Source organism: Anolis carolinensis, chromosome 1, assembly GCF_035594765.1.
Source record: "Anolis carolinensis isolate JA03-04 chromosome 1, rAnoCar3.1.pri, whole genome shotgun sequence".
Taxonomy (NCBI): Eukaryota; Metazoa; Chordata; class Lepidosauria; order Squamata; family Dactyloidae; genus Anolis; species Anolis carolinensis.
The window spans coordinates 28918056-28990144 of record NC_085841.1 but is presented as its reverse complement, the minus strand read 5'-3'; the positions used below and the strand labels follow the sequence as shown (position 1 = coordinate 28990144).

The following is a 72089-nucleotide window of genomic DNA, read 5'->3' as shown; positions in this document are numbered from 1 at the left end:
TGTACATGGCAGGATGCATGGATGTGGAAGTCAAGTCTACCAAAGAAGCCTTTGAAGTCTTCTGGAGAGACCAAAAGAAGAGGCACATTGCGAACATGCAGCTGAATCGAGGGTCAAGCCGTTCACACAGTGTATTCCGGATCAAACTGACCCAGGCTCCTGTATTGAAGTCCTGCGTGAAAACCAAAGACTCAAACTTGACACATCTTTTCAAAAACTACTTCGACGGGGAAGGGAAAGTTCACACGATTGTGTCAACCCAAAGGCTGAAGACTATGAGAGCCTACAAGTCATGTGATTTGCAGAGGTCACTCAGGAAGTGGAGGTGGCCCGACATGCCAACAAGCCTCTCTGTGAGCTGATGGCTGGCCGTCGCTTTAAGAACCAGGCCTTTTGGGAAGAGCTCTCCCAGGAGCTGGAGCTGAGGAGGACCCGTTGACAGAAATAGAGAAAGGTCTGCCATGGAGATGCTCCTGCAGAGTTTTCCCCTGTTGCCATCCTGCGAACTTCTGGACATCAACGATGACCAGACTCTTCCTCGGCTAATTGAAATGCTGGAAAGGCGCCATCTCGCCCGGCAGGCAATGAAGGAAGAATTTGCTAAAAATGTTCTTTCTGTAAAGGGTATGTTACAAGTAGTCATTCAATCCCATATAATCACCATATCTGTACATATTAACAATAATCCAGCCAACAAAACTGGAACCTTTTGAGATTAATATGCTAAAAAATGACCACAAATCCCAATAGGTAGAAATTTATCCTCAAAATTCCTCTTAAACAAGTTACAGTGGACCATAAATGGCTCATACAGTATGTAAAAGACTCCCAAACCACTCTACTAAGTTCTACCGGATAGAATATAAAGGAAGGAATTGAATCAGAAAAGTAACTTCAGCGTCACTAAGTAAGTCTGGTGTAGTTCAGTTGCATTTATCTAGCGTTTTCTTCTAGTTGTGCTCTAATTGTCTACCAATTTGCTTAATCACTCTGTAGATGATTAAGCAAATTGGAGAGTATACCACTGAACTGCTTGAGGTCTGCAAGGCAGAAGATGGCATTCAGAGAGGGATCATGTGAATTAAATTAGTTGCTTATGCATCATTTAGATTTATCAGTAATTCAACAGAAACATGTTATTTTTACAAACATTATATTACTTTTTCCTTTTATATTTGAAAGTTTTTTTAAAAATAAATAAACATTCATTTTGGTTAAAAGAACCAAGTGGGTCTTGTTACGAGTTTGTGAAAAAACAAAATGCATGCAGTCCTGTCCAGACTTATCCAGCCCTTTTTTGCATCCACAATGAGCAAATACAAGTCAGGAAAATGGGAAAATCAAAGTTTACTCTTAAGTAGCAGAGTTAAGGAGAAAATTAAACAAGTAGCTTCAAAACACAAAACCTCCAGTTTCAAAATAACTCAGTCCATCTGGAACAACAAACTCACATAAAGTTCTTTGCATACATGCATCTTCTTTGGCGATTTCTTCTTCATTCAATGATACAAGGAGACAAGCATAGAGGGTCCGAGTAAGTTCTGAAGCAAGCGATTCAGTAAGTCCCAAAATGCATTACAAACATTCCCCAAGTTACACCCCATTCAGGGAGTAGTTCAAGCTTGTTATCCTTGATTGTTCTAATTACCCAACTATGAATTGTGATTGACCAGGTATTTTCCCCTTAACACACACATACAAGTCGCGATCCCACAGAAACTTAGTCAAATACATGCATATGCAGCAATACCCCTCCTTGCATTAAGAAGAAAAACAGTACATTTTACATAGTACATTCAAAAATTCCTAAATCATTTAAGACCTGTTGATGTTTCAGAACACTTAGTGGCTTTCTCAATATATCAGCCAGATTTAGAAATGTGTTACAATACATTAAATCAATTTCGCCATTCTTCACTGCATCTCTTACACAATTGTATTTTATATCTACATGCTTGCTTCTTTGTTTTACTCTGGGTTGTGTTGCCATCAAAATGCATGCTTTGCTATCTTCATATATTTTTGTAGAATCTTTAACAGGTACTTGCAAGTCTTTCAATAATTGTTTTGTTACACAGATTTCTGTATATGGTAAGCTGAGAGAACCAAATTCAGCTACACTAAACAAAACCCTGCTTTTTCGATTTCCGATCTATGACTGTATTGGAAAACTTAACTAAAACTCCAGTTGTTGATTTCCTATCTGCACTGTTTCCAAAATCATTGTCTGCATATACTTGTAAAGATAGTGAGTCATCCGGACTTAAAACTAAACAAAAATCTAGAGTTTGCTTTAAATATCTTGCTACTTTCTTAAGTCCATTCCATGCTGAAATTGATGGATTGCTTGCATATGTGTTTAGAAAATTTACAGCTGTTATGGTTGAGCCTTATGGCTCCGATACTGGGAGACGTGGTCGTAAGACTCCTCGGGAGTCAGACTCTCTTGAGGAGCGAGAAAGGAAACGGCTGCGGGACTTATTTGCAGAACCAACTGACGAAGACTCCTTTGAGGGTTTTACCGAAGGAATGGAGGAAGAGATGGTTAGCTCAGAGGAGGATGATATGGAATGGACTCGTGTGAGAGAAGATCTGGGTGCCACTGGCAATGATAGTGTGGGAGGCGACTGGCAGGTTGCAGGATTAGACCCGTGGACAAGCTGGAGGGATGGAACGGGATCCACAGCTGGGGATGCTGTGGGGCGTAGTCAAAGGTGTTTTAGCTCTGATGAGGATGATGATGATGAGGCACCTGGAATTAGGGTAACAGCTGACAGCGATGAGGAATTGTAACTGGCATAAAATGGGGTTTAGAATCCAGGGCTAATTGCGTTGGGCAAGGTAATCTGGACGAACGCTTGGGCTCTTGTTGGGAACTTCCTGAAGACGGGTGTGATTCGTTTGCTGAATACGTAAGTTACCAAGGACACTGGGCATAGACGGCGGGAGGAACTGTGTGGGCTTTTCCTGTGCAACTTGTGTTTAATCTTAATAGCTTGGACCTCCGTCGTCTTTTTGACGGACACTAATTGCCTACTCTGGACTGACTGACTGACTGACTGACTACGACCTCGGACTATCCTTTCTGTGGCTATCGGTGGAACTGGTGAACTGAAGACATCTGTACCTGGCTTTCGACCTCGGACCGGATTGAGACCCCGCTGACCGCTGCTGCCCTGATTGATGTGTTTGAACCCGGAGTTCGCTCGCTGCTCGGAGGAGTAACATCTTAGTTACTCAATCACAGCTTTTGGGTAGCAGAGAGGAATCTGCTGCCAGTTATTTGTGTTTCTTTGAATCTTGTTTACCAGCTTTTGTTTGTTTAAAGTGCCAGGCTGAATTAAGCATTTTTTGGTTTAACCCGGATTAAACTCCAGTTTTATCCGGTTTATCTTTTGAAACGTTTTTTAGTTTCTTTTTCTCTGAAGGCAAGTGTTTGCCTAGCCCTTTGTCTTTTACGGGCGTTTTTGGTTCTGTAACTTTAATAAACTGTGTTGAATCTTATTTTGGTGGCGTTCTGTCTTTGACAACAGCAAATGCTATGTGTGCTCTTGTGTAATTGCTTATGTATAATAATTATAATAATTATTATTTTATTTTTATACCCTGTCCCATCTCCCCAAGGGGCCTCGGGACGGCTTACATGGGGCCAAGCCCAGGCAAAACAGACAATATAAAACACAATAACACAAATCAATCAACAATAAAGCAAGTCATAAAACAAATAAAATCATATAAAACAAACATGCTTGATAAAATCCTGGGTTGGCTCCTAAAAAGAACTGGGCCATAAAAGTGCTAGTAGTATAATTGGCCAATGATACTATTATACAAGGTTTTTTCTTCAAATGGTTCAGAACTTTCTACTTCATTTGTAAAACCTAAAATCATGGGTGATTGAACCCCTTTACAATCTTTCATGTTTAGCTTTTCCAAAATCTGCAATATTTTTCCTTTTTGACTCAGCGTAAAACCTTGTTCAGTTCTCATGATTTGTACTCCCAAGGAAATACTGTATCGGACCTAAGTTTCTCAGTTTGAAATGTTTGCCTAGTTCTTCTGCAAACTGATAAATTTCTGATTGACTCTCAGCTGCAAAACATTTGGTAGTTGTGCTGTATATTTCTTCTATACACACGAGTCTGCTCGGGTTCTCTGAAATCTTTTGGTTAAAGCACCATTCAAACAATCATTCCAGGCGAGTCAAATACATGCATCGCCACACACAAGTGGCGATCCCACAGAAACGTAGTCAAATACATGCATATGCAGTAATAGGTCTCAGTTAACATGCCAGGATGGCTATCCCATTCACAATTAAATAAAATATTTTTGAAAAAAATATTAAGTTCAGCAGAAGCACCCAAATACTCAATATCTATCAGTGGCTGGGGACCACATTCTAGAAGAGTTGTGTGGCAGTTCTTGAAAGTTTCCCATGTTCATAATGGTATGTTTCATCACTCGTCTTTCAGCAGAAACTGGGTAAGCTGGAGCCCTGGGGACTGTAGTGGGCGGCACACAGTATAGGAACAAGTGTTTATTTTTCAACATATCACTCTCGCCTTCCCTAGTTTCACAGAAGATCTCAGCTGCATTCGGAGAACTGTTTTATGTGACATATGAACAAATTAGATTCGTAGTGAGAAAAGCAATTTAGTGGGAAAGCTGCCTTGAACTGTCTTCTATTTTCAACCAGTCCTGGATTTTGAACAATTTTGCTCCAGACATCTAGCATACTTCTTTACCTCCCATACTGGTTAAGTGAAATTAGTAGATACAACATTCATTTTGTCTTTGAGGATGCAATGAAAGACCAACAATGCATGTCTTCTGTAAGATGTTGTTTACAGGAATCTTTGTCTCTTCAGATAATGTCTGGTACCTTCTAGTGTCCCCTAGAATTTGTGCGAAGGAAGGGCACAAGGTGGAGGAACAGGAGGATACAAGAAATTATGAAACATTTCCCTTGCCCCTTCTTTGTAAAATATTTCACCACTGTGGTTTATAATGTTAAAGCCTAACCATACACTAATTCTGAATCTCAGAGCTTTGTTATATAAGGAGATGTGACATTGGTGTGAGGGAGGAAATTGTGAGAGTGTACAGCACAAGGCATATACCGTATGTCTAATGGCATTTAATGTTTGCCATTTATATGTGCAGTGTTATCCGCCGAGTCCCCTTCGGGATGAGAAAGGCGGAATATAAATACTATAAATAAATAAATAAAGGCATAGCCTCCTAGAATAACTACTGTACTTGTGCTAATCTAGGGAGTTCACCGTCTATGCAGAATATGTTTGATTTTGGAGTGATCTTGTTTATTTTACAAACTGATAAGCACACTGAGTCTCTCAGCCTTAGAGCAAGGCAATAGCAAACCTACACTGTCTAAATCCTGTTAAGAAAAACCTAAGGTCATCTTGAAAGAACACCAAAACTAGAGAAGATGACAGAGGTGAAGTTTTGTATGATGTGAAGAATGTGGAATCCTTTCTCTTTCTGTCAGAATATTAAAACTCAGGATCATTAACCAAAGCTGAACTGGGGGGCAGGTGCTCCAGAAAGTCAAAGGAAAATAAATGCAACGGTACATCATTATGCTATTAAACCTGCTGTTGCAAAAAAGGGGCTTGAACAAATAAGGGAGGATGATGTCAGGGTATTGTGAATCGTGTGAAATGTTGAAATCAATCTAGGCTGTTAGAAATGCCTTCTGTGTGAGTTTCGGCAAGGCATTTCAGTAACTATGGAGTTAATAAGAACCTGCTTTGATTGACGTATCACAGGACCAATGGGGTCAAGTTTGTTTGACCGGGACTTCCTTCTTGGTCTGTGGAATGCAGGGGAGTGTCGTCTGTTAGTGTGTGTTCGGCGTGAGCTTTTTCTGGAGATGGACTATGAATGCTATGCTCTGTAGCCGAGGAGACACAGCCATGTGTCCGGGATTTATTGTGAATGAGTGTAACTGTAAATAGTTATGTAAATAAAGTTAAACAACAGTTGGATTTCAACTGACCCTTCGCCTGCTGGCCTGTTTGTTGACCAGTGCTGATTCTCCGCATGGGAAGAGAAGCCTGGAGAAGGAGGTGAGACCGGGATGATGATTTTTGGAACCCACTCTGCACGGCAACCAGGGTCTCACCCCACCGTCGTCAACTCTGACAGACGATTCTATCAGTGTTTACATTAATGGTACCAAAGGCAGGACATATATGTATATCAGTTCCTGCAGAGCAAGAGCTACCATTAAAAAGTGCTCAGAAGCTTCAATTAGCATAAAGAGATGTAGGCATATTGCTAGCTGGGTCTTGCTACATGAAGCACACATCTCCCTTGCTGCAACATCTCCATGGGCTGCCAGTCCATTTCTATACGGTTTAGGACAAGGGATATGAAAGACTTCATGAGCCCATTTGCTGGAAAAAACATTAACAACCTTAGTTATGCAGATGATACCACTCTGATGGCTGAAAGTGAGGAAGAGCTGAGGAGTCTTATCAAAATGAAAGAAGAAAGCGCAAAAGCCGGGCTGCAGTTAAACATAAAGAAAACCAAGATTATGGCAACCAGACCGATCAATAATTGGCAAATAGAGGGAGAAACGTGGAGGCAGTGACAGACTTTATATTTCTAGGTGTGAAGATCACTGCAGATGCAGACTGCAGCCAGGAAATCAGAAGATGTCTACTTCTTGGGAGGAGAGCAATGGCCAACCTCGATAAAATAGTGAAGAGCAGAGACATCACACTGGCAATGAAGGCCCGCATAGTTAAAGCAATGGTATTCCCCATAGTAACCTATGGTTGCGAAAGCTGGACCATAAGGCTGAGAGAAAGAAGATAGATGCTTTTGAACTTTGGTGCTGGAGGAAAATCCTGAGAGTGCCTTGGACCGCAAGAAGATCCAACCAATCCATCCTCCAGGAAATAATGCCCGACTGCTCACTGGAGGGAAGGATATTAGAGGCAAAGATGAAGTATTTTGGCCACATCATGAGAAGACAGGAAAGCTTGGAAAAGATCATGATGCTGGGGAAAATGGAAAGAAAAAGGAAGAGAGGCGGACCAAGGGCGAAATGGATGGATGGTATCCTTGAAGTGACTGGCTTGACCTTGAGGGAACTGAGGGTGGTGACGGTTGACAGGGAGCTCTGGCGTGGACTGGTCCATGAGGTCACGAAGAGTCGGAAAAGACTATGCAAATGAAGAACTATTAAGATGTTTTTACTTTATTTTTAGAATTTTCAAATTATTTTATTGATGTTTTAGTATAATTTTGATAATTTTATATGTAAGCTGCCTTGAGCCCCCTTTGGGGTAGAAAAGGAGGGGTATAAATAGGGTAAATAAATGAATAAATCTATGTTGTTTTTAAATATATTTTTATTGGCCTTGGGTCTCATTATCGAGAGAAAGGTGGGATATAAATAATAAATTAATAAAATAATAAAATCATCCTCTTTGTGATACCTTGCAAAAAGTTTGCACAAAACCAGCACCAGCAATCTGTAGGTCTCGATATTTCATAAACTTTTCCTTGGCTTTGATTCTGTTGTTTCCTGGGGTTCCCTCGTTTATAATAATTTTCTCAATCACACTTATGCCCAGCATAGTGTTCTAATTGTTTGGCAGTTTGAATTCTAAAGTCCCATATGATTTATTACATCACTATTTTGCAACATTTTTAGACTCTTGTTCCATCAATTCTTTTCAGGAAACCAACTATGGTTCCATAGGTGCCCTGGGAGCAATTGCAAATAGATTGACAAAACACCTGAATAAAATTGCCATAGCACAATTACAAAAAGCAAAACTGCTTCAAATGAACCATATTATCAGAAAATATGTCCCCGATTTCTAGTTTCATAGCTTATGGTGACCTTGCCATTGGGTTTTCTTGCCAAGATCATTGAAAGCATTGAAAGCAATTTTGCCATTACTGCCTTCAGGGATTTAAAAAGTAAAATGAAATGGAATACAGTTATCCCTCCACATTTGTGGTTTTGACTTTTGTGGATTTGATTATTCATGGATATGATGAAAAAAAATTATCTCTGGCAATCTAAAGGTTCTCCTGTGACTTTGTAAACTTCCTCCAGTCATGCTGGAGGACCTGGGAATTTCTAGAGAGGAACCTCTAGAATTTAGGAATCTCTAGGGCCTCCAATGTGATCTGTGGTCAGCTTCCAGTTTGAGATGATGGGATGCTGGAAGACCTAGAAATTCTCTCTCAGGTTAAAAAAAAGCAATTTATTTGTGGTTTTTCACTTGTGGTTAGAATCTTGTGACTTTAATTTCAGTGAATATAGGGAGGTGGTCTGGCTATATATAAGCCTATCTATGCAAGCACATCTAGTTTTATCCTCATCTTAGAATGCCTTAAATAGCCTTACATAATCTTTGTGAGTTCCCTACCACTCCCACTCTTGTTGGAAATGAATGTTTAAATAAAGAGCTCAGGACAAAATCAAACAAGCAGGTTAAAGCAATTTAATTATCACTCTAGACTCTTCCCCCAGATTCTGTTAATAGTATTACCACTGTTCATGAATTATAGTACTTTTCGGCCATAAATGCCTCAGGCTCCTGGCAGCTACACTGTGTGGGAAGGAACTTTCATATCTGCCTTCCCTGGAATATGCTGACCACTGGGGACTTGTCATGAGATCAGGATGTGGTTCTACTGGTATCTTATTTCAAACCTGTCCCACTTATTTAATTGTCTGTTCCCCAGTAAAACTCCCAAGACTGGGTAAAGGTTATTTCAATTTCAACTGCATTATCATTTCCTATCTTTTGTAATTGACTCTGTTGTCACACACATTTGCCTTGGAATTAAAAGAATTGGTAGAATTTACCTCTTAGCAGATATGTATGGGATTCTGCCGTTTTAAATATTCCTGCATACCTGACCATGCTTCTTTGAAAAGCATACAGCAAACAGAAGACTAAAATGTTGGTTTAGTTAGAAATTCATCTGTTCAAAGGTGACACAAATATAAAAGACAATTAAATTTTGATTGTATATGTTTATCAATTCATTTAAATAAATTTAAAACCGATTATGTGTTTTCTGAACAGAAAATATTAAACATAGTGGCCTGAATCCAACTGTTAGGCCCACATAGAGTAGACCTGTGAAAACCTGGCATATCCAAACTTATGTTAATTGTATGGATTCTGTGAGCCTATACTAATGATGATAATAATAATAATAATAATAATAATAATAATAATAATAATAATCTTTATTTATACCCCGCCACCATCTCCCCAACGGGGACTTGGGGCGGCTTACATAGGGCCATGCCCAGAACAATACAATATAACAAAATATAATAGAACAACAAATCATAACACATTAAACAACACAATAAAAGAAAATATACACTACATTAAACAAGATCAAAAGAACAATAAAACCAAGCTGGCATTAACAATTTTATTTATGTAATTGCTACTATTTTCTCTATTATATAAACATTTAATTTATTCCATTTTTGCCTACTATACGAAGTGTGCAAATAACCGAATGAAAAATAAACTGGACTCTCAATTATGGGTTGTAATGGTTTGAGCATTGGATTACAACTCCAGTCTGCATATCCCTGCTTGGCCATGGAAACCAATCTTGGGCAAGTCACACTTTCTCAGCCTCAGAGGAAGGCAAACTCAAACCGCCTCTGAACAAATCTTTCCAATAGGGTTGCAATGTCAGAAAGGACTTGAAGGCACACAACAACTCAAGAAACAACTGTGCTAGTTTCAGGCCTCTTCTACACTGCCCTATATCCTTGGATCTGATCTCAGCTTATGTTTATCCCAGATTATATGGTAGTGCAGACTCATATAATCCAGTTCAAAGCAGATAACCTGGGATCAGATCCTAGGATATAAGAACAGTGTAGAAGGAACCTCAATCAATATTCAAAGTGATCTTGGAAGCTTTAAAGAGAGGTTGAATGGCCATCTGTCAGGAGCTGGGCTGTGGCACAGCTGGTTAGTAGCCTGCTGCAATAAATCACCACTGACCGAGAGGTTGTGAGTTCAAAGCCCGAGTCGGATTGAGTGCCTGGCTGTTAAATAGCCCCAGCTTGTTGTTTACCTAAGCAACCCAAAAGACAGTTGCATCTGTCAAGTAGGAAAATTTAGGGACCGCTTATGCGGGGAGGCTAATTTAACTAATTTACAACACCATAAAAACGTCCAGCAGCGTGAGTGCCTCAAAAGGACTCCTCCTCACAGTGGATGATGAAGCACCAGCTTCTCCTGTGGCCGGAATTGAACAAACCCTCACAAAGCCAGAAGCTGAAAAGTTAAATAGCCTCTGTGTCTGTCTGTGTGTTGTTTTTCTAATGGCATTGAATGTTTGGCATATATATATACAGTAGTCTTACTTATCCAACATAAACGGGCCGGCAGAATGTTGGATAAGCAAATATGTTGGATAATAAGGAGAGATTAAGCAAAAGCCTATTAAACATCAAATTAGGTTATCCTGCATGGCAGAGGTTGGACTAAATGGCCTATGTGCTCTTCCACCTCTCTTATTCTAGGATTCTGATTCTTGTAGCACCTTTAAAAAAAGGTGTTGATAGATGTTACAAGACAGAATTCAAAGATCTTTGAAAGAAAGAAGTTGATAGCATAGGGTTCTGTAGATTTGAGTCTACTTCCTTGGAATTTAAAATTTCAGTTTATGCTACCAACTTCCTTCCCTTTCTGATTGCTTGGAAATACACACTGGAGTTTAATGCTACCAATTTCATTTCCTTTCTTTGGGTTTAAGTCTTGGAAAGCTTACGCTACCAACTTTATTTTCTTCCTCAGATTTTTTTCGAAGTAGATTTAAGTCTAGGAAAACTTATCCTACCAATTTCATCCTCTTCTTAAGTTTTTCGTTTTAAGCCTAGGCAAGGTTTACATCACCATCTTCTTTCCCTTTCTCATATTTTTGGAAGTGGACTTCAGTCTCAGAAAGCTTATGCCGTCAACTTAATTTTCTTCCTCAGATATTGGAAGTCAATGTAAGTCTATAAAAGCTTACCTCACCAAATTTATTCTCCTCTTCAGATTTTTTTACAAGTGGATTTAAGTCTGAATGCTTTTGCCACCAACCTTTTCCCCCATAGATTTTAAAAAAATAGATTTAAGGCTAGTAAGTCTATGACATCAACTCCATTCTCTTCCTCAATTTTTTTGGATTAAAATCTAGGAAAATGTATGCCACCAACTGCTTTCCATTCCTCAGATTTTTTGGAAGTAAATTTATGTCTAGAAAAGTTTATGACACCAGTTTTTTTTTTTTTGCAAGTTGACTACAGTCTAGGAAAGTTTATGCCACCACCTTCCTTTCCTTAGAAATGTTTGGAAGTAAGTTCAAAGCTAGGAAGCTTTTGCCACCAATTTTATCTTCCTCAGATTTTCTGGAAGTTGACTTAAATCTAGGAAAGCAACCCATTTTGTTCCCTTCCTCGGATTTTTTTGGATTTAAGTCTAGGAAAGCTTTTGCCACCAACTTTATTTTCTTCTTCAGGCATTGGACATCAATTTAAATCTATGAAAGCTTACATCACCAAATTTATTCTCTTCTTCAGATTTTTTAGAAGTGAATTTAAGTTTCTGACAGCTTTTGCCACCAACTTCTTTCCTACATTTTAAAAAGAAATAAAGTGTATGACATCAACTCTGCTCTCTTCCTCAGTTTTTTTGGATTTAAGTCTAGAGCTTATGCCATACCAAATCTGTTCTCTTCCTCCTTTTTTATTTAAACCTAGGGAAAATTTATGCCATCAACTGCATTCCAGTCCTCAGATTTTTTGGAAGTAAACTTATGTCTAAGAAAGTTTCCGTCACCAGAATTTTTGGATTTAACTTTAGAAAAGCCTATGCCACCAACTTATTTCCCTTCCTCAAATTGTTTGGAAGTAGACAGGAGCCTAGAAAACCTTATGCCACCAAGCTTTGGTCCCTTCTCAGGTTGTTTTTTTTTTTTTTTTTGGAAGTTGACTTATGTCTAGGAAAGCTTTGGCAACCATCTTCTCTTCCTTCCTCAGATTTTTTTTTGGAAGTAGACTTACTAGTAAATCTATGAAAGCTTATGCTAACCATCCCCCCCATTGTTTGGAAACAGATTTATGTCAAGGAAAGCTTATGCCACCAACTTTGTCCTTGGATTTTTGGGAAGTAGATTTAAGTCTTAGGAAAGCCATCAACTTCACCCACTTCCTCAGGTGTTTTTTTGTAGGTGGATTGAAGACTAGGAAAGCTTCTGCAATTAATTTCTTTCCCTTCCTCAGATTTGTTGGAAGTGCATTTAAGCCTAGGAATGCTGCCAAGTTTGTTTTCTTCCTCAGAATTTTTGAACTTAACTTTAGGAAATCTTATGCCACCAACTCTGCCCCTCTTTAGATTTTTTGGAAGTGGACTTAAATCTATGAAAGCTACCATCTCTCTCCCATATTGTTTGGAAATAGATTGGCATAAAGAGATGCAGCCACCAACTTAATCCTCTTCCTCAGCATTTTCTTTTTAAAGCGGATTTAAGTCTAGAAAATCTTATGCCATCAACTTCTCTCCCTTCCTCAGATTTTTTTGGAAGCGGACTCCAACTTTTCCCCATTAAGTTTGGAAACAGATTTACATCTGGAAAGTTTATGCCAACTCTGTCCCCTTTTTGGGAAGTGAACACAAGCCTTAGGAAAGCCACCAACTTCATCATCTTCCTCAGGTTTCATTTTGAAGTGCACTTAAGCCTAGGAAAGCTTTTGCAACCAACTTGCTGTATTTCCCTTCCTCAGATTTGTGGGAAGTGGATTTAAGTCGAGGAAAGGGAATGTCATCAACTTCATTTTTGGACTTAACTTTAGGAAAGCTTATGCCACAAACTCCTTCCCTCCTTCAGATGTTTTGGAAGTGGACTTAAGTCTATGAAAGCTTATGCTATCCCCCCCCCCCCCCCCACACAAACACACACACTGTCTGGAAACAGATTGGCTTAAAGAAATGCAGCCAACTTCGTCCTCTGATATTTGGGAAGTGGACATAAGCCTTAGGAAAGCCACCAACTTTATTATCTTCCCCTGGGTTTTTTAAGGTAGACTTAAGTCTAGGAAAGCTTTTGAAACCCATTTCTTTCCCTTTCCTCATATTTGTTGGAAGTGGATTTAAACCTAGGAAAGTGAACGCCACCAACTTCCTTCTCTTTTTCAGAATTTTAGGAAAACTTATGCCACCAACTCCCCCCCCCCCCCCCCCCTCAGATTGTTTGGAAGTGGACTCAAGTCTATGAAAGCTTATGCTAATCACCCTTTCCCCCTTTAGATTGTTTGGAAACAGATCAGGAAAGCTTATGCCACTAACTCCATCCTCCCTCTTCCTCAGTTTTTCTTTCTGGATTTAAGCCTAGACAAGCTTATGCCACCAACTTCTTTCCCTTCCCTAGATTATTTTGAAGTAAGACTGGAGCCTGGGAAAAGCTTATGCCACCAACTTCCTTTCCTTCCTCAAGGTTGTTTGGGAGTAAGACTGAGGAAAGCTTACGCCACCAATTTCTTTCCCTTCTCTAGATTGGGAGTAAGACTGAAACCTAAGAAAGATTATGCCACCAACTTCTTTCCCTTCCCCAAATTGTTTGGGAGTAAGACTGAGGAAAGCTTACGCCACCAACTTCTTTCCCTTCTCTAGACTGGGAGTAAGACTGAAACCTAGGAAAGATGCCACCAACTTCTTTCCCTTCCCCAAATTGTTTGGGAGTAAGACTGAGGAAAGCTTGTGCCACCAACTTCATTCTCTTCCCCAAATTGTTTGGGAGTCAGATTGAAGCCTAGGAAAGCTTGTGCCACCAACTTCTTTCCCCTCCTTAGATTGGGAGTAAGACTGAAACATAGGAAAGCTTATGCCACCAACTTCATTCTCTTCCCCAAATTGTTTGGGAGTCACATTGAAGCCTACCTAGGAAAGCTTGTGCCACCAACTTCTCTCCTTTCCCTAGATTGGGAGTAAGAGTGAAGCCTAGGAAAGCTTATGCCACTAACTTCTTTCCCTTCCTTAGATTGGGAATAAGACTGAAGCCTAGGAAAGCTTGTGCCACCAACTTTTTTCCCTTCCTTAGATTGTTTGGGGGGTAAGACTGGAGCCTGAGAAAAGCTTATGCCAGCAGCAGGTTCCTTCCTTTCCCCCAGAATGTTTTAGAAGGAGACTTATATGATGATGCCTAGGAAGGCTTTCTCGAAAGGCCGACTTCTCTGCCTCGGTCCCTTCTTCTTTCTCCTTCCCGGTGCCTTTTTCTTTGCTTCGCCCGGTGTCAAGAAGCAGGCGTCTCCGGCGGAGAAGCCCTCTCGTCCGCGGCGCGGTCTCTTTCCTAATGTGCGTGGAAGCGGAGCCTTGTGTGCGCCTCTCTCTCTCCCTCTCTCTGTGTTTCTCTCTCTCTCTCTCTTCGCCTTGTGGCTGGGATCTCCCGCACTGACTGTGTGCTTGTTGTACTCGCTCTCTTCCCTTTCTCTCTCTCTCTCTTCCCCCCTCCCTTTCTCTCTCTCTCTCTCTCTCTCTCGCTCTCTCTCTCTTTTTACACTGCCAGCCCCTGATGTGATGGCGAAGAAACCCCGTTGACAAGGCACTGCTTTTTCATGACGGTGAGTTTCCCTTTGAGTGTATTATAATTTTGTGATAAAAATTTCAAGGAAGAGAGAGGGGGAAAAAAAAGAGAAAGAAAGAAACACACAACCTCCTTCCTTCCTTCCTTCGGGGGAGGGGAACAAGAAGAAGAAGAAGAGGGGGGAGGAAAGAAAGGAAAGGGGAGAAGAGGAGGAAATATATATATCTATCTCTATCTCCTTGAGCAAATTAACAACCAGGAGTTGCCAAAACCAGGATATTAGGTTTCAGGCCAGAGAGCTATTGGCTCTGGGGCGATGTATATAAATATATATAGAGGAGAGGACAAGAGGGGGGGAAGAGAGAGAGAAAGAGAGAGGGCGATTTGGCGCGGGAGGTGCTGCTTTCTTTGCTTGGGAAATGATGAAATATTTATTTGGGCTGCTAAGGGGAGAGGCTCTGCTTCTTCTGCTGCTGCTTCTTCTGCAAAGAGGGCTTCCTCTCTTCTCCCCCCAAAAATGTGTAGAGAGGAGAGGGAAAGGGGGGCGGAGAGGACAGATAAGGTTTCAGGTCTAAGGCTGATAGCTGCGAAACACACACTCACACTCACACACACACAGAGGATTGGGGTGGGATTCCCCCCCTTCTCCTTCTCTCTCTCTGATGCCATGCAAATTTGGGAGAGGAGGGAAAGAAAGGAAGGAAGGAAGGAAGGGAAGGAGAGGGGGAAAAGTACCCTCTCTTTTAATGACTCATTGATTGAGCCGGTTTGAAATGAGTTGTTTTGTTTGGAGGGGTGGTGTTTTGGTCGCCATCGAGAGAGGCGAGGAGAGTGTGTCTGCCTGCCTGTGTCTGTGCGAGTGGTGTGCCTGCCTGCCTATAAGTGTGGCTGGGTGTGTGTGAGAGTGAGAGAGGAAGAGGGGGATCGAGTGTGTCTGTGTGTGTGTGTCTGAGAGAGAGAGAGAGAGGGAGAAAGAAAAATAATCTTTTCAAATCTCCTCCCTCTTTTTTCCCCCCTCGTTTCTTTGCCTTTTCTCTAAAGCTCTCTCTTGCTCTGTGAAGCGCTTTGGCTTCTTCTTCCTCCTCAGGAAAATGGAGGAGACGGCTGCTGCTTCTTCGCCTTCTCTCCTTGAGCGAGGAGATATTTTTTTTGCATCCCTTTTTGGTTTCCCCCTCTTTGGCTTGCTTTCCTCGTTTGGATTTGGCTCCAGCTTGAGCTTTACCATCGTCTCTTTAATTTTTTCCACTTGTGTTTTGCCTTTTTCTTAATGGCGAATTTTTTCCTTATTTTCTTTTGTGTTTTGTGCTTCATTGGGGCTGATTTTCTTCCTTCATCGTCTAGGCTTTCCTTTTGTTTCCCCAGCCATGGAAATGGTGGTGGCTTTGTAGTTTTTCTTCCCTTCGTTTTTCCTCCTTATGTTTCCTCAAACATGGAAAATGGTGGTTTTGAACTTTTTCTTCCCTCACGTTTCCCCAGCCATGGAAATGGTGGTGGTTTTGTTGTTTTTCTCCCCTTCGTTTTTCCTCCTTGCCTTATGTTTTCACAGGCATGGAGATGGTGGTGGTGTGGTTCAGTTTCCTTTTGTTTTGTTGTGATTCTAGGTCGGTTGGATTTATATAAGAAACGATACCTCATATTTGTAATTGATACTTTTTTGGGTGAGGGGTGAAAATGGCATGATTAATAAATATTCTACGCCTCTCCTGTAACGCGTGGATTGGTGATTGAGCATCTGTGTATTTTTTGGGTGGAAAAAGTATTTTATATTTTTATGTAATAATTGATTTTCAGTAATGCAAGGCGGAGGGAGGGGGAGAGAGATGCGGGAAAGGATTATATAAACAATGGATGGAAAATCTGAAAGGTTGGATCCTTATTTGAGGTGGGTTCGTTGCATTTATTTCCCTTTTTCCCCTCATTCAATCGAGACTCATTTTTTTGTGGGACTAAACCAGGGTTAAGGTCAGAATTGAGGTCTGAAAATGGAAAATCAGGTGGTCTGAATTGTGGTTTGAAAATAGAAATGCGAATCAAAGTGGCATTAAAATGTTCCTCTTGAGAGAAAAGCCACGACGAGGCCTTCAGGGTTTGTGTTTTTATTTTAAAGCGAAGCGCTCTGAAATTGCCTTGTTTTGAATTAACGTGAGGCTATGGGGACGTCCATTTTTCAATCTTCAGTCAAAATAAGCTGTTTTTGGAAGGGGTTCCTTGCCTCGTTTCGAAGGAAAGCCTGGCTCTGGTTTGTTTTCCTGAATCTAAAGGAAGGGGAAGATGGCGCCGCCTGGCCACTGGCCAGCATTTGTGGCGCAGTTGCTCTTCTACCTTCGCTCTCCGCCATTTTGAGAGAGTCTGTGCTGGGGCCTCGCCTGCCTCTCTAGGTAGTTTGAGTCCAGGCAGGGGCAAACTTTGGCTCTCCAGGTGTTTTGGACTGCAACTCTCACAATTCCTAACAGCCGGTAGGCTGTTAGGAATTGTGAGAGTTGCAGTCCAAAACACCTGGAGGGCCGAAGTTTGCCTCTGCCTGGTTTATTCCTTCAAAACGACATCCAAAATACTTCTGTTTGCAGCTTCAAATAGAGGGGATAAATAAGGAATGGTCATGGCATGAGTGTTTCATGACATGAATTGACTTTAAAAATGCTGTTTTTGCCACTTAATTTCCCTTTGCAGTTTCAAATAGTAGGTATAAATAAGGATGGTCGTGACTTTCATGACATGAATTGACTTTAAAATGCTGTTTTCCTACTTAATTTCTTCTTGCATTTTAAAATGGGGATAAATAAGGACGGTCATTGCATGAGTGTTTCATGACATGAACTGACCTTCAAATGCTGTTTTCCTATTAAGGGCCCTTCCACACAGCCCTACATCCCAGAATATCAAAGCAGACAATCCAACAATATTTGCTTTGAACTGGATTATCCGAGTCCACACTGCCATATATTCCAGTTCAAAGCAGATAATGTGGGATTTTCTGCCTTGATATTCCTGGGATATAGGGCTGTGTGGAAGGGCCCTAAATTTCCTTCAAATAGTGTGGATTAAATGAGGATGGCCATGGCATGAGTATGGATGGGCTTTAAATGCTGTGCCTCCAGTTGCAGGCCCCTTCCACACAGCTGAATAAAATCCCACATTATCTGCTTTGAACTGCTGGAGTATGTGGCAGTGTGGACTCAGATAACCCAGTTCAAAGCAGATATTGTGGAGTTTTCTGCCTTGATATTCTGGGAATATAGGGCTGTGTGGAAGGGCCCTCAGTGCCTTTTGTAGCCTTAAATATTGGGATTAAATAAAGAGAACCAGGACAGGAGTGTTTTTATGCTGTAAATTGGTTGAACCCATTGCCACCTGAGCTACTCCTTACAATTGGTTTCCAAATTGGAGAGAAAGGCGAAGCCCTCTAAAGAGAGAAATCTGTGTCTATCAGTCCTCAAGGTGATTTTAGAAGGTTTGAAGTGTTCTGTTGGAAGTCTTTACATTGAACTATTAACTGCTAAAAATCTTAAGCAAGATGTTAGTTTTTTAAGTGTAATATAAATTCATCTGGCTATACAGTAAAAAGGGGATAAATATGTTTTCCTGAAATTTAAGCATTATTAAATTTTCTTGTGTCAAGATGTTTCCCAGAGTCCGAAACGGTGACACTTGTGAATAGCAACCATTCTATTAGTATCAACCATTCAAAGTATCAACTTAGATACTTTGACACACCAAAATGGTACTTTTCTAGGGACATAGTATTCTAGGCCCTAGGCTGCAATTGTTTTATCTCAAATAATGCCATTATTCTTAATTTTCCTTCTTTTGCAGCATTATGCATACAAATTGTGTGTATTTGTGGCCTCAGAGTTACCTTTCGATATTGGCAGCCCTATGAACTTAGGGTTTTCTTGGGCAAGGAGTACTCCTCCTCTTGGAGGCTCCTTCTTTGGAGGCTTTTAAGCAGAGGCTGGATGGCCATCTGTCGGGGGTGCTTTGAATGCGATTTCCTGCCCATGAGGTCTCTTCCAACTCCACTATTCTATGATTCTATGAAATTTTGCCAGTTTCTTCTTTTGAAATAAAGCCTCCAGTACCTTGCGTTCATTGATGGTCTCCCATCCAAATCTCATCAGAGCAGGCCTGGTTAATCTTCAAGTATCGTGGAGTATATTTAAGCTAAGGTACACAGGCAATGCTAAACTTAAAATACTGCACAGTACAGTGAATCAAAATGGCTGACTTCATTAGATTTGCTGTGAGAACAGGAAGCAGATTAATCTTTCAGTGGCTTCATCGGTGGTCAGTACTTTCCAAGTTTTCTAACTGGCATTTGTGTAGACAAAATTGTGCTACCATGTAAAGAAATGTTTTCGGTGGGTAAATTTTGTTTAGACAGGCCCAGTTTTACATAATATGTATATGTTTCCAAGGACTGGCAATAACATATTTAGGAATAAGTTTATTTTGAAGGACGGACTGATTTCAGACAGATTTATCTCTATAAGTTTCAACATTTTTATCAAGGGGTGAAACCAATTTGATAGAGAAACAGGAGGCAGTGAGTCCATAATTATGATTGTCCTTGTTTATTCCCACTATAGTCCCTGAGTTACAAACATCTGATTTACAAATGATTTATAGTTAAGAACAGGGGTGAAACAGGAAGTGAGGGAAATCTCCTAGGAAGGGACATTGATTCCTGAAAGAGTGATCATGGGGAAAATGTGTCTCAACTGAAGCTTTAACACCAATCCTTGTTTCCACAACAAGCCAAATTTTTCAAAATCCAATTACAGAGACAGAAAGTGTGGTAAAATCTTCTGAACCAGGGTCACAGACAGCAAAACAAAAACCATGGGTATTAACCCTTCTCTGCCATCAGAAGCATGCATGCATCTATATTTCAAAAATGTACTTGTTCAGACTTACAAATTCAACTTAAGAACACACCTACAGAACCCATCTTGTCCGTAACTGGGGGATAGCCTGTATTTGAAGTTGCATAAAGAAATTAAGATTGGAGGACCCACATTTAAAAACCATAGAAATTAAAATAATATTCTTTTCAATAATTGATCTTATTCCATAAAAATTAACATGATTTTTATTCAGCTGTAAATCTTATGCCATAGAAATTGAATGAGAACCCAAGGGCCAACTAATCCAGTCCCTTGCCAGTAAAGCAGTTCCTGTCCATCCAACCTTTCCTTAAAATAACTTCAGTGAATGAGGGTCCACTATCAAATTACTCAGTTTGACTGTCAAAACATCTCATACCATCAGAAAATTTGTCCTAACATTTAATAGGAATATCCATAAATTAGCTATTTTCACATTACTAAGGGTTGAGATTGGTTTCATGAAGTTTCTTCTGACAATAGGGAAAATCGGACCATTTCTTAGATCAGTCACTGGTTATCCCTCCACTCACTGGCTCATGAAACAGCTGACTTGGAAAAGTGGGCTCACCATATGCTTCAGATGAGTATACATAGGAAGAGGACATGGGATGTAGTAGATCCGTTCTGAAATACTTATTGGTAAAATAGTCTAGCAGCTCTTTGCCAGTTGCTAGTTGAATTATAAAGATTCCTGTGTACTGTACTTGATTTTGATTTCTAATATGGTGTAGGCTTGATTGTTAGGGCTGCAGCCTCAAGAGCAAGTTCTTGCATATTCAGCCATATGTTCAGTCGGAGTAGTCTTTATAGCAGCGTTTCTAAAACTGCTCTTCCAAGTGTTTCAGCTGCAGCTCCCAGAAATCACAGCCAGCTGTTAGGAATTGTGGGAGTTGCATTCCAAGCATATGAGAAACTGCTTATTACAGACGGTATAAATTGGCTCCATAATTGGGTTTTCTTTTTCTTGGTGTGTGTGTGTGTGTGTTCATTCTGTCATATCGCTCTGTTCCAATGTGAAATAAAAACTTTGAGATAAAGCATTGGATACTGTGTGGTGTCAGAAACTACACAACACCCCAGTGATTCCAGCTGGATACTTTCGTTTTTCAAAAAGACATCGTCAGAATTCTGCATATTGTGAAAATCAATTATTACAAAATACAAAACATTCAAAAGATAATACAAACGGATTCTAAATTCAGAATAACTCAGATTGTAGCTTTGACAAACCATGTATTTTTGTTAGTGAAAACAAAAAGTTGCCCAAAAGCAGTTTCTTTTGGTTTAACCTGTCAGTGCACAAATTGTGTGGAGTTTTAATCTGGCAGAATTTGAATTGGGATAATTTATATTCCTACATTTCTATCATTTTAATTATTTCTGCATTTCTGTTTGAAGTAGTTTAGTATAAGTATGAAAGAATTGCTTTCTAAAATAAAACATGACCTACACAATCTTCTATTTTTTGCCATGATTTTTTTGATATTGTTCACCATGTAGGGCTGTGATTATATTTTCATATAATCACATCATGTGGGATCCAACCCACACCTTAGCACTTATAAGTACAATGTGCATACCATTTCTTTTTTGTTTTGACCATGAAAATGAACTATGTTAGAGTCTCACTTATCCAACACTCACTTATCCAACATTCTGGATTATCCAACGCATTTTTGTAGCCAATGTTTTTAATACATCGTGATATTTTGGTGCTAAATTACTACATAGCATTACTGCGTATTAAACTACTTTTTTGGTCAAATTTGTTGTATAACATGTTTTGGTGCTTAATTTGTAAAATCATAACCTAATTTGATGTTTAATAGGCTTTTTCTTAATCACTTCTTATTTTCCAACATATTCGCTTATCCAACGTTCTGCCGGCCCGTTTACGTTGGATAAGCGAGATTCTACTGTAATTAGAATTGGGAGATAATTGCTTGCACTTGTAAATATTGAAATATATTTTATTTAATAAATAGTTTCCATCTTTTTACTTGGCTTCTATGTGGGTTGGGAAACTGAAGTATATAGCACTGTGCTTGAGTAATTTATGGTAGCTCACATCCATGCATACACTAACTCAAGCCACAATGCACATATTCACTTCAACTGAGCAATCATTTGTGTTTTTTAGGCAAGTGATACTCATTGGTGGTCTGCAGAGTAGTGCTGGTCTGTGAGGTGATGACTACTAGTCTACCTACATTCTAGAAAACAAATAGAACAGTATGGTACAAATGTACCAATTTATAACACATTGTGAGGAAATTTGCTAGTGTTGGAACACTTTTGAGGGATATGGAAAATAAAAAGTTAAATTTTGCTTTTAGTATATCACACTACTGATCATTACCTACATGGGTGTTCAGTCACATAAAAAAATCCCTAAAATGCATCAAAAAGCTCTCTTTCTTGGCACATGAGCTTGAGTGCAGATAATGCAGGCTGCATCAGAGAGGTCCAGATTAGTATTCTCATCTAACCTGCCCTACACATATACAAGGAATATCAGCTTGTGTTTATTGCCAAGGGAAGATTTGTTTAGAACAGTGGTTCCCAACCTTTAAGCCTCCAGGTGTTTTGGTCTTCAACTCCCAGAAATCCCAGCCAGCTTACCAGTTGTTAGGAAGTGTGGGAGCTGAAGTCCAAAACACCTGGAGGTCCAAAGGTTTGGAACCACTGGTTTAGAATCATAGAGCTGGAAAAGAATACAAGGGCCATTCAGTCCAACCTCCTGCTATGCAGAAACACAGTATCAAAGCACCCTTACAGATGACTAACACCTCCAGAGAGGAAAATTCCATCACACTCTGAAGCCGGATATTCCACCGCCAAATAGCTGCCAGGAAGTACTTCATAATGTTTAGGTGGAATCTTTTTTTATGAAATTTAAATCCACTCCTCAGTATCCTAGTTTGAGGAACCATACGTTGTGTGGGAAGTCTACATACTTTCACTGTACATACTTTGATTCCTAGCCTCATGCTGGTATGTCATTGCCTGCGTGTGTGCATTGATGAAAAATAGTACTGATCCATTGTCTTAGTAGGATGAAGTGCTTCACATCAGCACTGATGGTTTGTATCTTTATACAGGTCATAATCCAACCATATGAATAATACTTGCATTGGTTTTTCCATAATGAAGTAAAGACAAATAGGGCTAAAATTGTTTTATAACATTTCATAAGATGAATAAATCTTTACAACATTAATGGATACTGACCAACATCAAGTTTATAATTTTTGCATTGATTTTTCTTTAGATCTGCTTCAAATAAAAAGGTCAAATATGACTTCTTGATTTGAAGCGGATCCAAAGAAAAATGCTGTGTCTTTTTTAGCTGTTTCAAATCCATTTTGTGAACGTGTATCTTACTGTGGCCTGCGGAAGGAGAGTGAAGACAATAACACAAGGAAACACCATGTGGTTTGCATTGAAAAACCATACAGGATGTAGGAATGCCAGAAATTTCATATAATCATTAAAAGTTGTTACCTGGCCTCTCCCTATGGCTCAAGGCGGGGTACCACATGGTTAAAACAGTCAAATACAACACCATTAAAAGGCATATATTAAAATACAACGAAGACTGACACCAATACCAATAAAATGTAGGATAAAAATCAGTTTAAAATTGACTGGGTAGATCTGTTGGACTGGGTAGGCTATTGGAAGAGTTAGGTATTCAGTTGTTTCTTCAATTCTGACAGCTGACAGAAATGCAGTTGGAGAGAACAAGCACTGGATGGCAAAGTGTGGAAACTATTAAATGATACAGACATTGCAAGTGTGTCGGGAACGAGGGATGAAATAATGGATTTCAAGAAACAATGGACAAAGGTGCAACCAGTGAACTCTTCCACTGAAAGAGAAACACAATTCTTAGAACTAGTGTACCAAAGTAGGGTTACCATGTTTTTTCCTCCGTAGGTTCATTTTAAAAGTTGCACAATAGGAAAACAAAGGCAGTCCCCAGTCAATGTAGGTTCCCCCCCCCCCCCCCCCCCAAAAAAAAACTATACTGGAGAGAGCTACTTTTTAATTCCGATACTGTAGTTATACAACTAAAAATGTAAGAGCCCTTCTAGAGCAAAGTGTCATTCCTGTACAAGATTGAAGAACTGGAGGCCCTATACATTTAGCAGGAATGTGGTGTTGGTATCTTTTTGTCTGCTTCACTGGCCTTTAAGATCAATCTGCCACAAACCTCTTAAGTTAAAATATGGTGGGAAAGCTATTTATATTCTTCATTGTGGACTACTGTTAAAAGCACACACATGGAGTCAGAAAAAAGAGATATTTGACAGAAGTTTAGCCACAGTGCCAGGGAAGTAAAATGACATGGTTAAGGTGTAAAGGCCTTTTGTACTGAAAGAAAAAATTAGGTGTTGCTTTTTTGATATTACGGCAAGAAAAATGCAGGGAAATCCCTAATTTGGAGCTAATCCAAGTTACTTCCAAACAGAGGGCTGTGCTTTTATGTCTCTTAGTGGATTTCCTGTGGTAAGAAAAAAGACAAAAGTTAAAGGAAAACCAGTTTTTGGTCAACTTTAGATTTGGTTTGGTTATTTGGGATGCTGATTTAGAAAATTGCATTGGATAGACCATATCCACTCTAGTTTCTGATACAGAACATATGCCATCCAGTAGTCGCCATCTGCTCACCCACAGAAAGCCATATTTAATAATCTAGAGCTGATGTGGTCTATCCAATGCAATTTTCTGAATCAGCAGCCCAAATAATTCCAGGAGCAGGCCTAAAAACGAAGACAACAAGACTCCCCCCCGACCCCCCCCCCCCCCCTATGTCTCAGGTACCTAATGTAAGGCCCACAGGTTGGGAACCACTGATAAATACTGTCAGACCGGGACATCGACTAAAGTCAGAAATGAATGATACAGTTTATCTTCATTTTTAAAGCTGGCATATGTATCTAGCATTATCCTGTATGTTTATATAATGTATATGACTCAGATACATTATACCAGTAATGGGCAAACTTTTTTGCCTTGGGACCGCATTGTGGGGCCGGCCAGGAGGGCTGGGCCAGGAGAGAGGGCACATGCTGGTTGGGAGGATGGGGGGGGGGGGCTTGATTCATCCTCAGGTTGTCCTCCCAGCAGAAGGATGGGGCTGCTCGTCCCATCCTTATGCTGGGAAGAAGGTGGGACATGTGGCAACTGCCCTGATCCTCCTTCCTATCCTTCTCCCTTGATCCTCGGCCTGTCCTCTTGGCAATATGCTGGGAGAAGGATGAGACAGGTGGTGGCTGAATGGGCTCTGGAGCGCTCTCAGCTGTTGTGTGCCTTCCTTGAGCCATCCTCCTGGCATAAGGATCGTGTCGCTCACACCCTCTTTATGCTGGAAGTAGAATGAGACACACAATGGCTGAGAGTGCTCCAGAGGACTTTCAGTTGCTACGTGGCTTCCTCCACCATATTTGGCGGGCCACTGTGTCCTTATGCCAAGATGACAGGGAAAATGAGGAGGGCCTGAGGTAAGCGCCCAGAGGGCCGCATCTGGCCCCGGGGCCTTAGTTTGCCCATGCCTGCATTATACAGTTCACCTTCATGAATTAGAAGAAAATTTCAGAACACAGGTTCAAGTGTTGCGCAGATAAAAGGAAGTGCCAAAGATTCCCTGTGCCCAGATATAATGGTTACATGATACTAATATGTTGGGGCAAAGTCACCACTTTGGTTCCATTTCTCAGTGGCAGTGCGTCTGAGTATAGTACTTCACTGCTGAAGACACTGACAATGTGAGGAGAAAGGATGGCCCATTTTGCTCCAGGAGTTCCCTACATTAGGTTTATTGTGGTACTATATAGCGTATGTATGCAAAGGAATTTTCTTGCATCTTAGGGCCTTTCCACATGGCCATATAACCCAGAATAGCAAGGTTGAAAACCCCACAATATCTGCTTTGAACTGGATTATCTGAGTTATATGTCACACTGCCATATATCCCATTTCAAAGCAGATAATGTGGGATTTTATTCAGCTGTGTGGAAGGGGCCTTAGAGACTTTATAAGGGATAATCTAACAATTTAGGGCCCTTCCAGACAGGTCCTATATCCCAGGATCTGATCCCAGGTTTTCTGTTTATCCCAGATTATCTGTCAGTGGGGACTCATATAATCCAGTTTAGAGCAGGAAACTTGGGATCAGATCCTGGGATATAAGGCCTGTCTGAAAGGGCCCTCTAAGACTATGTCAGGGATCTTCTAGCATCTTAGAGACTAACTTAAGAGAATGAAGTCACCAGCATAAGTTTTTATGAACTAAAGCCCCTTCCACACAGCTGAATAAAACCTACATTGAACTGGATTATATGGCAGTGTGGACTCATAATCCAGTTCAAAGCAGATATTGTGGATTATCTGTCTTGATATTCTGGGTTATATGGCTGTGTGGAAGGGCCCTAAGCCTACATCCTCAGATGGACATGGAACAAATGGAATATATAGTGGAAGGTGAGGCAGGAGATATGAATACAATTCGGTGAATCTTGTATGACTTTGCTTCAATTGTATTACTGAATTTTCACACTCATAAATTGCTATGCACAGCATAACGTTGTTGTACCTTGAATCCAACCTCTTTGTGATGAGATGTTTTAGAGGTTCCAGATCACTGCTCCACATCTAGGATAAACCATGGTCACTACGATTTCCTGCAGACAAAGTTTGCCCATTCCATTTCCATCACAGTGTGTCTTTCTGCTACAGATTTAGCTTTGGGTCTTCTCCCTTACTAATTCCTTGCGGGCGGGTTGAGAGACAATCTCACTTTATTTTTGGCTCCTGTTATTTTTGCCTTCTTGGGCTTTCCAGTTTCTGACAAAGCCCATTAACGCAATGTTGCTAGCAATAATACATTGTCAGATTGGTTGGAGGTGTTGTGTGTTATCTGCACTAATAACTCTTTAAGGAAACGTTGGAGTGAAAAGGTATAAACCATATATTATATAACCTTGTGTATAAGTTGACCTCATGTATAAATTGAGACAGTTTTTGGGGTCAAATTATGGATTTTGCTACAACCCATGGATAAATTGAGGGTTATTCCACATTGCATTGGTGGGACCAGCCACTCTTAGATGTGTCTGCCATTGACATTCAAAAACACCAGATGTGGTGCCATGTTGGAGGGAATAGTCCCCACCTTTTGCAGTTCTTTCTACTCATTTAAGACAATGCTTCCTTTCTGACAAGAAATATGGTACAGTATTTACATTGACACATGAATAAGTTGACCAGTTTTTTTGGGTTGACTTTTTAACTAAAATTTCTAGACTTAAATGTGAACATATAGGGTAGTTAGAAAAGATCCTGAATCTCTTTGCAGTCAGAAGAATTGTAAATGATAGTAAAGGACTCTAGGGTCATTTATTTTAAACTAATCCCAATCCATTACAATCTGTTCTTTTCACTACTTTTACTAGTTGTCTCAAATGTAGTTTGTATTGTTAGTACATATAACCTGAGAGTTGCTAAATTATGTAATTTATTAAGTAAAAGTAAAATCATGACGAGTAACCACTAGCGTAGCATACATACTTAGAGTGTGAACTGAAATATATTCAAGGGTAACCTCTGGCAAACCTTGATCTGTTAACTACAGATACCTGACTATAGGCGGATAATAATATTGGGCTAGCAAACAGAGTCGTAAGAATTTTTCCAATACTAAACATACACTTTAAATAGTATTAATATATTACTGCCTTTATTCCACAGGCTTCATCCTAAGCATATTTTTTCAGAAATAAGACTTAATGAATTAAAAATGTCTTTATTTGCTGAGTAGTATTCTTAGAATATAAAGCCTTCATAGTTCTTGGTAAATTTACTCATCATAAATAAACATGCTCCATATACTTATTTATTATACAAAGCAATCTCTCTTTTTGTCTTTTTCTGGAAGGAAATATATTTGTTTTATGACACAACATGAGTGTCTGTTTTTTCTTTAGTTGTCATGGATGATGATGATGATGAGTCCTGTCTCTTTGATCTTATTGGGTAAGTCTTTTTTGTTGTTAGAAATTGATAAAAAAGAAACTACCAGTATGTAAAACTACTTTGAACACAAGACCACTTGCTAGATCAATAGAGCTGGATCAGAACTTACTCCTAAGGGCTTAGATTGCTTTTAGTGGAAATAGATTAAATAGAAATTCCCTGCTGGATAAAGTGTGTGTGTTGATTTTTGTCATGTTCCCTTTCTGCCCTCATCCTTTGGCACTTACTGTTAGAAAGGGATTCCCAACCCCTGAGCTACTTTTAGGGGGCACAGAGAGTCAAAAGGAAGGTAGAATTGATGAAAAATACTGCTAAAACTCTGTGGTGTTCAAATTTGTACCCAACCAATTTACTGTTTGTGATGGGTAGAAAAAGGAAAATCTGATGTGTGTTTACTTAGGAGTAGATCTATTAAGCTAGGAGGTTTTCTAGTTTATCTGTTGTGTTTGGACTGCTATAAATAAAATGAAAGTGTCATCATGTTTATTTAATTATTTTTTTAGCCAGTTTTTATTTATTTCCATAATGGACCTAGTGAATACAAATTGCCCATACCAGCAATCTGCACAGATTCCCTTCAGTTGTAACCTGCTTATCTGGTTGAACCAAAGTAATAGCTGGAATAGAATGGGTCAGCTGTCTCCCAGACCTCTATAGGATCCCAGGGAGTCCAGATAGATGTTTCAGTTACTGAAACCCACTGGTGAATAAAAAGAATTTGGAGCTGATACAGAAAGACAATGAGATGGTTGGGCAGAGTTCCTCTGGAAGGCCATTAAAACTGGCATTTTAATAGAAAAGGTTCCATTACATGTCTTATAGCAGGGCATATCTTCTGCATTTCCTATTTAAAAGTTTATCAGGATCTCTATATGTACTGTTCAGTTTGAAATTAATAAAAGAAAATTACATTATCAGGTTTTAATACCTAAGTCTATTTATGAGGGTTAATAATATTTAGACAATTAACATAAACAAAAAGTTTAATAACAGGTTAAAATAATGTCTTAAAATAGTTTAAAAACACAGACACTTAAAGCAGTCAGAGCAACTATGCTTGATTTTAAGAATCCATGAAATGAGACATTCCTAGCTACCCTCTCGATGTTCAAAAGTGATTTCCTTTGGGAGTAAGTTCCACAATTGGGAGATTGCTGCAGAGAAAGCTTGGTCCCAGCTACTTACCATCTTAGATTCACCTCCCCCTTAGCTTCTCAGTAGTACCTCAAGATGACAAATGGGTCAGATGGAAAAGTTATTAGTATGGTAATAGTCCATACAAGCTCTCAATTAAATTATTTGTAAGCTATCATAATGTTATTGCCAGTTGGGCAATATATATACAAATTAAACAAATTAACAAAAAGCAAGGAGGCAGTACAGAATAGGAAACCTATACAATTTCTATGGAAGTTATGAAATGGCACAAAGGGCCACTGCTAAAAATACTACTGATGTTTTTCCAAAAATCTCCTTTGTAGAGAAGACAGAAAGCACTGTGCAATCCTTCTTTATTTAGACATTGGCACTGGTATCCATTGTATTAATAAATAAAGGTCTGTTCCCCAGAGGTTTCTTGCCAACAGCTAAAATATATGGTAATGAAAGTATAGACATCTAGAACTTGACCTTGTGGTGAGGTGGTAATGATCTGCATTAAAGTTGTTTCTAATGTATAGCATCCCTAAGGACAAATCTGTTATGGTGTTTCTCAGCAAGCTTTGTTCAGAGGAGGTTAGCTATTGCCTTCTTCCAAGGCTGAGAGAGTATGATTTTGCCAAGGTCAGCCAGTGGGTTTCCATGGCCACATTGGGATTTACACCTTGGGTTCCCAGAGTTCAAGTCCAGCACTCAAACCATTACATCACACGGCTCTCTAGAGCTCATTCTACATGCAGTTATTCTTGGAAAAGACCTAAATGACTATGATAATAATGAGAACTCTTTTAAGAAGTATTAAAGGAATAACTGACATAATACAATAATATAGTTAAATCAATAGAGATTTGTGCTGTTGCTTTGTGAAAATAATTCAGATTTATGCTTCTAATTGAATGCTCCAAGTTACATATTTGGAGATGACCATCTTATTTAAAGGAACGTTTGGAATTTGTTCAAGCAGGTATTTTAAGAGAATATTATAACAGTTACACACCTCACTTTTCTTGTTTCTGTTTTTTTTAAAGAGACCCACAGGCACTGAATTATTTCCTCCATGGAGCAGGCAGCAAATCTGTAAGTCATATTCTGATATGTTAAATGTAGATATAATTTTACTGACTGTGCTACTGTTAGCTTAATGTTATTTTCTCTATGCTGTAACAGAACAACGAAGACTTGACTAATGCAGGATACTCTGCAGCCAATTCAAATTCCATTTTCGCCAATGCCAGTGTAAGTACATAGGAAAAAAGTTGAATTTTACTTTGGGTTTACAATTCAGACATGATCTTTTGACACTGTTTGTAATTGCATAGAATAGATATAGCATTTGATTATCTTATAAGCCTGTTTTGGTGTGTGCATGTAACCTTTAGACAGTTCTTTCCAGTTTGCTGGTATCCCTAATACTTCTGAGTGTCTTTCTTCCTAATTTGCACATGTGAAGAGTGCGGTATGGAATATTTCAGATACACAAACCAGTTCTAGAGATCTCCAAAGAACCCAGTTATAAAAGCAGTATACATGTTTTCTCACACATATTCATAACAAAAATTGGTACTGCATATCAGATAATGAGGTGGCAATAGGAAGTTGCCATTCCCAGTATATGAGTACTGTAGATGTTACATACCTCATGAAGGGCATGGGCAACATCTAGGAGCAGAAGCTCTTCAGGTACCTTGGGGATGGATAAAGTGTATTTCTTAAGGCTCCAATAGATCTCCCATGGAGATAGAAGAGGAAGTTAGCCGAAGTGAGGCTCTTGATCCCCATGATCTGTGATAATTGGCTTTAGTGTAATTAAAGAATTTTGCTCTTTCTCTGTGTCAACTACATCCCGACTTTGTGATCCGCCTGGTAGCTTCAATATATGTTAAGGGAATTAATAATTTTCTACCCTCTAGGCATTGTTTTATTTCAGCTAGGGTGCATGCACACTGCGGAATTAATGCAGTTTGACACCACTTTAACTGTCATGGATCAATGCTGTGGAATCATGAGGGTTGTAGTTTTACAAGTTCTTTGGCCTCTGCCAAAGAGTGCTGGTGCCTCACCAAAGTATTTGTCCCAAGATTCCATGACACTCAGCCAAGTGATGTCAAACTGCATTTCTTCTGCAGTGTACATGCACCCCCTGGGCCAGTGGTTTTCAACTTGGGGTCCCCAGATGTTTTTGGTCTTCAACTCCCAAAAATCCTAACAGCTGGTAAACTAGCAGGGATATCTGGGAGTTGTGGGCCAAAAATATCTGGGGACTCCAGGTTGAGAACCACTGCCCTAGGCTAATAAACTAAACTGTAGGCATTTGAGTGGAGTCCTGTTGAATGACATGAAATGCAAGATTTAAATTACAAAATGTTTGTATATTATATACAAAATGACCAAGGAAAGCTATAATTTGAATTAAGGTAAGTGTTTTACTCTACTTTTATTCCCTTATCTTCTTCAGGAATGCCAGCATACTTGCATTTTGCTTTATGCCTGTGATGTTTAGTATTGGCTGTTCTAGCATGGCATTTTTGAGGAGTGTTCTGGGGGGACGAAGAGGAAAAACAGAATATGAAACAGTCTACCTACAATATAATTTCAAACACATTGACTTGATCTGTACCATGTTTTTTCTTTCAGAGTTCTGAGTCTAAGTCATCAATCAAAGGTGTGGGTGGTCAGCTTGGAGAGGGACCTAGTGATGGACTACAGTTGCCAAGTAGCCTTCAGTTTCTTGACGATGAACTTGAATCTTCTCCATTGCCTGATCTCAATGAAGATCAGCCATTTGATATCCTCCAGAAATCTCTACAGGAAGCTAATATTACAGAACAGACTTTGGCAGAAGAGGCGTATCTGGATGCCAACATAGGCTCCAACCAACAGTTTGCACAAACTCAACTTCATCCTTCCTCATCAGCATCTTTTACTCAGGCTTCTAATGTTTCTAATTACTCAGGTCAGACGCTGCAACCTATAGGAGTTACTCAAGTGGTTCAGCAACCCGTTGGAACATCGTTCACAAGCAATACAGTTGGTGTGCACCATGGCTTTATGCAACATGTGGGGATCAGCGTTCCCAGCCAGCATTTGTCAAATAGTAATCAAATTGGTGGTTCTGGACAGATACAGCTAATTGGTTCATTCAGTAACCAACCTTCCATGATGACCATCAATAATCTTGAAGGATCGCATATAATATTGAAAGGAAGTGGACAGCAAGCACCGGCAAACATGAGTAGTGGACTGTTGGTTCACAGACAAACTCCTAATGGTAACACACTGTTTGGCAACTCAAATTCAAGTCCAGTAGCACAACCTGTAACTGTTCCATTTAACAGTTCGAATTTTCAGACATCCTTACCTGTGCATAACATCATCATACAGAGGGGCCTTGCTCCAAATTCTAATAAGGGCCCCATCAATATTCAACCAAAGCCTATTCAGATGGGTCAGCAAGCCACTTACAATGTGAATAGCTTGGGAATTCAGCAGCATCATGTGCAACAAGGGATTCCTTTTGCTTCATCAAACTCGCCTCAGAATTCTGTTGTTGGTCCACATATGTCTGTTAATATTGTTAGTCAACAAAACGCCAGAAAACCAGTTGCCCCCCAAGCAGTAAGCAATGCCAGTGGTAGTATTGTTATCCATTCTCCAATGGGACAGTCTCATACACCTCAGAATCAATTTCTTATACCCACAGGTCTGTCAGTAAACCCTAATTCAGTTCACCACGTCCAGACGATAAATGGGCAGCTTCTTCAAAATCAGCCTTCCCAGCTTGTTTCTAGTCAAGTATCCTCTGATCATGTTATGCTAAACAGGAACTCTGCAAACATGCTTAGAACTAACCAGTCGTATTCCGGACAGATGTTGAATAATCAGAATGCTGTCCAGCTAGTTTCTGGTCAGACGTTTTCAGCTCCTGGAAGCCAAGTTATAGTAAACCATGGGAGTTCTCAAATTGTTAGCGGCCAGGTTCCACTACAACAGGCATCTCCTGCTGTGTTGCATTTGTCCCCTAGCCAAGGAAATATTTCCCAAAGTAGAACAAGCTTTTCCACCATGTCTCCCGGACAGTCATCCAGTTCAAATATGTCATCCAACAGCCGGTTCACTGCTGTGAGTTCTTCTGCCGTCGTACACCCCAGCATTGGGCCCTCAGCCCAGTCTGTTGCTTCAGGAGGAAGTTTTGCTGGCGATCAACTTACACAGCAAAATAGAATGCAGTTGGCAGTCAGCGTATCGCATCGTCTTCCAGTTTCTTCTTCCAAGCCTGTCAATACTTTTAGTCACACATCAGTGACCCAATCACAGTTCTCCTTTGTCCAGGTATGAACTAATGCATGTTTAAAAGGTTATAATCATTGTGTTTTAAGAAAATATTATAAGAAGCTTGGTTGGGTATTATTGTGCAACCTAACCTCACAACTTGTAATTGTTTGGTATGGATTTTATTGTTTTGCAGGTACTCAGCTTTTTAAAAAATCTTATAGAATTTATGTTAACATCAGTTTTCCTTGGTTAGAATTATTTGTCTGAATTCAAAAAAGCTTATGTTTGCTAACACTGATTCCATAATGCTTAGATATTTATTCATTTAAAACTGTTTGGGAAACAGTAGTTTGGTAGAACAAGACTGAATTGTAGTGAGCTGCATGTTCTCTTTAAGTGCAGTAAAAAGGAGATTTGGAAGTTTGCTTCTCTTTTTCAAGAACTGCTTGAAAAACTATGGTTATTCTTAGAAGTTAGAAGAAACCAACTTATCTGGTTTAAGCTACTTTCATTAAGATCAAACATTGTGTAAGGTTTGGATATAACATAAATGGCTGTTATTCTGGAACATGTCCAGAGAAGGGCGACCAAAATGGTCATAGACTTGAGGATTCTGGATGAATGGATTTTAATCTTGGACATTCTTAAAATTTTATATAATGTGATTTTATTTTGTAATGGTATCTGTTTTATATGAACTGTTGTTTTGTAGATTGTTTTATATGAATTGTTGTTTTTACATTGTTTTTAGGCATTGAATTTTTGCGTATTTATTGTAAGCCGCTTTGAGTCTCCCCGGAGAGAAAGGCGGGGTAAAAGTGATGTAAATAAATAAATAAATAAATAGTTTTGGATGCCAAGCACTATGAGGAGTGGCTTAGGGAGTTGAGTATTTTTAGTTTAGAGAAGAGAAGGTTAAGAGGGGACATTATTATCATATTTGAATAGATTTCACATTGAGAAGGAGGCAAGTTTGTTTTCTGCTTCTTTGGAAACTAGGACACGGTTCAATGGATTTGAATTGTAGGGAAAGAGCTTCTGCCTAAATATTAGGAAGAACTTACTGATAGTTAAAGCTATTAGCCAGTAGAATATGCTTCTGGGGAGTGTGGTGGAGTCCCCTCTGTGGTTTTTTTAAAAGAGAGTCTGGATGACCATCTGTCAGGGATGCTTTTGATTGTGTGTTTCTACTTGATAGGGTTGGACTAGATGATCCTTGTGTCTCTTCCAATTCTATTATTCTATGATTCTAAAATGGAACCAAATGTTTCTAGTATTTTTCCCATATACAGGCAGTTTCCGAGTTACAAACAAGATAGGGTTGCTGTGAGTTTTCCGGGCTGTATGGCAATGTCCCAGAAGCATTCTCTCCTGACGTTTTGCCCACATCTATGGCAGACATCATCAGAGGTTGTGAGGTTTGTCAACTGAAACCTCATAATCTTTAAAAATGCCTGCCACAGATGTGGGTGAAATGTCAGGAGAGAATGCTTCTGGCACATGGCCATACAGCCCAGAAAACTCACAGGATAGCATAGGGAAGGTTTAACACCCCTGTAGTGTTTGTTTTGCTGTCTGTGCCTCTGATCAGAAGATTTAATCTCTCTTTCTGTCATAGTGATAATTAGATTTTGAAAAAATTGGTTTGTTGTGGAAACAAGGATTGGTAATAAAGTTTCAGTTGACACAACCTTTCCCCATGATAACTCTTCCAGCAGTGAATTTCCTTTCCTTGGGGTAAATTTTTCTTACTTCCTGTTGTCTCATCCCCTGTCCTTAACTATGAGTTGTTTGTAAGTCGGATATTTATTTTAGCTTATGTTTTGTATGTGTTTTTAAGATATTGAATAATTGCCATATGTAAGCTGCCTTGTGTCCCCTTTGGGTAGAGAAAGGCAGGGTATAAATAGGGTAAATAAATAAATAAATGTACAACGTGGTTTTGATTTAGGATTTAGATTAGTGATCACCAGTTGCTTAGTGTGCTTCAAACTAATTTGCTTAGGTATTCCTTTCTTAGCCACCGCAGTTTGAAGTCAGCTTCAAACTGCAATAAATGGTCAGTGTAGATGTGTCCTAAAATATAGTTAATACTGCGTTAATTCAATGCAGCAAATGGTTGATGATGATGGACACTGTAATCTCAATAAATCCAGAGGGCCCTATGTTTCTTTTTGTTTGAATTAGTATGACATCTCTATATGACCATTGTGGATGATAACTGAATCTTTTATTATTATAATGTTCAAGCTGAGGCCTGGGAAGATATTTACATGAAAAAAAGATGAAGTTGCCAGCATTCTTAAGGGAGAGAAAACAGTGCAATTTAATGTATATTTCTACTGTTTGATTGCTGCACTTTTGGATTTTGGATTTGGTGGCCTAGTTGAAGTTTAGACCTATAAAATGAAAAGACATATCATATGCAATACTAAAAACAAATACTCTGATTGTAAAATGTGTTGCAACAGCAGAAAAGTACCTTGTATTGGGTGTCATATTTATATTGATATTCAGAAGTCATTCAGAAGTAATAATTTCAGTTTAAGAATTGTTTCAACTAGCCCTCTTCCCATTTCATTTGCATTCCAAAAAGAATACTTTTAGGGTGTATTATAGCATAGTTTCCCATTGCATGCCAATTGGAAAACCTGTTTAATTTTGGATTACAAACAAGACCATGAAACTGGGATCTGTTTCTGGTTTTATGCCCTGGTTTGAATTCAAAGATGAAAGCATATGCATGCAACTTATTCTTAGTTTAATAAAGAAAGATTAATATGTCTGAACTGTCTTAGACGCTGTAGCTGTATCAGCTCAAATAGGATTTGGGGCTATAAATAGATTTAACGTGCCATCTGCAGCCTGACCTCCACAGTCTTCAGGTGCTAATGACTTTACAGCTCAAAATCAGAACATGCTGGACAGTAGGAAATTGGTTCCATTTTCTTGGACCCTGGGCTAGGTGGAGAACTGAATATCTGCATTCCTTCTGCATCCAAAACACCATATAGTGACATGCATGTTATTATTTAGAGGAGCAGAAAAATAAAAAGGAGAGTATCAGACAATTTCCTATTTTTTCACACCATATGTGAATGTCTGACAACTTCTTACACCTTCTAACACTTGAATTGCCAGTACGGCCCAGTGTATTCAGTGGACTTGTTTTTTTTCCAAACAATATGTTTGGAAGGTGGCTTTAATTGAATAAAATCTCACATATAAGGTGATAGTGAAGCTAGAAATTGCTCAATGGGTGGAAACCTAGAAGATAAATGAGTTCAAATACTCATTACAAAGACTCATGTTACAAACAAAGCAAGCTGCTAATAAAATCAGACTTTCAGATGCTTATTACATTTTATTTATAGGACATTAGTTTTACCTTGGTTTTAATTACTGGTGTATTTCTGTGTGGTTTCTTTACAGGCTCAAAAAAAAGTTACCAACCTAGCATCTTCAGGTTCATCATTAAAATCACAGGATACCTTGAGACAAGCTCAGCTAACAGGTCTTCTAGGTAATACATTGCAAGGTCAGAGGAAGCATTTTTTAAAAATAGCTTCCCTCAATTTCTCAACTATTAAAAGTCTAATTTTGTGTTATTGTTTAAAATACTGTTTGAAGAGGCTAATATTTATAATTGTGTTCTTCTGAAGTACATATATCTAATCTTATATGTTTAAAAATAAAGTTTGTATAAGGTTGTCAGAGGGTAATTAACAAATCCTTTGCAGATTTCTGTTTTTTTGTATGTTTAATTGATTTCCAAATGACGGTTAAAAGAGATAGATGACCATACTGATAATGTAGTGAAATGTATGTAAATGCTGCACTAGAGTAATAGAGGGAAGACACACATACTCTGATAGGAATGCAGGTCAACTCGAATTCTGACTCAGGATTTGGATTTCACCCTACCTAAATTAACCTGAGGTAAGGCTGCATTAAAGTGTACTTCCCCCAGGTTAACTCGGATCAGCCCTGTGTGGTGTTTAGTTGCTGCAAGGCTGTTTCGACTTAAGTGGTCAGTGTAGATGTATCCTGAGATGTGTCTTTTTTTATTTTTTTATAACTGATGAGTGTTCATGTAGGACCAGAAAAGATGCAGAGCCCCTACCCTACCAACTATGTTACCAATTACCCATGAGAAAATACTGTGAATTCTGTGTTTCCATATGTCACATTTCTCAGCAGAATCATTGGGTTTAAATGGCAATATATTTCTGGTGGTATACCAAGGTTATGCCTCAGAGATTCTATGTGGCCAGTGCAGCTTCCCAGGCTGTGAAAGTTGCACATTCCTGTTTTAGGATAAGGGTTGTAGAAGTTTTTCAGATTTGGAAAAGTGTTTTATCGCCACTGCTAATGTCAGATCTTTACTATTGGGGATGGAGTAGACTCGGTCTGTGATCACTGATATGTTTTATCAGACAGTAATGTGGCACGATTAGGTGAGCTTTGGTTCCCCTGGATGACTGGTGCTTAGATGTGTGGTTATATCACACAGATCCAGTATGTTATTTGGATCATCTCATTAACATATTATGAATATGTTTTCTGTAACTGCTGCATATCATACAATAGGCTGTATTGTATAGCAAAGAACAGATATAGAAATGCATTCCTTAGCACATCAGTATGCTTAAAGGCAAATATTTTAAAATCACAAATTGAACTGTTTAGGCAGAAGATTCCAGATGCTGTTACGTGTTCTGTTTTGCTTTTGTTAAGGAATGTTATAATGCATATGTTTATAGGACAAGATTCTGTGGGCAAAACCATACAGCAGTCTGTAGGTACAGCACTGCCCCACCAGGAAAAAGCAGGAGGATCATGTCAACCAAATGTTCAGGTAGGAACCGCCTCTTCTTCTTCTTTTTTTTTTTTTTACATTTATATTTTAGTGCAAATCTATTAGGCTAATAGTACACCAATGATTTTCATTGTGTGAATATCAAAAGTGCGCAACTTCCAGAGATGTGGGAATTGCACATACCTTTCCCTGGATCTTCAGGGATTGCTTGTGTTTCCTGTTGCCTCCTCTCCTCTTTCTGAGGTTTTAAAACAAGAAGTCAATGATAGCTTTGGGAATAGGTCCTGTATCTAGAAATTGACCGAAGACAGAACACCTTCAAAATGTTTCCCGTAGCCTTGCAAGCAATTCCATTTTTAAAATATAGGGGATGGGTAGCTACAGTTTGCTCTAGGTAAAAATAATGATCAGTAAATGATACATTTTCCAATAATAAAATCTGTCATGATATTTCATTCTAAATATTTCATAAAACTAAAAGGTTTTCAAGTAGCTAGAAGAATCCAATAATCAAAGGTCATTTTTATGAAAGGCATGTGATTGTTTATTGGAGGAATGAAACTACAATACTAATAATGCCATTGTGATGTGACATATAATATTGGTGGTACCACCTTCTAACTATTGCCACTCTAAACTCTAGGCCAAGCCCTCAAACTTTTTAAGTGAAGGGCCGAGTTCAGACTGTTGGGGGACCAGACTATGATGAAATAGTCCAAAATTAGGATTGCTGTTGTTTTGTGCCTTCAAGTCGTTTCAGACTTAGGTCAACCCTAAGTCTAAAGTTTAGGATAGGGGCCAGGTAAATAATCTTGGAGGGCCGCATCCGGCCCACGGGCCTTAGTTTTGGGATCCCTGCTGTAAGCATATGGACTGTGTTTTGATTCAGCCTATAAAGTGTGCCACATGATCTTGAGCTTCTTTACTTGTACATTTATTCTACTGAGATGGGGCTTACTAATGAAAGTCTTTATAGAAATGCATATGTAGAATTGCATATGCATTCCACCACACTCTCTGCCCCGGAGTGTGGTGGGAGCTTCTTCTCTGGAGGCTTTTAAGCAGAGGCTGGATAGCCATCTGTCGGGGGTGCTTTGAATACGATTTCATGCTTCTCGGCAGGGGCTTGGACTGGATGGCCCATAAGATCTCTTCCAACTCTAGGATTCTATGATTCATTGTATCTGTTCGCAAAGGTAAAAAACCTTAAGTTGCAGAGTCAGCAGAAACAAAGCCCTGAAGTAATGTGGTTAAAAATAAAAACTACATTGTAGCATAAAGGCAACAACTTTAATGCTATAACAGAAACCATAATACAGGAACAAATCAAAAACTCAGAGAGAGAATACAGGCAGAGTGCAAAGAATATATAAATGACAAAAATAGCTCCACCTGTATCTAATTGACAAAGCTCAAGGTACAAGCATATTACCAGTTAAAGGTACATGAACATGAACTATATAATTTTGCAAACATTCTAATACTTTCAACAGTATCAGCTGGACTTACATACAATTTTATTGATGTATAGTCATGCTGCTCGTATCAAGAAAATGTTCAGATAGATGGTACTGATATTTTACAAGAATTGTCTTCCCTTTGGGGATTGCGCACAAAATTATAACTTATTTTTATAAAAGTAAACTATCCTGTTGTAATAGTGATATATCTTGGACCTAGGTGGATGGTCATATGATAGGACAAAAGAGACCTGCTGCTAAACAGCTAACAAAAGGAGCCTTGTAAGTTTTCATTTTTGTACTTTATTCATACTTTAAAGAGCCTTTCCCCTCCATTGACTTAGGTCTTTTTTGTTTTTTGTCACGTTTTTGCACATCCATGATCTTACTGTAAATAACTGAGAACAGTAATCTTTCCATTAGTATTCTACAGCAGTTGCAGAAGGATCAGGCACATGCTGTGACGCCTGACAAAAGTCAGTTCAGATCTTTAAATGATGCAGTCCAGAGGCTCCTCTCATATCATGTGTGCCAGGGATCTATGCCAACAGAAGAAGATTTAAGAAAAGGTATAGTTTCTTTTATCAAATGGTTGCAAAAACTTGTGTTTGTGGGTTTTTACAGAAATCAAACATACGAAGTTAATGCATCTAGGAGGAATTGGAAAGAGATATTTTTGTTATTTAGTATCATCATCATTACCATTACTACCATAATTTATTTATATAACACCATCAAAATTGCTGAGTCCTACCAAAGGTGTATAATCTAATTAATATATGAAGAAGGAATAATACAAATATAAAGCTATGCAATACACTCAGTGTATTTTCTTTGTATTTTCAGTGGATAATGAATTTGAATCTGCAGCCACACAGCTTCTGAAAAGGACCCAGGCAATGTTAAATAAATACAGGTGTCTGCTCTTGGAAGATGCAATGGTAAGACTTACAAAATAGATGGATTTGTGGAACTCATGGTACAATTACATGCTTAGCCCTAGTGAGCAATGCTTTCTTTAACAAATAGCAAAGATAGGGTAGAGCAGAGCTGGATTGAAATCTGTCTCATTATGAGGCTTAAATTTTTCTTTTATTGTCAGTACTAGGCAAGGAGAGCATAATTCTGATATGGATCTCAATGGTGGGAAAGGATTTAAGCCCTTCTTGGCCATGATATGGTCTTGATCTGGTTTCCTCCCCTCCCATCTAATTTGAGAATCTAATGAAGCTCTTTAAAAACATTCAATTTTTTAAAAGCTACTCAGAACAGGTTTGGAAATGGAAAGAAGTGTTTCAGAAATTGAAGTAGGTGCTTTGATTCGTGCTTTTCCTGCATGGCAGGGGGTAGACTAGATGGTGCATGCGATCTCTTCCAACTCTGATTCTATGAAACAATGGCCGCTATCCTAGGAATGTATAGGACAATTCTTTGGTATAAGACCCTCTGAAATTGCTGTTACATCTCCTTTCAGGGATCTTCCCTGCTAGTCTGTGGGCACCTCCAACCATTCTGGCAGTATCCTTTCTCTAGATTTGCATATTAGGACTGTCTTATAAATGCTTTAGACTTCTAGGGTTTTACAATTTATTTACAAAGAACACAAAGTTAACAAGCTATCCATTTAAAGTACAGTAGAGTCTCACTTGTACAAGCCTCGCTTATCCAAGCCTCTGCATTATCCAAGCCATTTTTGTAGTCAATGTTATCAATATATCGTGATATTTTGGTGCTAAATTCATAAATACAGTAATTGCAACATAACATTACTGCGTATTGAACTACTTTTTCTGTCAAATTTGTTTTATAACATAATGTTTTGGTGCTTAATTTGTAAAATCATAACCTAATTTCATGTTTAATAGGCTTTTCCTTAATCCCTCCTTATTATACAAGATATTCGCTTATCCAAGCTTCTGCCGGCCCATTTAGCTTGGATAAATGAGACTCTACTGTATTGCTTTAAAACTTTAGGAACAATGCATTTGTTAGGATTGACTCAATAGGCAATGATATACCTGGCTGTATTATGATAGTCTGTGAATTAATAATGAACATTTTAGATTAAGGGAGAACAATCTTGGTGTTGTAATTTGAGTCTTAGATTTACAATTCCTGGGTGCATCTATACTGTAGATTTAATGCAGTTTGACACCACTTTAATTGCTATGGCTCAATGATAACAGAATCCTGATATGTGTAGTTTGGTGAGGCACCTGCACTCTTTGGTGGAGAAGGCTAAATAACTTCTCTCGTGATTTCATAGCATTGAAAACAGTTGTAACTTTTCTCTTAACCATATTGCCAAGAAAACCCAGCGGTAAATTTGCCTTACGGTTATCATAAGTTGGGAATGATTTGAAGGTGCATAGCAGTGATTTAGAGATGAATGGTTTACATCACATACCACATGTATATCTTTGCTTTTGAAAAAATACAAAACAAAAACCCCCAAGCAGCACCATAAATGGGTCGCTGTGAATTTTCGGGGCTGGATGGCCATGTTCCAAAAGTATTCTCTGCTGACATTTTGCCCACATCTATGGCAGGCATCCTTAGAGGAGGTGAGGTACAGTGTTCCCTCACTTATTGTGGCGGTTACGTTCCAGGATCACCCGCGAAAAGTGAAAATCTGCGAAGTAGGGACACTATATTTGTGTTGTTTGCAAGTAGCATCTTTGTCCCCTCCTCGCCTCTCTGTCCCCAGCGGGCTCCCGCTGCTGCTGCTGCTGCCTTGTGAGGCAAAAACAAAGCTGCTTCAGCCTTCTTTTCTCTCCTGACACGAAAAAAATATATCATCTTGATTAGTATTGAAAACCCTTGCAGCTTCAAAGTCTGGCTTCTTTCTGCCTGGGAGAATTCTTTATTGGGAGGTGTTAGCTGCCCCTGATTGTTTCATGTCTGGAATTGCCCTGTTTTCAGAGTTTTGTTCTTTATTTACTGTCCTGATAGTAGAGTTTTTAAAATACTGGTAGCCAGATTTTGTTCATTTTCATGATTTCCTCCTTTCTGTTGAAATGGTCCACATGCTTGTGGATTTCAGTGGCTTCTCTGTGTAGTTCAACATGGTAGTTGTCGGAGTGGTCCAGCATTTCTTTGTTCTCAGATAATATGCTGTGTCCAGGTTGGTTCATCAAGTGCTCTGCTATGGCTGATTTCTCTGGTTGAATTAGTCTGCAGTGCCTTTCATGTTCCTTGATCCGTGTTTGTGCGCTGTGCTGGTGGCCCCTATGTAGATAGTTTGTAGGTTGTGTTTCTTCATCAGCTTCCTTATGTGGTCAGTGGTTCCCTTGATGTATGGCAAGAACATTTTTCCTCTGGGTGGTCTTTCCTCTCATGACTTGTTCTTGGCCTTACAGCTCTTCTGTGCTGTGGTGGCCTGTAGAGGATAGTTTAAGTGGTTCAGTTCCCTTTTGAAGAGGTGGGACTCGCAGATTCTTTTTGCACGGTCCGGCAGGGCTTTAATTGTGCTTCTTTTTTGACTTGGGTGATGATTGGAGTTTTTATGTAGATATCTATCTGTGTGTGTAGGTTTTCTGTAAACTGTGTGGTCCAATTGTTGATTGGGTTTGCGGATGACTAGAACATCTAGAAATGGCAATTTTTCTTCATTTTCTTTTTCCATGGTGAATTGGATGTTTGGGTGGATGCTGTCAATGTGATCCAGGAACTTGTTTAGTTCTTCTTTTACACAGCTCCAAATGGTGAAGGTGTCATCCACAAATTTGAACCATATAGTGGGCTCTTTGGTGCTGTTTTTAGGGCTTGTTTTTCATTGTTCCGTGTAGAAAGCACCATAAATAATTTTCAACCTGATTATGTCTGCTGAACCTATAATGATATTTTATGATACTGGTAGAAGTTAATGCTTGTTCATGGAACAGAACAAATGGATTTCCTTTTCTTTCCCAGAGGATAAACCCTTCTGCAGAGATGGTCATGATTGACAGGATGTTTAACCAGGATGAAAGACAAGCTCTGTCCCGGGATAAACGTCTTGCAATAGTTGATCCTGGTAAGATACTGCTGTTTCAGAACTAAGGAAACAAATGAGTGAAATGAATACAAGATTGTTGCTTTTAAGCATGGAAAGAGTTATAATCTAAGGGCTTAATTCTTTTGAATGATATGTGCAGATGTAACATCATGATGATATTCATCATCACCCCCTTTACTCAGCAATCCCCCACCATAATCAATCTCTGGAAACTTTGGGGCCAAATGAAAAATATGTTCTTGCTGGGAGGAAAAGGATTCCAGTCTTTACAAGATAAGCAGCACTGTCCTATTTGTGGGGCCTACATTTTATTTACTGCTTTAATTTTCCGGTTTTTTATGGGCTTAACCTACGGTAGGAATAAGTCCTACTGAACACAGTGGGATTTTCTTCTACAGAATCATGGAGTGTATTAATTGCTGATGAAATAAAGGTGGAATATTCAGGGGAAAACCCAAACATTTTAGCATCTGACAGAAATATTTGGAAAACTGAGACTTATAACAATATGCTGCAGTATGAAATGCTGCTCTTTGGGTTCCATCTTTTCATTTTCTCTTTTGCTCCAACTCTGTCCCTGCTTGGCTATTTCCATGTTGTTGGGGAGGAATGATCAAGTATGTGTCCAATTATTTTCCTGTTGCTGAGCATCCTGCAAGGACATATAGGGGTCCTTTCTGCAGTTACCTGACACAGGACAATAGTTGAACATTTCCCCAGTCATTCTTCAAGAACACAGAAATCATCATAATGTGGGGGCTGAGCTGGTTACAAGGTGTGTTTTAAGGGGTTAGCCTTTTTAAAATGGTTTTCAATAGATAGAAGTTGAGCATCCCTTATGTAGAAATTTGAAATCTGAAATACTCCAAAATTGTTCATGTGGATGGCTGAAATAGTGTCATCTTTGCTTTCTGTTGGTTCATTGTACACAAACTTTGTTTAATTCACACAATTATTTAAAATATTATGTATGAAATTTCTTCAGGCTAAGTGTTTATGAAACATAAATGTGTTTAGATGTGGGTCCCATCTCCGAGATAGCTCATTATGTACATGCAAATATGCCAAAAATCCAAAACACTTCCGGCCCCAGGCATTTAAGATAAAGAATTTCAATCTGTACTTGGGCGATGACCTGAATTAATGTGGACCATATATGAACTGGAGTCCTTCCTTCCAAAACTATGAGACAGTCAGGAAATGTATATAAATATGTACACCCACGTTCTTCAAGAAAAGCATTTGTATGTTCTAATTCCCAGATGAATTTTCAGGTTAAAGATGATTCCAGGCTTTGAATGTATGAACACTGCTACCCTTTTATATATCTTACTGTCCTTGACATGCTATAATTCAGTATTAAAATACTTTTTTTTCAAATTCCAGATGGTTTTCTGACAGACTTTTGTTGTCCTTCCACACAATTTGAGAAGATTATGGATGAAACACATCCAAGTGCAAATGATCTCCAATCAAGCAAACTTTTAACTTCCCAGAAACAGACCGAAATCAGAGACAGGTCAAGTTCAAGCACAGCAGAGTCTTTAAATCACAGCAAACTTCATGTAGTGCCTAACAATATTGTGAGTCCACAACAAGGAAACATTTCTATTAAAAAAATGGAAAGTCTCACAAAAGCTTTAAAATTTGAGAAAGCAAGCTGCTCTCCTGAAAGCCAACATTCGGCTGCTTCTGAACAGAAAATGACTGGTAAAAACTTTGACAAGGTGAATGAGAACTCCCTAAGTTCTGAAGATCAGTCCAAAACCTTATCAAGTTCAGAACATGGTACTCATCATAAAACATGTAGGAATACAGTCAATACTTGCTCAGAAACTGCATATAATCATTCCTTCCAAGACAAAATGCCTCAAAGTTCTCCAAAGAATGAGGATTTACTTCCAGACAGCATGAAAGGCTCTGCAAAACCCCAAAAGGATTTGCTGCTGAGTAAGGATTTAGAGAATAAATTCAAAAACATACTGGAACTGAAAAAGACTGGGAGACAGCCACAGAGCGAGGCAGCGGGCAGTGGCTCTTTGGAATTAGAATATCCAAACTTCTCACTTATTGCTTCACAAGAAAATTGCTTGGAGAAGTTTATTCCAGACCACAGTGAAGGTGTTGTAGAAACTGATTCTCTTTTAGAAGCTGCTGTAAATAGTATCTTAGAGTGTTAATAGTTGCAGTACCATGGACATATTTCTCTTAGAAGCAAATGTGAATGACACCACAAGTACAGCCTGACTATGTCAAAGCGTACCCTTTCTAAAACTACCCCGTTCTGTGTTTGAGAGCAATGCTCATTCTGGTTACAGTGAGAGATTCAGCAGTGTGTAAATCCGAAGAGAACACTACCTAATGGGGTCTATTCTTTGGCTGCATGTAAACAGCAAAACACGGTCTTAGGTTGAGAGAATGAGTCTTGACGAGTCACAGATTTGTACTCCTCTGAGTCTCTTTCACACTACACAATTATAGCATTATGTTCTGCTTTAACAGAGATGGCAATTGTCTGTGAAATCCTGGGGTTTGTAGTTTAATGAGGCACTAGAGCCTGAACTGCAAATTATAGGATTCTGAAGGGTGTTGCCATGGAAGTTAAAGAAATATATAGAAGTACTACAGCTATGTAGTGTGAAAGAACCTAAGGTGTGGTTACAATGAAGAGATCAGAAGCTTCTGCATTTATTTTAGATTTAGCATGTCACCAGAACCATACGTTTCACTGAATCTTAAATTATGTTTAGTTGAAACATACCAGCTTCATAACAATGTTAGATACTGACTTGTTTAAAATAGGTATATAGTTGAGGTTGGCCACAATTTATCTAAATTTGGATGACACAGTAAGCTCTAGTTAATCAAGCAAAAGTTGCTGATCCTTTTTAGTATGGTTTTTAGCATTACATTCGAACTTGCCCTTTACAATGCAGTTTGTGCTAAATGTTTTAGTGTTGTATCTTAATAAGACTTCAGTTCATTTGGCCCTATTTAACAAGGTAATACACTGACAATCACAGTCTAGTAACAGGTTTGGAAATACATGCCACTAATGTACATTTACCAGGGGGAAAATGCCCTTCACCTACCTGTAACCCTTGATTTTAAGATTTGAAATATGTACTTGAAACATCCACAGTATAGCACCTCTATTTAGAAGAGAGGTTTAGAAGAGAGAGAGACAAAAATGAAGGAATACAATTGTTACCAGAATGTTTACAGGGCTTTATAATTTTAAGTGGTTTTCTATTGCTTCGTAGGCAGGAATGAATATGTTACAGATTAATTTCGTCAGTTTTAATCATAACATGGTGTGAAAAATACATGCCACACTAAGAGTTGGGAAATTGAGAAGGAAGAGACTATGTTGACAGCCATGAAATTCTGTATGAACACACAGTTTTCCATTTTATGATTGGATAAACTAAGTTGTATCGATGTTTTTTTTCTAGACCAAGTATCACAAGCACATTTATTTGAAAATTGTGTTGATATAGTAGTAATTTATACTTTAGCCTTAATCTGAACAGTTTCAAAGCCAGTACTGCTTTCTGCCTGTTTCTACTTCTTGCTGTTCAAGAATGTTAATCACCTGCGGTGGCAGTCATAATTACCAAAATAGATACAAACCAAAGTTAACTGAGCCCATTAAAATACATGGCATGTAATTCATAATTGAGAGCCAAAGGAGCCACCTGTATGGTTAGCATTTGGCTAGTGGTCATGCTGAATTTTATTTATTTATGTCCTTCATTTATGCTGCCATGCTGTATTTGTTTTATTATATAATTCTACTTCTGAGCTGCTAGGTACATTGGGTTTTGCTTTTAATATGATGGATGTAACATGTTTGGCTGCTCAAAAAGATATAAGAATCAGTCGCAAGGTAGTTTCTCTGCTACTCTTTATAATTTCTTACATACGTTTTCAAAAACTTGAAACTTGACTTCATAAAAATCTGGAGTGATAGTAAATGGATCCTTGTGTAGACCCAAGTTCAGAAATATTTCTTTGCCCAGTACTCATAAGAATGGGGAATTTCCTCTTGCATTGAAACTGTACAGCTTTGTGCTTTGCATTTCAATAAGAAGCTATGGTTGTCAGTCAGATTGCCAAGAAAAAAGGGGTTGTTCAGTATTTTCATTCCTCCGATTTGTTTCAAAGTTCTATGTCCCCCCCCCCCTTAATTAAAAAAGAACTTTACTACCATCATGTTGAGGCAGCATCATTATGGGATAATAAGAATAATCAAATTCAAGAGAATAGCCATATCATTGATGTTTGATCCACGCTTACCAGGAATAAAAATGTGGAGGTTTTTTTTTTTTGCTTTCATTGTGACTTTTAAAACATATTTCAGTTTTAAAATCACATACTAGTAGAACTTTATACTCCTTGGTGGTTGTCTTTTGAAATAGTGACTTGGCATTCTCACTTCGGTTCATTTTTGTATGCAGGGCCCTTTACAGGCAGTGCAGCCATAACTTTTTGTAAAGGAATTGAACTGTAACCATAATGAGATTTCTGGGCAAGCAGAACGTATGTTACACCAGTCACACAAATCAATTGAACAAATCAGTTGGAATTGTGATAAATTTGAAGCACCTCTATGGATCTGCCTTCTTTTGTTTTTATCTGGAAGTGTAAAGTTTCCATCATCTGTACAGAATATTCTTGAGCCTAAATTCCAAAACAGACCCCATGCATTTGGAATATTATGTGAGAGTTTACTTTTTAGGTAAAGTTTAGCCAAGACATCTGAAATGCACTTCATCAATGTGAAATGAATCGTACCTGTATTTATCTCAGCATTTTATGCTGGGAACCCACTGAACAAAGTTCAGCTAAATTAACCCGGGGTAGCTAATGTATTTTATTTATTTAATTGAACTTGATTATAGAGCGCTGAATATTTTAATTGGTAATGCAGTAAAATATTTTTGTTTGTTGTAAAAAGAAGTGTGAATTTGTTATGCAGCCCATGGTCCTGAAGCCAGTGAAGGCCATTTATTTGTGCTTAACTGCTTTGTAGGATTGGTCTCTTGACTTCCTGGATGTCTTTCCATATTGTCTAAGGTGAAAACAAAATTTTGGCTGGCAACTCTGAAAACTGATTCAAGAAGGTCAGCCTTAATTGATCTGTTAAATTTGGGAGGCCTTACAGACTGACTTTACTGAAAGAGGATGTGTCACTTATTGTCAGTGTGGTATGGACTTTATTTGCTTAAATACCTTCATTTGTATAGTACGTCACTTGAAATTGCTTTGTATACATTTTGTAAAAATATTTATAAAATGTTTTGTAAAAAAAAGTGTAACAAATTGCAGTTTATTTTGTTATGTTGGATAAATACTGTTTTAAAGACACACATTGGTATAATATATTGTTAACCCATGGCTAGGAAATGTTCAGCTAGAGACTACAAAGTGAAGCAACCATTGCAATACAGCCAAAGATTTGGGAAAAATGTGTTTATCTGTTATTGTCTTAATTTAAACAAGATAAATAGTGACAGTTGATGATATATTTTATTACATGTATATCCTACCTTACAATATGACAAGCATACTGAGACAAATATACTCCTGTGTCCCATTTAGGCACTAACATGGTTTGAGATCTGTGTAGCTTTATTCATAATGTTCTCAGGACTTACCTGTTTGAAAAGGATCTTATATCTTAATCATGTTGAGGGGAAAAGAAAGACCTGTTTTGATTTTCATAATGCAGTGTCACCATTTTTTCTGCTTGTTTAATTTATTCTGCAATAGTTTGTCTTTGAAAGATTTCAAACTCTTGGTCTTTAAGCCAGCGATCTACTAGAAACATGTAATTTATCTTGAAATGTCTCAAGTGTTTTAGGCTTGGGGAAGAAAGGTAGGGTATGCATCAACACATATAAGAACTCTTAGCTCTTACATGTGAAAGGATAAGCTGTCTGCAACACTGAAGGTTTGGGGACAATTTCCTACCATCTCCTGAAAGTCTTTTGAGGTCACCACTGCCTTAATTTTTAAACAAGCTGCTATATGTTTTTGTCTTATGTTGTCTGAAAGATAATACTGTATATAAGTACTTCTCCAGTTACCTGGACTGACAATTTCCCCCCGATATGCCAGGGACCTGTGCATATTTCACCAAATTATTATTGCATTAACATGCATAGTTTCTTGGTTACTTGCTGTGGATTGATAGCTGATGGTTCATGACTAGCAACAGTTAGACCTCACTTTTAAGAGGTCCTGGTTTCAGGTGTTCTTCTCTAAAATGTGGTGTGCTGAATCAGAATTTAGCATTTGAGCATGCCTTTAGCTGGAAACAACACATCGGATAAGTGAAGCTTGGACAAGTGAGTAGAATAATACAAGACTGGGGACATAGTGAAAAAAATACATGTTAAAGCTATTTTGATTTAGAGGTAAATACAATTATTTTGGTCTGGGTTTATGCTTCCCTGGTGATAGAAGGAAAACACTATATTGTACATGTTTACTCCTCCATTTCTTAATTCTGTGCTAATATATTGGAAAGAAAGAAAAATACAGCAAATAATAAATGGAGAGTCCCTGTCCTGTTCGATTACCCTGCAAAACCATGGTTAGTTTTACTTCTGGGGAAACTGCTTAATAAAACTCTGCTAAAGCTGTCTTCATATTTCCACCCTTGCTGCCAGGCAGAAATAGAGGTAGAAGTAGGTTTCCTCGAGACACTTACCGCTTAGGGAGGTAAGTCATAGGGAGGAGGGAGCAAGCTTATTTTCTGCTGCCCTGCAGACTAGGACACGGGAACAATGGCTTCAAACTACAGGAAAGGAGATTCCACCTGAACATCAGGAAGAACTTCCTCACTGTGAGGGCTGTTCGGCAGTGGAACTCTCTCCCCCAGACTGTGGTGGAGGCTCCTTCTTTGGAAGCTTTTAAGCAGAGGCTGGATGGCCATCTGTCGGGGGTGCTTTGAATGCGATTTCCTGCTTCTTAGCGGGGGGTTGGACTAGATGGCCCATGAGGTCTCTTCCAACTCTACTATTCTATGATTCTTATTTACATTGCTATATCATGGTTCGATTTTAGCTGGTATTATTGTCTGGTATCCTGAACTGTCAAGGATCCAGATTCTAAGAATCTAGTAATCAATGAAACATTGTCAGATAATGTGGCATGCTCCAAGGACTCTGTAACTCTGCTATTGTGATCTGTGTTTGTTCAGATGTTTTGTCAGTCTGCTTAGTATTTCTTACATCTATCACCACAAGAACCGGAGTTTCCAAAGGGTGCTGAATCTCAATTTGTTGGTCTCAATGTTTCCTCTCATTCACTTCAATTTCTAGGTCTTCCAGTACTTTATGGCCAACTTCCCCTGGAAGCTGAGGACAGAATTGAATTGGATGACCTAGAGCAGTGGTTCTCAACCTGTGGGTCCCCTGATGTTTTGGCCTGCAACTCCCAGAAATCCTAACAGCTGGTAAACTGGCTGGGATTTCTGAGAGTTGTAGGCCAAAACACCTGGGGACTCACAGATTGAGAACCACTGACCTAGAGATTCCTAGAGAAGAGAACCTTTCAGAAATCTATGGGTCCTCTAACATGACTGGATGAAGTTGACCACAGACTCACACTGGAGGACCTAGAGATCCTTAGAAGATTTCTAATTAAATCCACAAAAGTCAAAATGCAAATGTGGAAGATGACAGGACTGTTGTTTTACTTCATCATTACTACTACTACTACTACTACTACTACTACCTTAAACATCAGCCATCTGCACATATATAGGCATAATTTTGTGGAATACTCACCATTTCAACTATAGTAGGCCAACACTTGTTTTTAGTCAAGGAAGCTCCAGACGATACTGGGCTCTTCCGGATTGATCTAAATATGTATGAATTCTTGAATTTTGCTGGGGTTTGCCAGTTATTTATTTATTTATTATTCTAACTTATATGCTGCCACTCCCCTAAAATCTAACAATTTAAAAACATCTTAAAAACACTCCCCCAGGGCTCAGAGCGGCTTACAAGAACAAGCTAAAATCTAAGCAATTTACAAACAGCAACAACGAAGATCAAAAGCCTGCCGAAACAGGCAGTTGTCTCAATGCCCATTCGTTCAATTGGCAACAGATACTGCAACGTTCCAACATGTTTGCACAGTGAGAAACAGCAAGTTGAAGTCAGCACCACAATCGGTGTGGTATTTGGTGAGGTCCAACAACACCGGACATTTCAATGATTGATATCAACTGCTAAATTAATATTAAATTAAATTCATAATGTATTTTATTGGTAATGTTGGAGTGATTTTTAATGTTGGAGTGCTCCAATACCTTCTACATATTATTGTACAGGTTGAGTATTGCTTATCTGAAATGCTTGGGATCAGAAGGGTTTGGGATTTTGGATTACTGCCCCCCTCGAAATACCTGTATTTTCATATAAGGTCATAATGGGGTCCCATTTTGGAGGTGAGACCCAAATCTAAACACAATATTTATGTTTCATATACAGCTTATATATAATATTTTAAACAAATTTGTGCATGTTGCCTAGTTTGTGCATATGGAACCATCAGAAAAGAAAGGTGCCACTATCTGAGTCATCAATGTGGATAATTTTGGATTTTGATGTATTTGAGATTTTCAGATAGGAGAAGCTCAACCTGTACTATAATATGTGAGGAAGGATACCCCAAAAGAAAATACCACCTATTGTGGGATTTTTGTTTTTGTCATTTTTATAGTTGTGTGGCCTCACTACTTTGATGAGTTGGCATGTGGCCTGTAGCATTTTTTTCTTAAAAGTTTATGAAAATTAACTATTTTAGTTACATCATTTTGGGATTTAAGTATGTAAAAATTGCTTTTAAAAGGGAACTTTCAGAGCTTTGGGATATCTAGTTCATTGCAGTGGGATAAAAAGGAAGAAAGTGTAGAAAGCTAAATTTGGGCTAATTCCAACTGCTATTACCAAGTAAAGTAGAATCATTAAATGAATGGATCTTGCTTTAACATTACATGGATCTTGCTTTAACAATTCATTAGTTGATTCTGCTTATTCTTGTTGGAACTAACAATGAAATATAGTCCATTGTGTGAGTGAAGAGAAGGGGGAAAAAATCAAAGGGTTAAACTATGCTGTGTTCACAATGCATTTCACATCCTTTATTGCCATCTGCTGGTAAGCGGTGAGTGGAACAAAATTTTCTGCTTTCCTCCATATGGAGGCCTGTGTATTGGGCAGTTCTGATATTTCACATCTAAATTACATTTCTATGGTTCAAAACGATTTGCTAGCAATTCCCTGCATCAGTTGCAATATTTTATTCACACTGCCTTTTTTCTTTTAATTCCAAGATCATAGTAAAAATGTCCATGTCTCTTTTCCTCTTTTATTTTTCCTTAAAACCATACTTGCTTTCTTCAGTTGCTTGAAGAATATGCTTGCGATACTGTAAACTAATTATTGGCCCCACAAAAATCAGTGTCCTGCTTTTTGGTGAAGGGTAGCTGGCCACATTCCCACTCTGCTGATTCGCAATCAGCATGAGGGGATTATAGCCATTGGCCCCCTGCTCCCCCTCATCCTTTACAAAGTTTAAAAAGAGCCTCTTTGCTGAGGTTGGAGGGTCTGCTTTACTCCTTAGCGCCTGTAGATGAGAAGGGGAGCGATTCTCAAATGATTGCAGATGGTCTGGATGTTTGCAGGCATTTTTAAAACCAGGAATAAACCTGAATTTTCACTTGGATACCTCTTGATAATGTGGCCCCTACACCACATTATAGTGCAGTGTAGATGGGGGCTAAGACTGTGTGACTGTTTCTTTTGAGGCAAAATATGAACATGTTTGAAAAGCAGCATTTTTTATTTTAAAATATTTCTCTACATTGGTTTTCGGTGTCTCTGCTGGGAAAAGTCTATGTATACTGTTATGCCAGTCCATTAATTTAAATATTAACATAGATTAATGATACAGTAATGCAGTGACTACCTGATTTAAAAGAGTAACTGCCCAAGTTATAGTGTTTTGGTGCACTTGGAATAGTGTGAAGGAAACTTTCATTTAAAGATCCCCCTCACAGATTTACACACACAAGCACACCTAAGGCCAAAGATTGAAGCTGAAGCCACTGATGTTCTTGGCGCTCAGAAGCAAAGACCAGGATATGCGAGGATCATACTGAGTCGACCAAGGCATTCCCAAAACTATAGGGAAATGAGGCACTGCTGCCAAGCAGAGTGGAAGCTGTTTTACATGCCCTTGTATTTCCAAAGTTAATGGGCAGGTCTGATGAGTTACAGGACCTGACTTTAAGTTTCTTTGATTCTATGGATGGAATGCAGACCCTTTATGGATGTTGGCTGTTATGTACTTGTGTCTGTCAATATGAGGAGGAGAATGCGAGTGAGGCGATTGTGAATGTATGGGTGCTTCAAGGCTAATGGAATCGGATAGGTATGACTGAGGCTATGTGTTCAGAAGGTAGCAGAGGTCCCTTTCCATACACAGTGTGGTGAATCTGTGGAGATTCATGGGTGAAAGCTGATGGATTCTGGCAGGTGGAAGCGTGGAATGAAGTCACCAAATGGAAGCTGGTAGATATGTCTGTGATGAAGCTGATGGATTTAAGCTGACTGGCCAGACAACTTGTTTTTTGCCTGATGGTTTTGCATCATCTATGCATACTGTTATTTTGTTAACTTAAATATGCCACGTATTGCTTATCACACAAATGGCAAAGTTTGGGAGGTTCTCTCCGGGCAACCTCATTCCAAGGTGGAGGACATCACCGCCTTTATCCTGACAGGTTTCAGCAGATCTTTCGGTCCATCCATGCTGATTATGGGCATGAGAACTTTACTAGACAAGCAGAGCCTTCTATCCAAGTTTCAGATAGATCTTGAGGTGTAGGTTGAAGTCTCAATCATTAGTACATAGGGTTGCGATGTCAAAACTGGAGAGGATCTGGACACAAGGCACTGCTACAAGGAGCTCCCTAAAAGAATGAATTGGAATGAATTGAATAACAAGAAGCAAAACCTAGCAAAAGCCAACAAGCTATATTGTGAGAACTCATGTTTCTTTATTTGGAAGACCCCACTAATTTTAAGAAGCCACAATATCACCAAATGTGATCAGTCTGAGATGGTTCTGTGCTGGTCTGTTTCTATAGAACAATCACTCTGATTACTCAGCATCGGTAACTCTTGGGGCTGCAGTCCCTTCTTGCTGTTACCTGGAACATGTGGTAAAGGAGTCAACTGGCAAACTCAGGACTACAGTGTTCCCTCACTACTTTGTGGTTCACTTTTTGCGGATTTGCTCTTTTGCGGTTTTTCAATAAACTCTAAATACTATTATAAATAATAAAAGATTACAATTTACAGCCTAAGGAAGGGAGGAAGGAGAAGCCAAAGGGAGAGAAAAGGAGGCCAAGCAGCAACAGGAGGAGAAGGGGGCGATTTATCAACATACAATTGGTTGATAAAGACTTAAAATAGTGTATAACTACTAAAATAATGTATAAATATTAAAATAAATATAGTGTCCCTACTTCGCGGATTTTCACTTACTGTGGGTGGTCCTGGAACCTAACCCCTGTGATAAATGAGGGAACACTGTATTGCTTTCTTTGTTGATGCAATCTATCTGTCATGCAAATTTTCCTCTTTCTTTATAGCCTAAAATTTATCCCAACCTTTGAAAACTCTAATAGAAATGAAAATGAAAAATACATTATCCAGAAATGCAATGTATGCAGTTTAATTTAAACATTTCCAATATTGCCACCAGAGGGAGAAATTACTTTATTTTTGAAAAGTGCCTGCTTTGAGATCATGATTTTAAATGCAGAGTGGTGGTGAGGTAATGCAGATCATACTGGCATTCTGTTAAGTTGGATTTGTGCCATTGTTTTGGTTGTTGCAGATGTTGGAAATTTGCCCCAACTGTGAAACAACCAACTCCCTACAACCCATCAGTTTTGACCTACAACCCCCTGGACCCATTTCTTTGTTGCTGGAAAACAATGGTGTCATCTATCGAGACTCCTGAGGATTCCCAGGACACCCTCTGAATGCCTGCTGCTGTGCCTTCCACTAAAGGAAAATAGCTAGATACTTGTATATTGCTCACCCTGCTCTTCACTGATGTGGAGAAGTTTTGTGGTTTTGTGGAAGATGGAGCTGACAAAAGGTGTGGTTTTCTGGTGGGTGATGAAGAATGATAGATAAGTTAGCTATGTCTTGTAGCTATGGACACATCTATAGTAATGGTATAGATTTCCCCTGTCATTAAGTCTAGTTGTGTCTGACTCTGGGGGTGGTGCTCATCTCCATTTCTAAGCCAAAGAGCCGACGTCGTCTGTAGACACCTCCAAGGTCATGTGGCCAGCATGACTGCATGGAGCACCGTTATCTTCCCGCCAAAGCAGTACCTCATATTTTCATGTTTCGAACTGCTAGGTTGGCAGAAGCTGGGGCTAACAGTAGGAGCTCACCCCACTCCCTGGATTAGAACCGCTAACCTTTCAGTCAGCAAGTTCAGCAGCTCAGCGGTTTAACACACTTCAACACCAGGGGACAACTATACTGACCTGTTATCCTGAAAAATGGCAGAAATCAGCTCTGAAGTGGCTATACAATGCACATAATTGATTCAGGTTGGCCAAGACTGCTAAATGTGACCTTGAGCTGAGTTAACCAAAGTTTCAAGTTGCTCTAGGTTCTCCCTCAATATCCACAGCCTTTGGGCCTGTGTACACAGTTGGGCTATTTCTGAGATTGAACCGTCCACAACTGTTTACATGGTCATCCTGTATTCCCCAGGCTTGAGCGGCCTAGGGACATGAGATGGTATTCACTCTTCCCCTGTCATTCTTGTCATCACAGCAGTCAATCAGCACAGCATAGCTAGTGTCTGTCACTTGGAATGATGCTAGCCAGAGAGACAAGGTGATCAGAAAAGAAAGAGGGGACCATTCCTCCTTTGCCACCTCCCAAATTCCAGCCGTGCTCTGGTGCTCCAGCTGACTTCACTTCAGGTGGCGAGCAATAGATACTAGCCATATTGTACCCACTGTCCTCTGTGACAAGAACAGAAGAGAAACAATAAAGGTTTGGTACCGCAGGATGGATAGGATTCCTTCCTGCCTCCACAGCGGCTGAGAGCTGTTGGCCAAAAGCACACCAAGGCTGATCACTCCAGATCAGCCTCAAGATGTAGTGTCCGTGAGAATCGCCCTACACCTCCCAATCCAGGATAGCAGTCCACATATGATTGGCAGATCTTGGACCTGAGTCTTCTGTTTTCAAGATACCAATTCTCTTATTTTGGGGGGCTTTGCTAAGGCAAGCTCAGCAATGAGAGAAGCAGGCTGCTATAATCCTCTAGCCTTAATTGACTGCTTGCAGCAACTTGCAAAAATCCACAAGGGAATTTGTGTGTGTACAGGCTGAGCATCCCTTATCCAGTATTAACCTGTGAAGCTACTATCCTATGGCAGTCATGGGGTCACCAATATGAGAAACATGCTGGCATGAGGACCATTGTTATTGCACCTTAATTTGCATAATTGTGCTGATTCACCAATTCACGTTCTCACAATTGTACTTCTGCATATTCTCATAACCTTGCCTTCCCACACTTCCACTAGTCTGTAATTTAAAGCCATTCCAACCATGGTTAATTAATATAAAGGCAAATACGTATGTAAAATAATAAATAAATAACTTGAGATAGCAAGGGGGAAAGGGGAGAAAGAAAGAGGATGAAAATTCCACCTCCTTGACGTTACTTCACTGCTTGTGTACCGATGCTGCACTGGAATAGACCCATTTCATAAAGACTGGCAGCATGATGTGCATGGCATCCCATTCCAATCCAGGTTTGCTTACTTGTGCAATAAAATCTGTAGTCAAACATATCTGAATATTGCCAGCTTGAAGAAGGTGGCAACAGAGTACTGGCCTTCGAAACAAGCTTCAGATATCCGCTGGGTTGTGTAGCTTGCCAGATGGTATTGCGTAAATCACTTAAGATTTGCCATTACTTACTTTAAAGGATTGTTGGAAGGCTAACCTAGTACTCAGAGGTCTAGAACCCAATAGTGGTTTTCCTATGCATGTAGTTATAGTACATCACAAACCTAAACTTATGACTTTCCCGCTGCCATAAGTTGTTGTTTTATAATACAAGTTGCATAAACCAGCAACTGGCTTCCTTGTAGTTAGCATATCCAGTTTGCCCCACATCCCGTATCTGAGCAGCTGGTCAGTAACCGTGTATGTGCAAATAAACAGTAGACTTCAATTATCTGTTGCTAATTATCACTCAAATTTGATTTGCACGCACTTCAAAAGGGCCCATATCTTTCTATTTAGTTATTTGTTTCAGTCTGATGGGCCTTTAATTCAAACCAAACGTGGGTCAATTACCAGCCAAGGAAGAAAGGAATGTGTTTATCCACAATCCTATCTCTTTTCTGACATGTATCTGTGGCTGGTTATTTGTGAAGTCTCTGGGGAGGCAAATTTATGTCATTCTTTGACTTCCAATCCCCCCCTTCCATTGCTAAAAAGGCTTAAACAGCTTTTCCACAACTTTTCTTCTAAGAAGCTTACAGAGAAAAGAAAAATAATGTTGGGGCAAGGAGAAGATAAGTCTATTTCCCCCTTAACATTCATGGTTTTGAAATATTTTTGTGTCGAGTGGAGTAAAACAGATTAACCCCAGCTTTACCAGCAAGAGAGGACCTGGAAGAGGACAAGGGTGTGTTTACCTTATAAAATGAATGCAGTTTGACACCACTTTAACTACCATGACTCAATGCTATGGAGTCCCGGGATTTGTATGAAATGCGGTATTCCAATTACAGGCAAAGAGAAAAAAGATGAAGTGATCAGAAGATCTAAATGGAGAAGAAGTATGTTGAAGAAAACAGTTTGCTTAGACAGAAAATATCCTAGTGCATAGCCTATTATGACAGGGAGAATCCAAATTAATCTGCTGTTCCATTCTTTCAGTTCCTTTTTAGATACCGACCCTCAACTTTCCCTTGATGTATTCATTTTAATTCTGTTACCACATATTGAGTTCATAAATGCAATTAATTCATGTGCATACAGTTAACTCAGCAGGAGTGAAGAGAGCCATAATCTAGCTCTTCCCAGTAGGTTCAGGCAAAAGCAAACTTCTGCAGCCCCTCCTAGCTTCTGTGTAGTTTCCTCATTAATAACAGAGACCTCTGTCTCGGTCTCTGTTTGATGTGTTTATGGGCATTGAATGTTTGCCCTATGTGTGTATAATGTGATCCGCCCTGAGTCCCCTTCGGGGTGAGAAGGGCGGAATATAAATACTGTATATAAATAAAAAATAAATAATAACTATGGCCATCTGGGTCACACTCTTATGTGCTTGGCCACATGTATCCCATTTTTGTTTGTGAAATTCTGGAGGGTATACCTTAGCCTCGCACCCTATGAGAGATTTCTTATCTTTCACGGAGTTCTTACAAGAGATTTCTTTCTTTAGCTGTCTTTGCTTCTTGGTTAGAACGTTTAGCTCCTGTTCACTTTAGGTCTTCATTGATTTTCAACAGAGAAATGTCAAAGGCTTTGGAATTGAGGTCTAGCACTAGTCCTCAGGTGAGCAAGTGTGTCTACCCAGATGTTTTTGGCTTCAGCCCTAGTCAATATACTCAATGGTGAGGGATTATAGAAACCTTGGTCCAAAATACTTGGAAAGCTGGAATCACCTAACTTCGCTTTAAGCTAGTGATCCATGTGTCCTTCTTGATCAATTTCACAATTTCTCCCCCAACATGAAGACCTTCCAATGTTTTGGACTACAATGAAAATTCAGAATGATGGGAGGTATAATTTGAAACATTTGGAAACCTCCATGTGAGTGAAAACTCAATCAGAATGGCAGAGTACAAATAATACTTCCCAAAGCTCCTTTTGGTCCCTTCCAACTCATAAAGTTGGAAGAGACCAAAAGGTCCACCCAATCCAACCCTTTGCAATGCAGGGCTATATAATCAAAGCACTCTGGACAGATGGCCATCAAGTCTTTGGTTCATCAAGCAGAGCACTTGATGAACCAACCTGGACACAGCATATTATTTGAGAACACAGAAATGCTGGACCACTCTAACAACTATCATGTCAGACTACACAGAGAAGCCAGTGAAATCCACAAACATGTGGACAATTTCAACAGAAAGGAAGAAACCATGAAAAATGAACATAATCTAGCTACCAGTATTAAACAACTCTAAAATCAGGACATTGAATAAAGAGCAACACTAAAAAAACAGGGGAATTCCAGACAAGAAACAATCAAGGCAACCAACACCTCCGAACAAAGGATTCCTCCAGGCAGGAAGAAGCCAGGCCTTGAAGCTGGCAAGGCCATTAATGCTAATCAAGGTGATGAATTACAACATTCACACTGGCCTCCAACAGACAAGGGTTCTTTCTCCCACCCTGGACCTTCTACAAATATATACACCTCCCTTGCTTAGTTTCCAATATACCTAACAACCTCTGAGGATGCCTGACATAGATATGGGTGAAACATCAGGAGAGAAAGCTTCTGGAACATGGTCACATAGCCTGGAAAACACAACAACCCTTCAAGTCTTTCGTTAAAAAGATGAAACCCAATGTGGTGTAGTTTTAATGTTGGAACTGACTCTGAGAAATCAGGGTTCGAATCCCTCCTTGGCCATGGCTACCCATTGGATAAATCTCTGTTTCTCCTGGACGGATACTGACAAGGAAAACTTCTTATGGTCTCCATGTGTCAGAAATGACCAGAAGACACACAACAAAAGCAACTCTTCTTGATATGGCCACAAGGGCCTGACTAGCACTCACAAAAAGTTTGAAAATATTGTCTTTTAAGTATCAAATTTACAAGTAGGTACTTGTTTAATTTCTTTTTTGTAGACATTCACAACGAACCCAATCTTTTCTCTGGCAGTGGGACAAACAACAGTTGCAAATGCCAAGAACTGGAACCATGTGCTTTAGACAAATGTGTTTCTTTAATGTCCATTCTTATTCCTGTCACTCCTGTTTTTAACCGTAAGGCCAAGGAAAGGAAATGAGGATCCTATTTGTGGTATTCTTTTAAAAATGACTATATTATTTTGTGTAAATAGTAGTTCCCAGTTTCTGTCTTGCAGCTTGCTTAATGTGTCTGAGGAAAAAAAACATATTTATTACTTTTTTCCGAACAACAAAACTAGACTTGATAATACCATAGACCACGAAATGCTTGTAGAAAATGTACTTTGACCCAGTTCTCTGGGAAGAAGGAGATGGCAAACCGCTAAAATGCTGGCTAACCTCAAACAAATCATTTGCAACAGGCAGAATGTTCATAACAAACTCAGTCTTTTCACATCCAAATATTATCCAATAACTCACATACCATATAATTTATGGCTAGGAGTACAATTGTTTAGAAATATTTCTGTCATTTTGGGTCATTGCCTGACATAAAATTGCAATGTTTTTGAATATGAAGCAATTATTTATGAACACCACATTATAGTGAATGGAGCCATTGCCACCAGGCAGATGGGTTTGGGAGTCCCTGTTAGCATCACAGCCAAATAGTCTCCAGTGCGGAGAGTCATCTTGATTTTGCGAAAATATCTGAAAAAATGTCTTGTAAATGATGGAGCTAATTTGTTTTCTGCTGCTCCAGAAAGTAGAATGCAAACAATGAATTCAAATGACAAGAAAAAGGTCTCCACCTAAACATTAGGAAGAACCTTTTTACTGTAAGAGCTGCTCAATAGTGGAACAGACTGCCTTAGAGGGGGGTGGACTCTTCATCTTTGGAGGTTTTTAAGATGTTGGATGGGTATCTTTTAGGAGTGTAGTAATTGTATATTCCTGCATGGTAGAAATAGATCTACATATTTGTCGTTTAGTTGAAAAGGAGCTATACAGTAGAGTCTTGCTTATCCAACATAAGTGGGCTGGCAGAAGGTTGGATAAGTGAAAATGTTGGATAATAAGGAGGGATTAAGGAAAAGCCTATTAAATGTCAAATTACGTATGTGGATGTGAATGTGAATTTTGTAAATTGGATATTGTCATCCTGCTTGTGAGAAGAACTGGTTGAATTCCTTGTTGTGGTGATACGCTTTGTATTTAGTTGTTTGTAATTTGTGTTGTTCTTTGGTTTCATTAACAGGTAAGTGATAATCTCTGCAATATGAAAAGAAAAGAATGTGCAGTCATTATATAAGTAAAAGTGATTTGGTCATGTTCACATTACTCTCCTGGAGGGTGGCATTTCCTTATCCCCCTTTGGGCCTCTGGAACTGTAAGGAGTCAGATATGGAGAGATGTGGTATAATAAAGCAGCATTAACTCAGTTATTCTTGAGGTTCAGTCCCACTTTGTGAGCATAGTTTTAATCTCATCTTCTTTCCTACTTCCCTGGGGTATTTGAGTGCTTAGGATATGAATATTCTCATAATGGATAATACAGACACTGTGCCCAATGGGAAAAGTCTGCAATGGACACATCTCACCCCTCCCGGTGGGCACCCAGCTTGCGGAGAGGCCTGCTCACTGCATTGGATAATACAGAACATAGGATGAGCAAAGGTTGGATAAGCGAGACTCTGCTGTATATGTATTTTATTTGATATGTTTTTTTTTCTGTGTCAGGAGCGATTTGAGAAACTGCAAGTTGCTTCTGGTGTGAGACAATTGGTTGTTTGCAAAGACGTTGCCCAGATGTTTGATGTTTTACCATCCTGTGGGAGGTTTCTCTCATGTTCCCATATGGGGAGCTAGAGCTGACAGGGGAGCTCACCCACTTTCCCTGGATTCGAACCATTGACCTATCGGTCAACAGTGCCGCCAGCACAAGGGTTTAACCCATTGCGCCACCGGGGTCTCATGTGTTTATTGTTTCATGTTAAGTGTTGTTTTATTATGTGTATTAACTAAGAAAAAGTATATACATAGACACAATTGTGGCTAGCTGTAACTAACCTTTAGGAATCAGGCCTTAATCCCTCAGAACTTCAGTAAGGATAAAATGTGTGAGTGTGTTTTGTGTGTGGAGCGGCATGGGTGCTGGCTTCAGCTTCGTGAATATAAATATCAGAGAATCCCGTAAAATGATGGTGGTGGGAGAAACTGGGTTTTGTCCACTTTGCTCATGTTCCTGCCCCTTGGTTGTGATTAGTAGCAGCATCTACCCTTAATTGCATTTATATATACCATGGGCAACTTGAAGGCGCGCACACATGTACAAACACACTGTTGTTGTTGTACCTTCAAGTTTTTCTGATTTACGACAACTCTAAGATGACCCTTTCATAGGGTTTTTTTGGCCAGATTTATTTAGAAGGGGTCTGCCATTGCACCCTTCAGAGGCTGAGCATGTGTTATTTGCCCCAGGTCACCCAGTGGGCTTCCATGGAGAAATTGGGATTTGAACCTCTCACAGAATCCTAGTCTAATGTTCAAACCCACAAAAACTAAATTTACTTTGTATAGATTGAAACGTGTCTGAGCCAGAAGTCTTTCAGAATATAAGGAGTGAATGAAGAAAAAAACCAAAACAAAACAACCCAACTACTGTGGGCAGAATTATGAAGCTGAAGGGAGGCTGTTCCAGACACCGGCAGCTAATGAGACCTTTTCCTCAGTGGAGGAACATAGCCTCAGCTAACCATGCCTTTGGCACCTTGTGGTTGGATTAATATAATGGTTTGTATAAGAGGCTAGGAACTGAAACACGTAAGAAATCAGAGCTGGTGCAAAACACAGCCTCCTGCTTGTTAAATGGACTTGCATGCAAAGAATATTTTGCAAAAGTACCAAGGGATTTGCTGTGACTGCCAGTAGGTTTTTGGATGGAATTCAATGTGTTGGAGCTCAGTTGTAACTTATAAAATCCTAAAGGGCTTGAAACCTGCTTATTTGAGAAATTACCTCTCACAGCCTAAAGTGCTACAACAGCAAAAATGATCTCAGTCATCTATTCGTCTTCGCCTCTACCATGACTGGAAGCTCCCACAGCTGCAGTCCTCTAAATACTCACTTACTGCAAAGCTCTCGCTGGGCGATCGTTTTCAAGACTGAAACGGATATCTGGAAATGTTTCAAGGTATGCAGGTCTCCTGATACTCTGAGCATTGCTACACTACAAAAATGTATCGTTAGATGCTATTTAACCCTCTCAGAATGCATGCACACTAGGCAAAATACTCCAAAGTGTTCTCCCTTGGAGCTGCCCATGATGCAGATGGAGAATCCACATCTACTGGCATGGAAGCAATTTGGTCTTTTGTAGTCCACACAACTGGCTGGGCCAATGGCGCATCACTGTGGTGTCCTGTACTTTCAGGGTTCACTGCCACTCTTTTACCAGCCAGAAGCAGTTTCCTGGCAGAGCCTTGCAGTCAATGTCACTTCTGGTGAGGTTGCAGCAGCCAGCAAGACTCCACCAAGGATCTGCTTTTGGCTTGTGAAACAGAAATGGACCTTTCTCATGTGTGGACACTGGATCATCTTGGATCCAGCCTGATCCAGATACCCACTCAAAAACATGTGGGGCCACTCTGGAATTTCCTGAAAGCTCAGGTGTAACCTGTGGTTCTTCTTGTGATGGCTCAAAGCACTACTTCTGCCGTGAAACAAACCATACGTTGTGTGCACTTGCCATAAACTTGGCCATGGTACCAGGAGCTTAGATTTCAACAAAACAACAGTAGGATAAGCCAAAGTCAAGAGTCCACTATCAGAGAAGGCCAAATTCAGGAGTAATTGAAAATCCAGAAGGAATAACAGAAATACAAACCACAAATAGATAGGGGTGAACCAAGTTAAAGTAGCTTGAAGCCACACCAGTGAAGCAATGGGAACAAATGAAAGCCAATGTCACAGTCCAGAGTCAGAAATGCCAGTAGTCTGAAAAGCAAGAGTCAGGTTTCAAGATAAGAAACAACATCTTCCACCACAAGACTCAACACTGAGAGTCTATTTATCCTATGTTCTCAGCTGTTATCTGCTTAATGTTAGTTTCTATGCTAATCTCTTGGATCTGTGATACTCTGCTCACTATTCCTATGTTCCAAAGGTGGAATATGTTTAACCCTTATCTAGCTTGTTCAGATGCGCCTGCTTCAGCTTTCTCAGAATGCTGGGAAGTGATTGCTACTGCTGAAGGTTTGTCTTCAGCAGTAGTTGATCTAGGCAGTGTTTTATAGTTGATCTATATGTGCTTTATATTTGTAAGCCACCGTGAATCCCCTAAAGGGTGAGAAGGGCAGGGTAGAAATGTTGTAATAAATAAATAAACTGCTGCTGGGGGCTGCTGATCTCCATCTGTTCCACTGGCCCTTTCAGCAACTCTTCATCCTCGCTATCGGAGCTGGCCATGACAGGACTGTACACAGTGGGGTTGAGATGGGTATGTTTTATTTGTCCAATGTAGACATTGGGTCAAAATCCTGGGAATTTCATTTGTGGAAAGGGCACTGCTGAAGAATCTGTTAGATTAAAACATAAGAATACACTTGATCAATCCAAAAACCTATCTAATCTGGTGTTCTGTTTTTGTATTGGCCAACTGTATGCCAATGGAAAGCTTCCCAGCATGCCATGAAAGGAAATGCACGCTCCATTTTGCGTTCTTTAACAATTAATATAGTTGCCAGTCATCAGGATCTAGCTCTGATTCTTCAGTTTTTGTGAAGACAAGGGTGTAACTTCTTGACTCAGCTCTGGGTAAGAGGAAAGGTCTATGTGCAAAACGCCAACTCAGCTGGGTGAGTAGTGCTTCTTACATTTTTCAAGGTTTCACTGATTTATTGCTGCATCTTGTAAAGACCCTGCAAGGAGAGGGGCTGTATGTATTTACTTAATTATGAGTGTGTGTGTCTGGTGTCTATGTCGTTTCTTAATTAGCTTCCTCTTCCCTCCCAGTCCTCTTGATGATTCCTATTTTCCAAACTGGAAAATGTGTTACCTCTCTGTGTGTATGCATTTGAATAACAAGCTTTGAGCAACTTGAAGGTAGCAGTACAGAGGGAAAGGCCTCTACAATAAATCACGAAGCATGTGCAGGTGCAAATAACTTGGACCTGAGCTGTGCTTTTGTTTTGCTTTACACAATAAGAGAACACTTTTTAGAGATGAAGAACATCTTACCTTCACTTTCAGCATAGCCAAGGGAATGAAGCCAGACAAAAAAGGATTAACGAATAGTGTTGAAACTTACTTTGCTATCCTAAGGGCATGCAGAGATAGAAAATAAACTAGCACTTTGGCCCAGTTTTTTTCTAGATTTTATCCAAGATTTTACCTTTTGTCCTTGAATGTGATTTTATGACTTGTTTTTTATTGTTATTATCTGTTTTATTGCTTTGTTTTATTGTTGTGGACTGGGCTTGGCCCCATGTAAGCCGCTCCGAGTCCCTTCGGGGAGATGGGGCGGGGTATAAAAATAAAATGATGATGATGATGATGATTATTATTATTATTATGTAGACTGTTGATGAGGATCTTGTTGTTGTGAAATGTAACACCCAATCAGGACACCATATATGAAGAGTTTATAGTACAGAAGGGTATTCTTATTAGTTCCCCATGACAAGGTCCCCCATGACCTTCTGGCAAAAAACTAGTCAAATGTGGGCTAGACAAAACTACAGTTAGGTGGATCTGCAATTGGCTAAGCGAATGAACCCAAAGGGTGCGCACCAATGCGTTTTCTTCATCCTAGAAAGAAGTCACGAGTGGAGTGCTGCAGGGCTCTGTCCTGGGCCCGGTTCTGTTCAACATCTTTATTAACTACTTAGATGAAGGGCTAGAAGGCATGATAATCAATTTTGCAGACAACACCAAACTGGGAGGGATAGCCAACGCTCCAGAAGACAGGAGCAGAATTCAAAACAATCTTAACAGACTAGAGAGATAGGCAGAAACTAACAAAATGAAGTTCAACCAGGATAAATGCAAGATACTCCACTTCGGCAGAAAAAATGAAATGCAAAGATACAGAATGGGGAATGCCTGGCTCAACAGCAATATGTGTTTTGCCTTGGACAGACCACACCTGGAATACTGTGTCCAATTCTGGGCACCACAACTGAAGGGAGATGTTGACAAGCTGGAATGACAAGCTGAAGGGAGATGTTGACAAGCTGGAGGAGGGCGACTAAAATGATCAAGGGTCTGGAGAACAAGCCCTATGAGGAGCGGCTTAAAGAACTGGTCATGTTTAGACTGCAGAAGAGAAGGCTGAGAGGAGACATTATAGCCATGTATAAATATGTGAGGGGAAGTCACAAGGAGGAGGGAGCAAACTTGTTTTCAGCCTTCTCTTCCAACTCTATTATTCTATGGTTCTTGTTAAGGGTCAATCAAAGTGTAATTGCAACATAGGGAAAGATAGTCCCAAGCCTGCCTCGATATGTTTCCAGCAGCTGCTGTTCATTATTCACTTAATTCTCGTTCCTAGCTTTGAAATTAATAAGTCCCATTCTTTTAACAAGCCATCACTTTAGGAAAAAAAATAGAGATTGTGTGGCAGAATTTATTAACTTCTCTTGCATAATAAATTCTGCTGAAAACATAGAGATTTAAACACTGCTTGAGAACACAGTATACTGTTCATTTCTGCAAGAGAAATATTGGGTCCATATCAGAAAAAAAATATTTTTAAAAATGCTATTGATATGTTAGTAGTAAGAGGCCATAACTGGATACATGATAGATTTTCCTTCTGTAAATGCCGTCGTCAGTTGGCTAATACAAATCCATAGCCAAAATGTACTGCAAAAAGTAGGGATTTCATTATTCATCCTCACAAATGAGAACAAAGAATTTCCACAGTTTTGTCCCTGCTGGAAAAAACACAAATATTTCTGAGCAGTGCTCTTCCATTATTCACATATTTTGAAGTGTGCAGGGAGATTATTCCACACAGAAATACATATGGGGTTTTGTATGAGAATTGTATGTGTTTTTATGCAACCCCCCCCCCCAAAAAAAAACATCCCACAAAAAACACTGTTTCCAGAGCTGAGTGTGCTTTTTGTGCAAAATTGCTATTTCCCTGTACCTTTAATGTTGTGTTACTTCATTGCATAACAAGCAAGAATGAGCTGAAATTTCCTTGTCTACACAACCATTGAAATGCAGAAACCTTTTCCAGTTTTCACTCTGACAACCATACTATTCAAAAACAGCAACCATAAATGTCCAAATGTTGCACAACTAAAACTTTGCACAACAAAACCATGTGGCAATTTTTTGTATGAGGGTTCAGTTTTTAAATAAACCATGGGTGTCTTTTTTTTTGTTGCACAAATCTCCTCAGTTCTTATGTAAAAATCCACAGATATTTCTGGGCAGAATATTTTCCTCAGACATTTTGGAATGTGCAAATGCTGGCAGGGGAAGCTCAAGCCCTAAGCAAACTATGCATTTGCGGAAGGCGCAATCCTCTAGGGGGTGCAATTGAGGCGCATCTAGGCACCCAGACTCCAGCTGCACAAAGAGGGAGGAAGCAGAAGAGGGCTCCCGGCCATGAGGAGAAGGGAAAGGGCTATGCCGGGGATCGAACCTGCGGCTGCATCTCCCCGTGCCACTTCCAGGGATTCCCGGAGCTTCAAGCAGGGCCTGCATGGGGGCTTGGTGACGGAGGAGGCCGGGGGCTTGGTGAGGGAAACGTCCCTTCCCTTGTCAAACCCCTGGCCTTCTCCGTTGCTGCAAGGGAGGAGGCCGGGGGCTCGACGAGGAGAGAAGCGGTGTTTCCCTCACCAAAGCCCCAAACTCCTTCCTTGCTGCAAGGAATGAGTTAGGGGCTTTGGGGAGTGAGACGCTGCTTCCCTCCTCACCAAAGTCCTGAACTTCTTCCTTGCTGCAAGGAAGGAGTTTGGAGCTTTGGGGAGAGAAACGCCGCTTCCCTCCTCGCCAAACCCCGAACACCTTCCTTGCTGCAAGGAAGGAGTTTGGGGCTTTGGGGAGTAAAACGCTGCTTCCCTCCTCACCAAAGCCCCGAACTCCTTCCTTGCTGCAAGGAAGGAGTTTGGGGCTTTGGGGAGAGAAATGCTGCTTCCCTCATCGCCAAACCCCGAACTTCTTCCTTGCTGCAAGGAAGGAGGCCGGGGGCTTGATGAGGAGAGAAACGGCAAGTTATTTGTTTGGGGGGGGGGGCACCAGAAATACTGCTTGCTTACACTTGGAAATTACCTAGGGCAGGCTCTGAATGCTGGGCAAAAACAGTACAAAATTCTTGCCACTGTATTATTCTTCCTCCTCAAGTTTCCCAAGTGTCCAGAAATCCATTTCTAAGCCAGGAAAAATAATGCTAAATATCCCTTTTCCTCTCTTGCAGGTTGATTTCTTAATGTGTTTGTTCACTTTTATAAACATTTTGGGAACAAGCCAAAGGATTTCCAAGATGGGGTTATCAGAATTTTTAGAAGAGTTCAATAGTTCATTTTGAGGTAGGACGAATTTCAGTTTAAGAAAGAGATTAGTAATGCTAGAACTTGTTACACAGAGTTTAACAGCATTAATTTTCTATTATGAGTATTAAGGAATGAATGCTGGTGCCATGAATAGCATACTGCATACTTGAATCATCTTATAAAAGACGGCAGAGGGATAAATTCCTTAGAATTATTTTCCTAACAGGATTATACTGAAATATCGGGTAGAGCTCTGAGACCAAAGAAGTTGTGGGCCACTGTTTAAAAGCTTTTTACTTGTTTAGAACCTGTATTGACTGTTAATCTGTGATTATTTCTTCAGCTTTCTTACTGACAAACAAAGGCAATCCTGCCAGTGTAGGTACAGTACTAATCAAAAGACTGACCAACCTAGTTGGTAGACAGACTAACCTACCCTGTTTCCCCCAAAATAAGACCTACCCTGAAAATAAAACCTATCATGATTTTTCAGCATTTCTGAGGATGCTCAAATAAAAGCCCTATTTCAAAAATAAGCCCTAGATATAGTTCATGTAAAAAGTCAATTTGGAAAAATAAGACTGCCCCTGAAAACAAGCCCTAACATATCTTTTGGAGCAAAAAATAATATAAGACCCTGTCTTATTTTGGGGGAAACAAGTAATACTTTCCAGATGTCATAATCTACAGTTTAGATCATCACCAGGCTGCGAATGATGGAAGCTGCAGTTTGACTACCTTGTCACACGGCTGCCAGAAACCTTGTACATTGTTGGGGGGCATGGGGAACCTGGCACCCTATTCCCTGCATTGCCCAGCTCCAGTTGAGGGCGATCCCATGGGAAAGCGTTGATCACTCAGCTTTTCTCCATGGATTTTAATAGCAACATGGGAAGCTTCCTGTGTTGCTGCAATGGCGGCATGCACCGGCTCAGCCCAACTTCACCTATGGAGCCCCACCAGCATCGTTTGATGGGAGCCAGCAGGCTCTGTGGGTGAAGTAGGGCGGACACAGCATATGCCGCTGAAATCTACCCTTTGTGATGAGGTCTTAAAACATCTAAAAGATGCTCAAGTGGGGAAAGATTGATTAAACTGGACAAAGATTGATAATCAAAAGTAGGATTTGACACTGTATAAGTAAGTCCTATGCTAATTTATTCAATTTCTTTCTCTTCCATCATGTACTTGTTTTGATAGTTTCTTTTGGAACATGTAGTGGGTAATCCAGAAATTGTACAAGTTTTGAAGTGGCAATTTATGATTTGTGCAAGTTCTATAAACCTATAGACATAACCAGAACCTTTTAATTCTCATAGAAGTTCTATTGAATCAATGGAGCTAATTTAGTTCATATTCAACATTAAGGTTCAGACCAAGACTGGAGACTAAATTTCGATGGGAATGTGTACTTCAGGTCAGAGCTCACTCATATTATAGTGAATGATTCACTCTATTTTTATTTCATAAACTTTCTACAATGTTCCCTTCACACTCTTCCAATAAAACTCTGAAGGAAATAATAATAAGAACAATAAGTGACATAATTTATCAGTTTCCTTATTCTGGTAATGATTAGCAGCAGCAATACATTGTGCACCATTAGCTTCCTCTTCCTCCACCCTTCCTCTGCTATTTGATCGTCTGTTCACCTTGGATATTTTAAACCACTACTAAGTGTTCCATTGATGGCATTTGTCTAAACAAACAGCGGACGAGCCATAGAACATGGACATGTTTCCTCAGCTCTTTTGGCCTTGTCAAGAAGCTTATCTCCCATTTTACCTAAGCCTAGCCTTTCATGTTCATATCCTCTAAAGACACTAAACAAAACCAGCTATCTAATTTTCTCATAGCTTGAAGGGAAGGTTAAAACATCAAGTGGCCACCGTATGTTTGGTATTATACTGCCATAACTGATAAGCAAATATTTTCATTCTAAATGCAGAGTGTGTTCCTAGACATACCTAACAGCAATTTTCTCCCTTTGTTGTCTCTGTTCTGTGCCTAGGAGAAGACCAGGTCTTGTCAAATATGACATGTAGCCCTTGGTGTTTATGTTGTTAAACCTGTCCATATTGATTGGTTCTGCCTGGCCTATATATCAAAGCGGAAGGCAATGGAAAGGTCACCTCAGTTGCCCCTTCATTTCAGTTTCTTGCTGGGGGCCTCGCTGTTTATAATTAAGAACCTATTTTGCTTGGAGTGGAGGGTGTAAAAGGAAAATCTCACAACTCATGTTTGGCCTCCTTTCTAAAGATGCCTTTATAATATGTCTCCTCCACCACTGAGATCATTTCAACAATTTGTTGAAGATAGCAAGGACAAAACTACAGCCTTCTCAGAGGTTCATTGGACTAACAGCTGAATCCCTTTTTTAAAACTCAGGAATGGCGTAGTGTCCTGTATCTACCATACAAAAAATAGCTGGGGGTGCACAGTCAGACCTCCATATCCCCATTTTCTATATCCATGAATTCAACCATAAATAGCTTGATTTTTTAAAAATTGAAAACTCCTCCTTGATTTTGCCATTTTATACAAGGGACACCATTTTATTATTCCATTATATCATGCAGTTTCTTAAGTCGCTCCTGACACGAAAAAATGCCATTATATATAATGGCACTTGAGCATGCATGGGTATCTATGAGATGTTGGTGGTCTTGAAACCAAACCCCAGTAGATACCAGAAGGCCATTGTATAGAGCAGACATCAGGGTGCATATAACTCTAGCCAACAACATCTAGGAAGGGTTTAGAAGGGACTGCTGTTCTCACACTATAAATCCTCAGCATCTGCCACCAGAGACAACTACCTTGCTCTGCCTAACATTAAAGCTAGCCCTGTCCAAAGATACCTGAGGGCTACTATTTTAACTGTTTGCATTATTTTGAAGTTCCTAGATGTAGTGTCAGTTTGAGGAATTCTGAGAAATTTAAATGGTGGTTTGCAGACATAGCAAAGGAGGGTCCAGGAAAGGCAGCAGAGTCCATTTGAGACTTTGAGAATTGCTCTGTGATGCTAGCTGTTGGTGTTGAAACCACAGAATAAACCTCTGTTATCCTTAGGACCAACAGCTTGAGGTAGCCTTGTGGCTTGAGTAAATTTAACATTCTTACAATGGTGGCTATATAAAATTAAACTTGCTGCTCTCAAGCTTTTTCTTTTTTGGAAAGTAATATTCAGTTATGCATATTTTTTTAAATGACTGGCCTCTAATAGTCTGTGGACAGTGGGAATTTAGCCCACAGATGTTCTGGATGCCCTGAATCTTTTGGTTATGGAGGAGGAGGGAATCTTCATTGTTATCCCTAAGTAGAGTTTGGAAATAACTACAAAAATTCTCCCTGTGTGCTACTGTCCTTTCCAATCAGCTAAGGAATTCCACCAGAT

General features: G+C 39.5%; 1 protein-coding gene and 1 long non-coding RNA gene across 5 annotated transcripts in view; both read left to right on the top strand.

The window, feature by feature from the left end:
• Positions 1-1223, top strand: part of LOC134296515 (uncharacterized) — a 10991-nt gene extending 9768 nt beyond the window's left edge. The window contains exon 2 of the long non-coding RNA XR_010003296.1: positions 1-1223. This exon is cut by the window's left edge and continues 155 nt beyond it. This is a non-coding gene — a long non-coding RNA (uncharacterized LOC134296515).
• A 13285-nt stretch (positions 1224-14508) lies between these two features.
• On the top strand, positions 14509-48851 carry bicral (BICRA like chromatin remodeling complex associated protein). 4 transcript variants are annotated; one of them, XM_062971608.1, is made up of 12 exons: positions 14509-14638; positions 27476-27524; positions 29711-29759; positions 29850-29918; positions 31317-33011; positions 36387-36492; positions 37718-37812; positions 39454-39515; positions 39657-39802; positions 40080-40174; positions 43146-43248; positions 44617-48851. In XM_062971608.1, the coding sequence occupies exons 2-12, from the start codon at positions 27481-27483 to the stop codon at positions 45408-45410; spliced, it is 3258 nt and encodes a 1085-aa protein (XP_062827678.1). In that variant the 5' UTR covers positions 14509-14638; positions 27476-27480; the 3' UTR covers positions 45411-48851. The 4 variants fall into 4 exon arrangements, with proteins under 4 accessions (XP_062827678.1, XP_062827691.1, XP_062827685.1 ...); XM_062971621.1 differs by lacking the exon at positions 14509-14638 and adding an exon at positions 15308-16483; XM_062971615.1 differs by lacking the exon at positions 14509-14638 and adding an exon at positions 16904-26449.
• Positions 48852-72089: the final 23238 nt, after the last annotated feature.

Coding starts and splice junctions, on each gene's coding strand:
- bicral (XM_062971608.1), top strand. CDS start 27,481: ATGGATGATGATGATGATGAGTCCTGTCTCTTTGATCTTATTGG. Junction 27,525..29,710: donor TGTCTCTTTGATCTTATTGG/GTAAGTCTTTTT, acceptor TTTTTTTTAAAG/AGACCCACAGGCACTGAATT. Junction 36,493..37,717: donor TCTAGGTAATACATTGCAAG/GTCAGAGGAAGC, acceptor ATATGTTTATAG/GACAAGATTCTGTGGGCAAA.